Source organism: Macrobrachium rosenbergii, chromosome 26 (genome assembly GCF_040412425.1).
Source record: "Macrobrachium rosenbergii isolate ZJJX-2024 chromosome 26, ASM4041242v1, whole genome shotgun sequence".
Lineage (NCBI taxonomy): Eukaryota > Metazoa > Arthropoda > Malacostraca > Decapoda > Palaemonidae > Macrobrachium > Macrobrachium rosenbergii.
In genome coordinates, this window is record NC_089766.1 from 7963491 (window position 1) to 8035579 (window position 72089).

The window sequence follows — 72089 nt, forward strand, 5'->3', positions numbered from 1 at the left end:
CTGAATTTCTTTACATTTTTATATTATTTTATTCATTTATTTATTCATTATATAATTTTTCAAACATTTTATTTCATTAATGTATGTATTATTTTATTGACGTACTGTTTCACTTCTGTATTAAATTTTATTTTATTAACTTATTTATCATTCTGTTTTTAATATATTTGTTAATTCATTTAATTATTTATTTCCAGAACGCGTTGATTGATAGCGACGGCCGGATGGTCGTGGCGTCGCACCAGGCTTGTCGGGACTTCCGGTACAAGACAGCCGACGGCGTACTGAAATTCACCTTCTCGAGGTCGTTCGACACCTGTCATCCGGGACACTACCTCATCGAGGTAATTCGCTTTTAGAGAGAGAGAGAGAGAGGGAGAGAGAGAGAGAGAATCCGGACCATCATAGCATCGAGATAAGTCCGTACTTTGGGGAGAGAGAGAGAGAGAGAGAGAGAGAGAGAGAGAGAGAGAGAGAGAGAGAGAGAGAGAATCCGGATCATCATAACATCGAGATAAGTCCCTACTTTGGAGAGAGAGAGAGAGAGAGAGAGAGAGAGAGAGACAATGCGGACTATCATAGCATCGAGATAAGTCCCTAGGAGAGAGAGAGAGAGAGAGAGAGAGAGAGAGAGACTCTGTAATGCCATATTACAATGTAAAATCATTTTCGCATATAATTACTCCCACAATTGACTGTATACCATTTTTCTCCCATAAATGACTCCCATTTCTCCACCGATCAAGGGAGGCACAACCCACGTCGTATGGTCATGGGGGGCTGGCCCCCTCTACCGCCTTGGGGGTGTCCGAGCGGCCGGGGACTCGAACGGGCTGGTTCGAGTCCAGCTTTTGAAACCGAACCTCCCCTCGACCAACCACCACAGGAAGGACTGCAAGGTGATAGAGGTAAGTGCATTCCCACGATGTGAGGTTCGAGTAAATATATTCCTGAAGCTACATTAGCAAGAGTTGTAGTAGTTTTGTGTGATACTCTGATATTGGTGTCCCCTTTCCATGCTGTTAATAAATTCCTGAAGCTATAGTAGTTTTGTATGGTAATTAATATCGACGTCACTTTCCCACCCAGTTTCGATCGAAGCACGTCGAGGTCCCAGGTGACGAGACTACCTACTGGTGCACAGTAGAGAGATTACCGGACGCTTTCGCGAAGAAGCACCACATTCTGGAGGTAAGGAAACCGGACGTTTCAACCACTACCCTGTCAAAAAGCCTAGGTCTACGCTCTCATTCATGATATCCATCACTGTTTTAGCATTCATACATACGTTGTATTTGATTGATACTGAGTTTAATAAATGCAATGTTGATTATTTCATTCCAGTTTGGTCCAGCCATCCAGCCGGGGAACGAGGACTTGGTCCATCACATGGAGGTCTTCCACTGCGAGTATCCCCCGGATTTCGAGGTCCCCAGATACCAGGTTGGTTTAGGTTAATCTGACTTTATGCCCGCACGGGTCCTCACCCAGCCACTTCCAGTAAGACTGGTGAGGTGTCGATGTGGACCTCTAAACTCTGACCAACCAACAGATGAAGCTGCTGCTGGTTTTGTAGATTGTTTACTCTTTCCTTCTACAGTCAAGCTCTGGCACTCTCTGTTTGGTTCTGTTTTCCCTAGGTGGTAGTCTCTCTGCTCTTTTCCTTTTGCTTGTTTCGGGTTTCGGCTAGAAAGGGCATATCAGGGTGTACGTGCAGGCTATCAGGTCATGCAAATATTCATCACAAAATAAGGAAATGTCCATGTAACAAGTCAAACATGACAAGTAAACTGGATATTGACAGTTGAGAGGTTGACATTTTTCTGTAATTTTAAGGTTATTGCGAATTCAAATACAATATTTACACCTTCAGTACACCATTTTGCCATTTAGTCTCTAATTACTTTCTCATTTATTGTCCTCACGCAGTAACAGGTTCAAAAATTGAAGATCCAAACATATTCTTGCATTTGGAGCTGAGGTCTAGCAGTCACAAGCGCATCAAAAAATTGTGAAGAATTAGAGAAGCTAAGAGGGCATTGTGGTTATTACATTTAGGTTTCCTGAAACACACAGTCTAGCAGTCATATAACCTGAGTCACAAATACTTTAAAATCTCAGCATCATATTTGTAATTCCATAAATGATCAAATATTTCAGTAATTGACTGGAATTCACGTTGGCTTTCTCCCTCCAGGGTCCATGCCACGCTGCCGACAGGGCACCGGAAATAGACGCATGCAAGCGGGTTCTGGCAGCCTGGGCGATGGGGGCATCTCCATTTGTATACCCAGAGGTGAGTTGGCACACTAGAGCCCCGTGCGAGACTCGGATTCTACTTTGGTAGACTCTGGTTTGCCCCTGGTGGACAGCGATGTGTCCGCGGTAGACACTAGTTCATCTTGGATTCAGAGGAATGAGAGATTAACATTGTATTATAATTATTCGGAGTGAACATATATCTATGTGGAACTCCTGAAGGACCATTCATTCGCAATATAATCAGCCTCATGATGGAATGTCTGTATGAATAGAGATAATAAAAAATATTTTAAAAGTAACCTGTGCATAAATGTATTCTTACTTAAACAGCAATCTATATGAGTCCTGCGGGAGTGTAAAAACTTGACCTAATAGTCTGATTTAACAATATAATAATAATAATAATAATAATAATAATAATAATAATAAAAAGTTTTCCCATTTTACTAATGTATTTTAACCTCCAGTTTCGAAAGTAATTAACTGATGTAACAAAATGTATTTACTTGTGATTCGCTGCAAAATCCTAAGTGGAAATGTTCCCTTGCAAAGGTATTCTTGTAGTCAGTAATAATCATAATTACATTCACAACAAAATTTGAATAATAAGAATGATTTAAAAGAATTATGTCTCATCAAAAAATAACTTCATCTCCGAAAAGAGTATAGTTACCTTCCTCATCCGGGCACTGAGGAAGTGTACTCGGAAGTCCGCAAGTCTGTGACTTTCACCCATCAAATACTTTATTGTTAAGGACAGCAGACAGTCACCTCTGAAGAAGAGAATAAGATACTATTGGTTGAGTTATCGAGAGGATTAAACGGCCGCTTAAGTGAAATGGTGAATGAAAGAATGACTTTGAAATAAAAATTTTTTTATTTGCTTTCAGGAAGCAGGCCTACCCATAGGGGGCCCGGACTTCAACCCGTTTGTCATGCTGGAAGTCCATTACAATAACCCAGGACTTAACAAGGGTGAGTCCAATGTTATAAGAAGAGAAACATTGAATTGCTATAGTTTATATGTATGCGTGTTTGTGTGCTGAGAGAGAGAGAGAGAGAGAGAGAGAGATTATAATAGTCAGTCTTTTGTAATTACCATTTGATTAATAAACGAAAATACATGTTGATCCTGGTGTTCAGATTTTTTGTTAGAAATAGAAAATAGATATCCAGATCTGGTATTAATATAAAAAAGTGTGAAACTAGTAATCATATGTGTAGCTTTTAATATAGTAATTCTAGGTCTAAAACATCCATATAAATGTTTATAAGATTTCCATTTCAACAAACACTATTTCCAGGTTATAATAACTTGTTAGAATGTTAACATCTTCTTACCAGCTTCTTGTAATAAAGCTTAATGAAGACAAAAAAAAAAAAAAACCTATCCACAGGTCGTGTGGACAGTTCTGGGGTTGCAATCCACTACACTTCGAGGCTGAGGGAACATGACGCAGGAATCATGGAGTTAGGACTGGAGTACACTGACAAGATGGCCATCCCGCCCAAAGCAGCCTCCTTCACCCTTTCAGGCTACTGTGTTCCTGAGTGCACGGCCCTGGTTAGTAGTATTAGATCACACACACACATACACACTTTATATAAGGAAGGTTAGCATAATCCAAAAAAAAGCATCGGATGATTTTGTGGTGGTCTAGTCTCGTAGAGAGAATAAGGGGGTGCTAAGTTGGTGGATGTAAGTATAAATCTGATGTTTTTGGAGGAAGAAGGACACAGAGACTTGAGAAAATGCTGGATAGATAGAGTTAGAGAGGCACTAGATTATTAGAGCCATACAATTCAGAAATACATGATTATGTGCTAGACGGAGGTGTGTCGAATGAGTTGATGTTTCAGTGTTGACCCGTGACTATAGTTATTTTTCTTCTTCATCTGAAATCACACTAAGGAGAAAATGCTTAATAGTAAAATTGTATATGACCGAACATACAGAATTGAATCCTTGTGTAAAGTCAGCCTGAAAAGCCATGACCATGTACAGTCATCCTTAAAAGTCACGGTCATGTCAATATATCTCCATACCTCGAAACGTGACTGGAATAGCTAAGTCTGTAAAGTGTTTACTAAACTTTTATGTTATCATCACTCATAGGATGGTTGTGACTGAAAGATGACTGTGCTGCAGTAATCTATCCATAAAGATGTCTAATTTATGTGTAACCTGGCAGAAACCATTGGTGAAATATTCATTTAATATAGATATCCCATAAATCTAGACATTTCTAATTCACTCTACAGTTCCCAATGTAGATTATGTAGCATTTAAACTCCCTGATCTTTTACCAACCTGCCACGTAGCGCTTAGATATTAGGTATTCTGCGGTCAAGTATTAAAATCCACACTTGGCAACCCACAGGGTCTTCCTGAGGAGGGCATCTACATCTTCGGGTCGCAGCTGCACACCCATCTGACGGGCGTGCGGGCATGGACCAAACATTACAGAGGAGAGGATGAACTCCCGGAGCTCAACAGAGACAACCATTATTCCACCCACTTCCAAGAGATCCGGAGGTTGCCCAAACCCGTCCATATTGAGCCGGTATTGTTGTCAGGTTATTTCTGTAGCTTGTCAAACCCTTGAGATTCATTGTGGCGCTTTTATAGCAATGCTGTTTAATTAATGTCTAAAATCTGAGACGAGACCCTTTTTTTATGTTGTTCCTTTAGTATATCATGGTTTGGTGTCTTACCGCAGGACTGGTATGCGTTTATAAGCAGGTTTGGCAAAATTGCATCTTACAAATTCACACTGAAGGCTCCAAAGAGATTATGCGGATCATGGAATTTTTTAAATTGCCATATTCCTAAACTTTGACCCTGGAGAATGCAATGTTAACTAACATTATAATAAAGTCTTCCTGTGTCCTTAGGGTGATGCATTGATCATGTCCTGCGAGTTCTCCACCACAGACAGAGCCAACGTCACTGTCGGCGGTTTCGCCATAAGCGACGAGATGTGTGTCAACTACGTGCATTATTATCCCAAGGTGGACTTGGAGGTGTGCAAGTCTTCTGTGGACACGAAGACGCTCGTGGAATACTTCGAGTTCATGAAGAGGTATTAGTGTACACTTGCAAGTAGGCCGTGTGACCTTCAGGTTAGACCCTGGTCAGTGGGAATAGGCTAGACACATTTAAGGTAGTAAGACACTTTCTTTGGTAATGTCATTTGACTTTGAAATATCGTGTAGAGAAATAAACTACAGTGAAAATAATCTAGACAATTTAAGGTAGTAATGAACTGACTTTTGTAATGTCTGTCGACTTCATATCATAATGTATAGAGGGGTGGGGGTGCTAGTGCCGTTAGTGCACCTCATGCGGTGCACTGTAGGCATTACTTCAGGTTCTTTGCAGAATGCCTTCGCCCTCTAGCTGCAACCCCCTTCGTTCCTTAAACTGTACCTCCTTTCATATTCTCTTTCTTCCATCTTACTTTCCTCCTTCTCCTAACAATAGATTCATAGTGCAACTGCTTTGAGGTTTTCCTCCTGTTATACCTTTCATACCTTCTGACTGTCAATTTCCGTTTCAACGCTGAATGACCTCATAGGTCCTGGTGTTTGGCCTGTGGCCTAAATTCTATTGTCAATTCAATTCAGTTCGGCAGACAGCAGTGACTGTCAGATGTTACTGACTCAGATGAATCTTGTTTTGGATAAATGACATACTGAAAGAAGTAATGAATTTAATGAAAATGGCATATCTTTAAACCGAGTCTCCCTCCCCACCTTATCCAAGAGAAGAACCTTGTAGGATTCATGCTCACTGAAATTTCCTGCAGGTGGGAGCTTCAGCCAACTTCCCCTGACCTGGGATGGAGAGGGAATTACCATGCCATCCAGTGGACGCCCCTTCGATCTGGAGTCCTCCACGACATGTACTTCAATGCACCGCTTTCCATGCAGTGCAATAAGTAAGACTGGTTTTGCAATAAGTAAGACTAGAAAGTACCCCAGGTTTTGCAATAAGTAAGACTAGAAAATGTATATATCAGATTTTGCAATAAGTAAGACTAGAAAGTACCCCAGGTTTTGCAATAAGTAAGACTAGAAAGTATATATATCAGATTTTGCAATAAGTAAGACTAGAAAGTGTATATATCAGATTTTGCAATAAGTAAGACTAGATAGCAATAAGTAAGACTAGAAAGTACACCAGGTTTTGTAAGACTAAAAAGTATATCAGTTTTGCACTAAGGATATTGAAATTAAGACTAGAAAGTATATTTTGCAATATATATAGCATATATATATATATATATATATATATATATATAATATATTGTGTATATATATATATATATATATATATATATATATAAATATATATATATATATATATATATATATATAATAACGTGTGGATGTGACATGTGAGAGAACTGGCCAGTGAACAACAACACTGAAACATAATGAATTTAGTTTGACTGCCCTGTCGTAGATAATGATAATTAATTGTTTAGTGATATCTTAAAACTTTCTCTGTAACTTATTCTGATGTTGTAAGTACTGTACTAGCTTAGGTGTAAAAGTGTGCAAACTACGGATAATCGTCTCTCTCTCTCTCTCTCTCTCTCTCTCTCTCTCTCTCTCTCTCTCTCTCTCTCTCTCTCTCTCTCTCTCTCTTCTCCAGGTCGTCAGGCGCAAGATTTCCAGGTTACTGGGAAAACATCCCAATCCCCAAAGCTTTCCATCTCCTACCGGAACCCACAAGAAGATGCAAGAAAGAAGTCGCCCCCGAAGAAAACGAGAATATCTTGGACACCGAGGGAAGGGGGACTATATGAAATTGGATTGTCCGACATTGAGTGTTGTTTCTTTTTTGAGTGACAAGTATCATGGATGAATAAAGCTGTCATGCTGTTTTGGGGTTTGGCTAATAGTTGGTACCAGAATTTAGAATTTTTTGGTATCGTGGTAGATAGAGAGTTGAATCATTTCCAGAGAAATACTGTTATTTTGTTAATCTCTGTCGTAATCCTGTAACGCATTTTCTGCTGTTTTTCTGAAACACGACTCTGAACTTGTACGCCTGAAATAAGAAGGCTCTGTCACATGAGATATGAAACGAGAATTAATCTCTTCGTGAAGACACTTCCAGTAATACTCACGCAATTTTCAGAGTATAACATCTAGTTGTTTGAAGTTTTAATGCCTTAAGGCTTCATAAATAGTAGATTCTTTACTAGCATGAGCAAGAGAAAAATAGAAATAGCAGTTGCAGTAATCTTGTGGTCTAGATTTTTTATCAGTTTTTATGTTATCTGTAATGGCACTGATTACCTAACGTTGCACAGTTCTTCGTTGCATGTTTTGATGGAAAGTAGATGTATAAATCAAATTGTTCTAGAAGCAACATATATATATTACATTGTTGAGGTGGCGTACCCAGTCAGAATGTTTTATTTTTATTTTGATTTGATGCTCTCCACGACATAAAATTTTAAGAAAATATATAGACGGTAATGACAATTCAGTCTTCGTTTTACAGTCACGTCTCAGAAACAAACTAATATATAAAGAATCAATTCTGCCTCAAGAAATAAGCCTGGAAACAATGGCGCTTAACAGATAATATCTACAAATCCGTATGAAATTCAGTTTCATTTTCAAAGCTCCTTAAGCCAAGGTTCAGGTTTCATGTACCCAAGAAAATATTTTGCCGGAAATGAAATCTCAGAACATACGAAATTCAGTGGAAAACACTTTAACTTAACCAGAGGCATTTGGTAGCCTATTTCAGAGTTATGTTTTTGGGAATGCAAAATATATTTATCTGTTTAGTGGGAAAAAGGCCTATCTCGAATCACAATAGTATTTCTCTCAGCATCCCTTTTAAAATACTAACCCTTGCAGTTACTATGTCTTCCTGGTGTGTATCAAGTGCAAGGGACCACGCAGTATTGTACTACAGTATTGTACCATAGTAGTGTTACCAATTTGTCTTTGTTAGTGTTGCAAAATAGATTGTACATTTTGTTCTACAGTTCACTAGTTAACTTTCACCACAAAGTTGAAACTACTGAACAAACAGCAGAGTGACTGTTGCTCCATGATAGACAGTAAAACTCCTGTCAAGAAATTTTGCTGTTTTCTGGATAAACCTGTACTGAACCTGTACTACTGCATCTTATATGGGGTCTCTCCGTCTTTAGGACGTTGACTAACTGTCAAATGAAAAACAACTTGTCTCAATGCTTCGAAAGTCAGGCAGATGAAAACGTTTGTGATGTGTTTTCCTGACAAATACGTGGAAACGTTTTTGCCTAAAGGCAGTGGCAGAAAATGTCTGCACTGATTGGAAACCAATAAAAACATTCAACCACTAGACGTTGTTTGCCTTTTTGTATTACACCCTTTATGGTTGTGCCAGCTTTTTGTTCTACCAATTTATGTTGGACATTTTCGTGACTGTGACAGATTTTTGTTTACCGTTTTATGTTGAACCATTTAATGGCTGTGACAGTTTTGTTACTACAATTTAATGATGGAGCTTTCTATGGCTGCGACAATTTTTTCCAACTTTTATGTGGGACTGTGTCATGGCAGTGAGTTTTTTTTCACTTTTATATGGGACCTTTTTATGGCAGTGACAGTTTTTTCTATCAATTTTATGATGGACATTTTTATGGACGCGACAGTTTTTTTCCACTTTTATGTGGGACTGTGTCATGGCAGTGAGTTTTTTTTTTTTTTTACTTTTATACTGGACCTTGTTATGGCTGTGACAGTTTTTTTCTGTCAATTTTATGATTGACCTTTTTATGGCTGTAACAATTTTTTTGTTCACTTTTATGTGGGACTGTGTCATGACGGTGAGTTTTTTTTTCACTTTTACATGGGACCTTGTTATGGCTGTGACAGTTTTTTCTATCAATTTTATGATGGACCTTTTTATGGCTGTGACAATTTTTTTCCACTTTTATGTGGGACTGTTCATGACAGTGAGTTTTTTTTTTCCACTTTTACATGGGACCTTGTTATGGCTGTGACAGTTTTTTCTATCAGTTTTAAGATGGACCTTTTTATGGCTGCAACAATTTTTTTCCATTTTTGTGTGGGACCGTGTCATGGCATTGAGTCTTTTTTTTTTTTACTTTTATATGGGACCCTGTTATGGCTGTAACAGTTTTTTTTCTATTAGTTTTATGGTGGACCTTTTTATGACCGACAATTTTTTTTTCCACTTTTATGTGGGACTGTGTCAAGGCAGTGAGTTTTTTTTCACTTTTACATGGGACCGTGTTATGGCTGTGACAGTTTTTTCTATCAATTTTATGATGGACCTTTTTATGGCTGCGACAGTTTTTTTTTCCACTTTTATGTGGGACCTTGTCATGGTGGTGAGTTTTTTTTTTTACTTATACGGGACCTTGTTATGGCTGTGACAGTTTTTTCTATCAATTTATGGTGCATCTTTGTATGGCTGTGACAGTTTTTTATCAACCATTTTATGTTGGACTTTGTCTTGTCTGTGAGTTTTTCCCACTGTTTTATGTGGCTGTAATAGGTTGATTTCACTTTTATGTTGGACCTTTTCATGGCTGCTGCAATTTTTTACAATTTTTATATTGGACCTTTTATGGCTGATAATTTTTTTCTACCATTTTATGTTGGAACCTTTTATGGCTGTGACATTTTTTTATTTTGTCTACCATTTCACGTTGTACCCTTTATTGGTGTGACATTGTATGTTGACCAGTTTGTTTTCCATTTATATAAGTGTGACACTTGCTCCTCACATGGGTGCAACACTTGGTCTCATATAAGTGTGACACTTCTTCATGATTTAGATACAATGTTTGCACCTAAATGTGACTCATACCTCTTATGAGTATAGCGCTTGCACCTCATATATGTGATTCATACTTCTAATAACACTTTCACTTGATTTAGATGGGACACCCCTCTAATTAGTCTAGTACTTGTATGAAAGAATATAAGAGCAGCAATAGCGTAGTATTTAAAGAAACGTAATATATAGAATATAAAGAAAAGGAAATAATGAGACTATAAAGTAGCTGAATTAGTCACCATATTATATTAAGCACATCAGACATTAATTAGTAGGAAATACTGGACTCAGCTACAGATGCTATTTATTTGGAAGGAAAATGTAGGAGTCAAGTTAACTATTTACGTGCATTTCCAAGCTTAGTACGTTGAATGTAACAGGGATGGCTGTACATACAGGTCTACACACAGTAGCCATAGCTTGCATATTTGTGTGTGTGTTTTGTACTTAAGTTGTGTTCGTGTGTTTGATTAAATAGTGGGGCTGGTCAGTCCTAGATGCCTTGGGCACATCAACCGTTTGAACATACATGAGTCAGGGCGTGGTGCTTGCATATTCACCTCATGAGTACATAGTGAGTACCAGAGGGGTAGCACCTACTGGCACCACCTGTAAAGAATGGAGGTATATTTTAATATAGTTAAATATATCCATCTACGTGTGTGTGTATGTGTGTGAAACAGAGGTGACGGTATCAATGAATGTTTCAATCAGTTACAAAACCAATGATTCAAATAATTAAATGGTCACTATATGTACTGTGCAGTTGAAATGCTATAATTTTACAATAAATTCACGAGGAACTAGCAGTTATTGGGACCTGTTTTCATTATATTTGCAGCATTGACAATAATGGATTAGGGGTTGTTTGAATAAGCTGAAAAGCTTATGAAATGAATCACGAATTTCACTGTGACTTATTTAAATGTGCAGGATTATCCCTTGCAGACGGTCCATTTTGAAAAGTCCCCAGGGGAGAAATTCAGCCAGAGCAAGAGTTAAAATTAAACTTTACACGTCAGAGACTTGAACTGCTATGAATACGAATCAAAATAACTAAAAAGTAAATTAACGCCAAAATGAAACTGCGCATTCATGAAATATTTATTGCGCACATTATCTGCGACAATACCTTTTGTTAAGTCTCCAGGGAGGGAATTAAGTCAGAGTAAGAAAGTTAACATTTATCTTCACACATGGAAGACCAGAATTACTATGACTGCGAATGAAAACAACTCGAAGGTGAATTAACAGAAACGTAAAACGGCACATTCGCGTAATATCTCCTGCGCAATATTCGCAATAACAACGCAATCCGGGAACATCGTAATCGACGACGACTTTGTAAACAGCTGATTTGACTCTTCTTCTTCTTCTTCTTCTTCTGCCTCTGGCCGGTAACTGACGATGGCTGGATTCAGTGGCGTTTTAAAGCTGTCAGACCTCGACGATTTCATCGCCCCTTCTCAGGTACGTCGACGTCGAGTTAATTTGGCCCACCGGCCTGAAATTACTTTATTAATTAATGGAGAAGAAACGCTGGCGAGTAGATAAGCCAGAGGTCGCCATAGGTGTAGGCCTGTCTGTACCCTAAGGCAAATGTCGAGGCCTACGTGACTTTCTCCACGAGCTGCATTGGTCACGATGTTGTTGCCTTATCGTCGGTTTTTATCACATATGAAGCTCAGGCCTGCTTTTAGGGCCGCTTTAATTATGTTCGTTCAGAGAAAAAACAGGTACCGTCAAGTAGAGGATGTCTTTGTATCGCCTCTTGCTATAAATATTTTACGTGGCTAAGAATCAATTGGTTACCTAGCAACGGGACCTGCAGCTTATTGTGGAATCCGAACCGCATTATACCGAGAAATGAATTTCTATCACCAGAATTAAATTTGGTAGGACTGTATAATAGCTCTGCGGCGGCGACTGCCTTCTAACATAACTTTTTCTACAGTTTTTTGGTTGCTAATTATGGATTTACCTCTAATTTTTGGCGCTCAAGTGTAATTAACCTGTAATTAACCCATGAAGTCCATCCAACAAGGAATTTCCATAAGCGATCTTCACAAGACAGAGCACGGGTGCGTCTGTTTTGAACGGTTCATATCCTGTCCGGCAAGTGCAATAAGTTGTTAACGTATGGGTAACCCCCCCCCCGGGCCAGTACTAAACACAGCGAAGGGACATTCCATTTGGCCGACAACAAACAAATGCACCGCCAGTATCAGAACCCCTTAAAGTGTAGAAAAAACCAGTTGAAAAGGTAAAAACAGGTGCAGAGCTAATATATAGAATTACTGTACCATAAATTCCTCTCATTCTTCATTGGCCGGCCGGAGAATCTAACGTGGGCCCAGCAGAGTGCTAGCCGAATATGATATTGACCCATCCAATGAGGAACTGCCTCTTGCTATGGGCTAGGTAAGGTTAGGCAGTAATTCTGCCAAAGAGCTCCGTTCTGAGATAACCAATCGTTTGTTAATAAGAATATTTGGTAGAACTTTGGGGTTGCTCTGTATCAGGTTTTACCTTGGAAATTGACATTTCCTGTAGTATTTTGGTTGCTTATTAGCAATTTACGGTAATTCTGTATATTAGCTCCGCGCCTGTTTTTACCTTTTCAACTGGTTTTTTCTACACTTTTAGGGGTTCTGATACTGGCGGTACATCTGGTTGTTGTTGGCCAAATGGAATGTCCCTTCGCTGTGTTTAGTACTGGCCCATGGGGCGTTGGGTACCCATATGTTAACAAGTTATTGCACTTGCCGGACAGAATATGAGTCGTTCGAAACAGATGAACCAGTGCTCTGTCTTGTGAAGATTGCGTATGGAAACCCCATGTTGGATGGACTTCTGGGGTTAATTACAGGTTAATTACACTCGAGAGCCAAAAATTAAAGGTAAATTCATAATTAGCAACCAAAAAACTATAGAAAATGTTAAGTTACAAGGCAGTCGCGACCCCTGAGCTACTATATAGTTCTACCACAATTTACTGTTATCTTTTGGCATCAACTGTAATTAACCTGTAATTAACATTGGAATAAATGCGTTTTTGTATGCTGGCCATCCTGGAATTGTCTTGCATGCACATTGTTATAGCCCAGGGGAGGTTTTGATAAAAAGTGGAGTTTCCTTCACCGGCTGCCACGGCTAAGTAGCACGGCCTGCTAGGTTAGGTTAGGTTAAGGTACATTAGTTTAGTATAGTTACTTTTATAATGGGTTTCATTAGCCAATCCCTTCTCGAACATATGGCTTCCTAATGACTTGCGCATGCGTGGAACCATTCTATAACAACAATGTGGCGGTCCGTGTGGAGTTACCCTGTAGTTTTACCGAATATTTTACTGAACAATAAAGAAAATGGTGTATATAATGCAATACAGATGAGATAATTAGAGGAAATTGCCAGGATAATCAGGAAAATTTAATGTCTGTCGTTTTGCGTTCACCCCAAGAGCTTCCACAGAGCTTTTCTGTAGAATTGCGTTTTAGAGTAAATACCCAACATGGTTGGGACCCTTTAGAAATGTGGGGTTTTGGGTAGTTGTTGTGGAATGGTTCCACACATGCACAAGTCATTAGGGAGCCACATGTTTAAGAAGAGATTGGCTAAGGAAACCCATTATAAAAATAACTATACTAACCTAACGTACCCTAACCTAACCTAATCTATCAGGCGGTGTTACTTAGCCCAGGACCCCCTGGTGAGAGAAATCCCAATAACACTGCGCATGCGCAATATTATTTCAGGATGGCCAGCATACAGCTTCTGAGGTTAGTTACAGGTTGATTACAGTCGACCGACAAAAACCAATGGTAAATTGTTGATAAGCAACCAAAATACTATAGGAAAAGTCAATTTCCAAATTATTAGCCCATGCAGAGCTATTGCTTAGTTTTACCTATTTTTCAATGAAGTAGGCCAGGTCTAGAGCATAGGATAGTACAATGGTCTACTAGATTATTTTTAGTTTCTCTCTGGTTACAACAGTCCCCCTTGCCTGTGATGTTTTCTTTGCAAATGCATTATAAAGGACTTATGCCTAACCATACTCCTTTTATGTCAGACAATTATGGTTAGGTTAGATTTTCTAATAGTGACATGTTCTTCTCTATACCAGAGAGTCCTTCACAATAGAGGGATCATTAGTAATTATACAGCATTGTAGCTTCATATGCATTTTGCAGGACTGTGTCAAACCTGTAAAAGTAGAGGCAAAAACTGGGAGAGGAGTCATCCAGATAGAAGACGATACCTTAGATTCATTATCAACGGTAAGGCTGTATGCAAACTTGTTTGGTCACCATTGCAAAAAGTATTATTTTTACATGATTTTGGTCCCTATTTTTATTTACTTATGACAATACTGTGACTTATGTGTCATGGTTCTGATAAGACTTTGTGCTGTATATACTCTCCCATATGTGCCATTTAACATAAGGTATCTGCAAATATATGTACCGTATATACAGGTATTGAGGAGCCTGATAAGAATCTTTGCTTCTAAGTAGTATTAAATTTTTCCCCTTGAGCTCACCACATAAAGCACAGCAGTCAATTTGAGATAGGCTTCAATACTCATCACACATTCACTTCATATTTTCACAGCCAAAATATGAAAAAGCCAAGATAACATTGAATGACTGCCTTGCTTGTAGTGGTTGTATCACTTCAGCTGAAGTGATTTTAGTTAATCAACAGAGTCATGAGGAATTTTACAGGTAAGTTCACTGTTTCTGTTACTGCTGTACTGGTATTTATAATAACTGTATACTGGACCACACTAATAGCATTATTAATATTGAGGAATCAATGTTTTGATTATCATATTTCTTTGTAATTTGTTTTTTTTTTTCTTTATATATTTTCAGCATGAGAGACTTGTTTTGATTATGTCATAGATTTTCTATAATAGTAAAAGTTTAAATTGGGAAACACTTCTGTTTAATGTACCACTGATACAAATTCATGCAAACTTACAATTCTCATTACTGGGGATTACACATGCAGTTTTATTTTTGGAAAGATAAGGTTAATAGTTTTTAACATGAAATAATGACTTCTTTTTAGGAATGGTGACTATGCCATTTTATTTTTTTTTTATAAATTTTAATGATCTTGCAATTGCATTGCAGAGTTTTAGCTGAGAATGAACACGAATGCAAGAGAAAGGTCGTCGTTGTGTCATTGTCACCACAAGCAACACTTTCTGTTGCTGCCAAGTTCTCACTCTCACCTGATGAGTGCACTCAGAAACTTGCAGGTAACTCTTGAGACTGCACTGATGCCTAACTCTAGTTAGATAGGTGAGGCAGTAGGTGTCCAGCTTGAGTGATTAATTAAATAAAACCATAGGGAATGTTGTACATATATGTCACTCTTTGTTTGATAGTATTATTACCTCCTTTTAAATGCCACAAGACCAGTGACATGTGAATGAAGGCATAGATTTCTATATTTTAGACATCAAAAGGTGATGTTCATAAGCATTGATTTTTTCCATGCAGAGGAGGTAGAGGTACGCAGGCCAGCTCAGTAGTAACTTTGCTTTTAAGAAGTAATAAAGATGAAAAGATAGTCGTAGAGGGTATCTGTCCCTAGACTATACAGTAAGTCGTAGAAGATTTCTGTGCGTAGGTTATAAGTCTTAGAAGATATCTGTGCTGAGGTTGTAAGTCTTGGAGGATATCTGTTCTTTGGTTATAACTCACAAACATCTTGCTTCTTATATTCAAAGGGTCAAAAGACTAGTATCTGTGACTAGCTTGGTTTGTATGCATAGCATTGTTATTTAACATTAAGACAAGTACAGTGGTCACTATCCCGTATTGTCTCCTGATGTAGTTGAAGTAATTAGTAGTTTAATACAGTACATGACAGTGATAAAAATTGAGCTGATAATGTTGAGAAAGAATTTTGGGGACAAGATTTTAACAGCTGACATTTATTCTGAGTACAGATTGCAATTGTTGCGTGCCAGTTTTCATCCCTCTAGTATTCTCTGAGGTTGTTGCAATAGCACCTTGGATCTTGAACTCAGCTTCCTGGGTATGATTTGATATATACAGTGGTAATGATCATGTTTGTTTTTGTTTTTCAAGAGGAGTAATTTATTTCACAGACTTCCAAGTAAACTCCATGCCAGTACAGTATACTTAAATTTTTATTTAAAAGTGAATTACAATTACCATCTATGTTGAAACTAGTTAATTTGAAGTACTGATATCTACATAAACATGTTGCCAGTGTTACAGGGATTTAAAAAATAGTTGTCTTTCCTTTTGCTTAATTTGCAGGTTATTTCAAGAAACTTGGTGCCTCTTATGTGTTTGATACAAACTTTGCTCGAAGTTTCAGCTTGTTAGAGGCTGCAAAGGAATTTCTAGAGCGCTACAAAAGAAAAGACTCGGATCCTAAAGCATTCCCTATGCTTGCATCTGCTTGTCCAGGTAAAGTTTGAACAGTATTGAATTTTATTGTCAGTGGAATATACATAGGGCTGTTACTCACCCCTGAAATTCATAGAATGATATTGACACCACTGTGGTGTTTCTAGAGCAAATGATCATTTGGATGAATTTTTGTATAGGTCATCGAGGAAGAAAGATATCTTTATGTAGCCCAAGCAGCTAAGGCAGTTTCAGAGCTGCAGTTCGCCTTATTCAGGATACCTGAACAGGAAGTAGTTGTTCCACCATCTGTGTATCTTGTTCCAGGTGATGTAGACAGTAGTGAATGTATTTTGCAGTGTCTCTAGCCCCAGCTGCATTGCTTTCTGTAGCCTAGTTTTTACCCGTTCCCTTTGCTTTCCCCCACCAGGGTGTTTGACTTCCTGAACTTTACTCTTCCAGTTTTTACCTCATATTTGAGAACATTGTTTGGGCCAGCCCCATGAAAGCAGAAATGACTCAGTGGTCATGTGTTCATTAGGTATCTTTTGTGGCAGAGGAAAGTGATATTCTGAGCAACACAGTTAGCACAGTCATAACATAAAACAAAAAAACATATGTGGTTTGCTCTATTTTATTGTATGAAATAAATATGTATTTGAGTGATAAGACACAAAAATTATAAAGTTATGTATTTATTTGCTATTATTTTTATTTTTTTATATTTTATTTTTTTGCAGCAGTAGAAATAAGCCAGTTGGCACTGTCGAGTGACACTTATGTTTTTGTGTGTTCATTCACGGTTACCTGCAACCTAAGATAATTCCACCATAAGTTTTTACAGGACATACATAATTGTAAAGGGAAATTTTGCAATTTTTATGTTAGTAAATAGAGGTCAGTGACATTGACATTTGATATTCCAGGATGGATTTGTTATGCAGAGAAGACTCATGGTTCATACATACTCCCTTATATAAGCACTGTGAGAAGCCCACAGCAAGTGATGGGAGCACTCGTCAAGGATCTTTGGGCATCTCAAAATGGCGTCAACCCTGACAAGGTAAGTTTTTCACATTTCATTTGATTTAGTTTGAAGGAGGTTGAATTAACATTTGATTTGTATTTTTTCAGTAGTAAGAAAACTTCAGAATACATACATATTTTGACTCATGCGTTTCAGAAGTGCAAACCAGATCTGAACTACAGTATTGAAATGAAAACGCTTAACAAACTGAAAAAACAGCGTGTAAGAAATGCCCTTTGGCTTCCCCCTATTCTTCTCTTTATTGGTTACTGTATCCTCTTCATCAACTATTCTTTGCCAGAGCTTGAACAGTGTTGTTTTCTTCAGTTGCCCTCAGTACTTCTTCATTCCGTCTTCTTCTTGTATCTGTTTCTTGATGTAACATCATTATTATCTTGCTGTCTTTTTTATTCCCCTTTCAGAGGTTCCTAAAAGTTGAATTTTTAATGTGCATTTTCATAAATTATTAATTTTTTATTTTATGTTCTTTTGACTCTAACTTTCCTTTGGAGACAGTTGTTGCTTACAATGTGCCTTGCATGGCACACTAGATGGTATTACAGGTTCTTTGCATCTGTATTGCTTTCTGCCTATTGCATTTCATTTCTTAATGTACCATGCTCCTAGTTTCAGTTCTCACTCAAGATAAAATCTTTAAGGCAAATCTTGTGAAAGTCTTAGAATGGAAATTGATCGTATGAAACTGCATTGTATGGTAATCCTTTACCATAGCCCCAGCACATATGCCCTGCATGGTATAACAGGTTGTCCATTCTCTTCACCTAAATGTATTCCATTTGGTTCATCTTTCATAAATGTTTTCAGTTTTTCTTTGTTCAACAGTGCAAGTCCAGTGCTCTAGAAGAATTCAAGTATGACTTCTTCCTCATGGTGTTTAGCTCCAACACCATATCCTCAAAGCAGGTCTTCAAAGATTATTATGTGCTGAGTTCAAATATTAATACAGTATATGCAGCACTCTATCTCTCCTTATGGCAACCTTTTCAAGAACTCTTGACTTCTCTGTTCATTCTTTCACTATACAGTATTCTTGTTTCATCACCATAGTCAGCTTTCTCTTCTTTAAACATAGCTCCATCAGCCCCCTCCCCATCCCCCATCATTTAAGAATAAACTTTTCCGGCAAACCTTGAGAATCTAGAATTTGGCTTTGTGATCTGGTTAAAGTATTTTAGGAAATGGTAAATTAGCAACATACAGTATGCTGATTTGATATTCTATACATAGTTTGCCTTTTTTATATACTGTATACAGTAGATAATTATTTTACAGTTTTGTACTTAACTGTTATGAAATACAGTACATACCATTAAATTTGGTAGAGTGTTTTTGAAATGGAAACGTATGTAGTAAATTAATATTATTTTACGAGGGTCTGTGTTGTTCTGTAGCTAGATTTATTTGCCTTTCAGATATATCATGTAACACTCATGCCATGCTTTGACAAGAAACTGGAGGCTTCAAGGGATGATTTTGTTAGCGAACTGTACTCATCCAGGGAAGTGGACTGTGTGCTAACACCAGGCAAGTAATATCTCAAGGAAAACAAGTAAAATCTGTGTATTTGATACTTGTATATGTATCAGAATGGTTAGTATGCTTGTGTATGTGTGTGTGTGTCTCTAGAATATGTTTTATGGGTTTCATTGTCCATAAATTTTACCTTTATAGTGATTCCTTGCATTAAATTATGTAATTTACAGAGAATTTTTTTTTGCAGTGCTTGGTGATCATAGTGGAGATACAAAAGTAATGCTAGTGCAGTAATGGTTATGCTGATACAGTAACATTCTTTATATTTCACTGTGAAACTTCCCCTCTTTTACTTGTTTAAATTTGTTTGCCATTTTTTTTCTGTGATCTAGTTTTAGGAGGTGTAGCCTATTTGATGAGTTTGTGTTAATAAAAAAAAAATACTTTATACATTATGAGAAAATGCTTCTTGGAGGGGTATTGGCATTGGAGTATGAAAGGAAGCCTCAAACCCCAATGGTAAACTTGTGTAGGTTTTATTAGTATAGTCTGTTAAAGTTTTTGTTTGTAATTTGGGTTAGGTGCCATCCTCAAATGCTGATCCCTTTATATACTGTAGAGCCATTTCAGACGTTGGATACAGTTTTCCTTGTAGGCCATAACCTGTACAGATTCTACCGTGCTTTTAGTTTAAAAGGTCTCTGAATATTTATAAAAGATTTTTCTGTTTTATTATCCTGGTTTATTTTTTTGTAATGGTTAGTTATTCATCAGACATATGTTACATACCAAAAGAACATACCTTTTCAGCCAGCCATAAAATTCCTAAGAGAGATAACTTGTTGGTCTAGTTAAGTTACATAATCATGATGTTGATGTGACATACTTTAGCCTAGTTATATATATTTTAAATTTTCTATGTTATTTTCTCTATACTTTGACTTCTGCAGTTGAATTAGAGCAGATGCTGATTCGAGACAAGGTTGACCTCTCGCAAATTACCGAAGTTCCTCTTGATGAAAATCTCAGTTCGGGAACAAGGCTGTTGTCTCATCCAGGCTCAGGGGCTGGTGGATATGCACATCACATATTTATAAATGCTGCCAAAGAACTTTTCCAACAAGATGTTAAGGAACTGCAATGGAAGACACTAAGGTAATGTTGTCTCTTTCAACTGTAGATTGAAGTGAAGATTTAAACAGTTACAGTGTACTGTTTCTGGAAAAGAATGATTGTTCATGTTATGTATTCACATGTACCATATGTTCCATGTTCTGTTGTATATGAAGGAATAATTTAAGGGTGTATTTTATGAAGTATACCCATTGTCGCATAGTATTTAAAAAATACAGTTAAATCCAAATATGAGTTGGGATACAGTATAGAGCTAAATTAATGAAAAATTACCTTTATAAGTATAAAATGGACAATTCTTTAAGTGTTCAGTTACTTGTTAGTCAGTCCAAGAGAACATGGCTCTATTGATTGTATAAGATTAAATTATCCTCTTGACAGGCTGAGTCATATTATATTAATTTGAACATCATTTCATAAATTTAATAGATGAGTGTCATATTACTGTAACCAAAAAAATATGAGAAATATTAAATTTTACATAAAACAGAAGAGCTGTTTAAGGATATGTAAGGAATGAATAAAGCACTTCCTAAAGTGGCTGATGTTTGAAGAAACGAACATTGCAGTGAAGGGAAAAGACATGTCAGGCTGTATATGGTAGATTTCTATTTTATTCTCGCCATCGTATTCACTAATCCACAAATAAAAATTTTTTTTTTTTTTCTTCATTAAACCTCACAGAAATGCAGACTTTCGTGAAGTTACCTTAGAGGCTAATGGAGAAGTGGTCCTGAGGTTTGCACTTGCATATGGATTTCGCAACATTCAAAATTTGGTTCAGAAGTTGAAGAGAGGCAAAAGTCCTTACCACTATGTGGAAGTCATGGCATGTCCTTCAGGTAAAATTTATTGCATTTATATTTTGAGGGAATTGTGTTGAATATCACATCATCCCTTTTTTATGTATTACTATACTTCCTTTACAGGTTTTAGGTATGCAGTATATTGCATGATAGGGAAAGTCTTAGATTTCTCAATGAAATTTCATCAGAATTTCCATCATTTTGTTTATCTAGTTAGGTGTTTAAGAAGTTTTCAATTTATTAGATAAGGTATAACCTAATTTATAATGTTAAATCATTTTGGCTAACCTGGACATAGTGAAGAATTTTACTTCAGTGGTCTGGTGGTAGAAAGATTTCAAAAGATTTCCCAGAAAGTTTTTTCTTGAAATTATTTTAAGACCATTATAGATACATCACTTCTTACATTGTGCTTTGCACATTGCACTGCACAAGAGCTAAAAAATGGTTTAATTAAATACATACTGACGTGAGTTACTGTTTATAACCACCTTAGTTTAAAACTCACAATATGTAGGCTACTTTTCTGGCAGTAATTAAGTACATTAATTTCCCTTTCACAAATCTTATTTAGAAGCTTTTAAACTCTATTACCTGAAAGTAAAATTACTCCATGCTAAGCAGAGCAAAGCTAGAACTTGAAGGAGATTAGCAAAAAAAGAGAACAGAGCAAAATGGATTATAATTTATTAATGAAAATACATTGTTTTTACTCATAGAAATATGGACAAGTAAAAAAAGGGTTAAAATAAATAAATGTGCTTTGAATGTGTATGAATCAGGACTTGAAGGCCAACACCCCTTACACTCAACTACTTGTGTCATGCTTTTACAATCATTAAGGTTATAGGTAAGAGATAAAAGTAAAAGCAAGGACAATGATGGATGGATAAAAGAGTAAACAAATGGCCACAATCATTTACCCCTCCATAGTTCCTGCTGTAATGGCCAGTGACTGGTAACAGGTGAAAACAGTAATACTGCACCAGAATGATGTGTTCAGTTTGTTCACCTGAAAAGAAAATATAAGCATCATGTATTAAAAGTTAAAATACATTGTATAATAATGCATTACAGCATCCAGGTCCCAAACCTTTCATACACATATTAATGCCTTTCGTAAATTAATACATATACAAAAATATGCCAAATCCACTAGTTGAGATGGAGGAGAAATCATGGTTCTTGATAAAAAAATTTATCAACTGAACATGTATTTATTGATTAATATTCTTACTATATAAGAGGAGAACCTATTAACAGCACTTGATTGACCAAAGGCTGGCATTTAAATATGAAGTTCTAACATTCCACACGAACATCAAATATGCATAATTGTAAACATGTAATACTGTATCAACATCTTGGTCCACGACATAATAGCTACTACCAACTGTTCTGCCCTGTGTTGCTGCCTCACAGTCCAATAAATCAAAGGGCAGCCCCCCTGCCGGCAGCAGGGGGTTATCCAGTAACATTGCAAACTCACTCTTTTCTTACCCCTACCTGCTCTCATAGGGAAGGAGGGGCGAAAGCCTGAGAGGTGTCAGCATTCTTTGTAGAGGTAGATGGAGTGGGGTCTTGGTTTGACACAATCCATGGGGTTTTATGCATTGGGGATGGCATGGTAGCTTTGATCTGAGCTACAGTTTGAAAATTGGCTGGCTCACTCCCTTGGCTGGACTTGAAAGTAGCTGCTTGAGAGATGATGGTAGTATGTGAATCTTCTCTCTTAACAGCCACTGCCCCCTTCCACTTCCCCCCGGGGAAAAAGTAGGAGTGAGTTTTGGACTAAGCTATTCCTGAGGGAGAGCCATTTTTCATGAGGTACTTGTCTGGACATCAGTCCCTCTGTCTAAAGTTTAGTTGTGGCCCAAAGGCTGGTAATCTGGTGGGCTAGGAAGGTGAGGGCTTTCCTGCCAGACACCATAAGTTTCCTTACCCTAGCCCAAGAGTTTGGGAGCGATTCCCTCACCATAGTGGTAGTCGCGGCACCCAAGATGTGACATGCAACATTAACATTATGTATACTGTATCTGTTAATAATTAGTGCAACATACTGAATAACTTCATGTTTGATAGAAAATTACATTAAATTTTAAACCATTATTAATCCATCTCATAATGAGAAAGTGATGATGATCATAGTTAGGGTCAAGTTAGAGAAATACTGTACTAGTATGCACTATACTTTTAGGTATCTTATTAATGACAGTTGTTGGAAAAGTGCTGGGATTAGACATTTTGAATAATCTGTCATACAGGAGGTTTCCATAATGTTAAAAGTCATTAAAATGCAATTTTTGTGTTAATATTTACTTGTATTTCCAGGCTGTTTAAATGGAGGAGCTCAGATTCGACCAGAGAATACTTTATCAACAAAGGAATTGATATCCCAGTTGGAAACCACATATTCTTCTCTTCCTACTACTGACATGAACAGTGACCCAAGAATAGAAATGTGCTATTCTGAGTGGCTGGGAGGAGCAGATTCAGAAAAAGCACTAAAGATGTTGCATACCAAATATAAAGCTGTAGAAGCATCAACAAGTGCTCTAGGAATTAAGTGGTAGCTTTACCCTTTATTATTTTTTTATTGAAATTTCTTGTATATATGGTTCTATGTATGTAATGTTAAAAATATTATTTTATATATAACTCCATAATTATGACTTTAATTTTTGCCTGACTAATTATATTAAGTGCACTATTTGATGTTCTTGGTGACCACTGCCGATCCAATCTGATTTTAAGGTTGTATTAATATGTTCGATGTGGTCATGGGAGCTTAAATGCTGACAGCATCTGGCATTATTTGGTCAGCCTTCAAAGTCCTGACCAGACCCAATTTGCTTCATAACAAACCCATTACTTTTCACAGGCCTTAGTGTGCATCCCATAAGCCTCCAGACGCCAGAGAAAAGTACCTCCAGTATTCTTAGTGTATCTGGTGTCCTTTATACAGTTCCATACCGTGCTCCCAGAAAACAAGCTTACTACAGTACTGTGAACACACTTATTTTTATATTTTCATCAAAATAATTTTTAAAATCATAATTTCCTATTCACACTTAAATAATCTTGTTCATAGAGTTACATAATAATCAAATGAAAACAGAAAGTGGAAACTGGAAAATAACTGAATAAAATATATTACAGCGGATATAACGTTCATTATGAAGGCTATGATAACACATGCTTGGCAAACAAGTACCAGAGGTAGGGACTGAGAAAGGCTCAAATCTCTTGTTAGGAACTTATAGTGTCTAAGGTTTTGCCACAAATTTAGGAATGAGCAAAAATGAGAGAAAACCCAGCTCTCTTCACACCAAACTTATTGCTCGAGACCACTTCAGAAATAGTAAGTGGTCTCATGCAACACAAAGACTGTGGGGCCCAAAGAGTGCCTGAGTAACATTCCAGAGAATGCGTCACCTCCAACTCCAAGGTCTGAATTTGTGGGGCAGTCAAGCCTGTTAGAAGCTCCCCTCTAATTCAGCCCGCTGAGGCTCTGAAGGCATAGGACCTTCAGATGTTAAAGAATCCACAATAGTATGAGAGCTCTCAACAAAAGCAAAAGGGAAAAGGCACATCTACCCAACCCAACCCAATGACGCTTTCAGAGCAGAGGGGAAGGGAGTAATAGAATTGGGTTGTCAACATAAATAAGGAATGATACTGTACTGTACTACCTTACTGGCATCCTATATAGCATCCATATACTGTACAGTATATGCATACACCAGAGGAAGTAAAATGTCATAGAGCAGAGGCAATCTCCTCTAAACAAACTTAGAACATAAGTTTCTAATATGATCTTTGAATATGCTCTCTGAATTCCTGTAAAAGAACATTATCTGAAGCAACCACTACTCCTTACTAGTTTTAAATTACAATTCTATACAGTGCTAGCCTAATTTCCAAATCAATGTTATATAAATAGCATGTAAATCTTTGTTTCTGTACTTCAAATAAACTTCCACATTTACTGCAATTACATTCTCTTGGTAATTTATATGTAAGAAGCATGTATAGAACAAAAATAAAAATGCTTTATTACAGCCAATATAACATTCAAGAAAACTAACTGAAGAGCTTGACTTGCTATTGCCACGCATGGTCATGGTAGACAACTACAGTCTCCCCATTCTTCACCACTGACCTGTTATTTGGGTATTTCGTTTTCACCTTCATTAGCTTGTTCTCTAAGAGTTTCTCAAGCTGCTTGTTTATTATTTGGTTTTTCTTTTTCGATGTTACTCCAAACATGCTGTGAGAGCCTTCTGCTTTAGGTAGTACAACTCTATATTTTTCATTTATTAGAGTTGAGTTGTACTATGATGTGGTCACTTCTGCCTGCAATGGAATATCAATAGCATTAAAATTACTGAAGCCATTGTGTTAGGAAAAAGTAAATTAGTAATGGACATGACGGCTGGAATAAATGTGGACATTTATTTGCAAAGAAGCTGAAATATAAAAGACCTGGCAAATAAATGACTGATATTGACAGGATGAAATGTAAAGTCTGGTGGAATGGTGGTGAGACATGACAAAACGGAATGGGCATAGAGATCAAAGATGAAATGGGAGACGCTATAAAATACGATCTCACAAAAATTGTACTATTGAAAAGCAAAAATTCTGGGGAAGATTATCAGATGTGATACTGGCAAAGACAGAGGCACGCTGCCTAAAACAACTATCCTTTCTCATTACCAACACCAATTAAAAAGCCTTCAATGGTAGCCTTATTTCCACCTGTTAAAACAAAACAAAAGAGCACATGTAAAACTATCTTTGTAGTTTAAACTTCATTTTGATTTTTTTATGTGTAGGTGAATTACTGCAATCACATTCTTTGGGCATTTCAAATCTATTACAGTTGGGAAACAAGTTTTACCATTCTTATAAGTTTGGCCATAAAACTGAACTTACCATTTCCAAACATGGCTGCACTATTTATGGAAGGGCATGGTGGATGACTAGGGCCTCCCATCTCTTCACCTTCATTAACATGTCCTACAAGAGTTTCTGAAGCTGCCATTTTATCTTAGCTTTTTTCTCACAAGAAACTGCAGCCATGCTTCAGGAGCCTATTGCTGTAACTGTGAGCAGTACCCTCTTATGCTCACTTTCTTGGGATGAGGTAAACACTGATGAAGTCGGATCTGGCTACAAAGGAGTGTAATCAGCACTGAATAATAAGATACAATAAAACATACATCCGGCTAATGGTCTGACTCCTTAGCAGTCATTAAGATAAACAAAGAAGGGATGAGAGCCAAAAGTGTCAACTATATCCAAAAGTGTCAACTACTGTATATCCAAAAGTTACTGTCTCCTTATAGTAGTTCAGATACAAAAGTGTTGCACAAAAAATTAACCACTGGTAAACAGCACCATAGTACTCATGGAAACTTCAGCATGACAATGAACGTTCTTAAAATAACATGGTCTATAAATACCCTCGACATTCACTTTACCTGTGGGTACATGACCTCTACCGGAGATTTTCTGCAAACAATTCTTTCCTGACTTCCCTTTTCATTTCCCTTTGCTGTTCAGCTTCTCTAACAATGATTTGCATCAATTTTCAATCTCCCAGAAGCACAAACTCTAAGCCAGCCATACGAATCTACAGGGGTGACTCAAGTGGTCAGGTTACCCTACTTGTAGTAATCTCCAAACATCATAATCATTTTAAACTACCAATAGCAAGAGAGGTATTTGCATTATTACATTTTTTATCTAATCTGTACTTAATTATGTATGAATCAGATCAATACAGTATCTTAACCAAAGAATATATCCTGAATAGAAATCACCAGTTTATCAAGTTGTTTATTCTGACCACTGAAATCGCTAGTCAGGAACTGAATAAATACTCATTCTTTCTCCTACTGACTTTTCTCTTCCCTTCAGAGCTGTGCAAAAGTGTTATTAGTTGCTAACTGCGTCAACCTTTGACTATAGGACAGAAAATGGAAAATAATTTGGCTTTGCTTTCATTGTGTCTTTTAATCATGCTCACTCTATGCATTGTATCACCTTTCAATAGCATTCAACAAGACTTGAAGATGTGAATGCAGAAAACAAGATCTTACCAGTAGAAGGTGGTCAGTAGTTGTTTTGATTGGCTAAAAGTTAAAGGTGACAACTGATCCATCTGCATGACCCTGATGGTAGTAGGAATGTGGAAGATGGTAGAGAGCCTGGTGTATCTATAAGTGCTATGGATGACCCTGAAGATAGTAGGACTAGGAAGATGGTGCCGAGCTCGGCGTACTTACAAGTACTGTGGTTGATCCTGATGATAGTAGGACTGTGGATAACGTTTGAGCCCTTGGTTTATCTTGAGACTGTTCAAGATGGGGACTGGAATAGAGCTGGCATCTGAGAACAAGAACTGACAGAAGTTTGGACTCTGCAGGAAAGGCAGATGACAACTGTCTCTGGCACTACATCAATGTGATGCAGTAATACACAAGTCCCTGAAGCAGACTGAGGTTTAACAATATTCGACGATGACGGTCAACCAGAAACAGAATTTGTTAGGTTTAGGGGTAGACTTGACCGTTGAATATGCAGGGTTGTTAAAGCATTGAATATGCAGGGTTGTTAAAGCAACAACTGTTTGCAAGGGAGACCTCAACACAACTATTTAAGATTCAGACTTAGGCAATAATGAGACAGATGACATAGATGACGTAGCCTTCTTGATCTTAACATTACTGTTCTCAGACAATGTCTTCTTAAGTGTCTTTGGAAGATCTACATAAACACTGTCATTGTGGCCTTCATCATTCCCTGTAAGAATTATAAATGTAAACAGATCTTAGGAAAAAAAAAATAAACTTTTGAAATTTACTTAGTCTAGGGGAAAATCATAAAGAATGAAACATATAATGTCATTCTAAAGTCTATTACTGTATATCAAAACAATACCTAAATTAGTCAAACCAATATGTACCACTACTTACCAGGTAAAGTCAGTTTTTTATCTAATTTTGAAACTTGCAAATGAGGCGGCCTCCTTGGTCTTAAGCTAACTGCTCTGGACTGCAAAGAGGGAATCCTTGAGTATTTTCAACTCTCGAAAATAATGAATTAAGTGATAACATTTCTAATTGAACTGTGGGGATGAAGCCCCTGTTTTTTTATAAAAAAAAAATTTACCTAGCAGCTGATATGTTACTTGCAAGTCTGAGTCTGCTTTTGTATATTCAAGAGAGATTTCCAACGACAAATTAACTCAAGCTTTCAAAGACAATCATTGAGTCTTTCCTACTGAATCGAAACACATTTGTTGCGGATGTACTTTGCAAGAACTAATCTACTGAGGACTTTGCAAAATTTACCAGTGAACAGCTACTGTCACAGAGTTTCCTCATATAAACTCATGACTCCTACAGTGTCCACATTCACAGCCCTAGATGGCTTAAGACATGCTTTCTTTGTCCTCCAGACAGGAGATGATTATTAAGTTTAACAAAATTAATACTAATTAATCTTCTTTTTTGGGGAATACATAAGTAAATGTGTCACTGCATAAGCATTCCAGTAAACCACCAAAGGCAGATAGTGTTTTAAATACTTCTTTTGTTTCATCACAACCCCATCAATTCTATAGTGCTTGCAGTGCAATTTAGGAGGTAAAAAAATTGAAGTCCCCTGCTTAACTGTAGGTATCCAATAGGTCCAACAGTCTGGGTTACACTGGAACACTTTGAACGGCAGAAGACTCACAAATAAAGTAAGAGATTTACGCTGGCAAGTTGCAAACAAAAAAGGCATTAACTACAGGTACAAAAGTGTTATGTAGAAATTCATGATCCTTGAAGACCATGTCAAAGGGGTGCAAGTAAATCCTGCTGCCACCATCCTGCCTGCTTTAATAGGTAACAGCCTATCATCTATATAAACTAAAAAAATTATTACTGAATAGTCCATATATATACAATTACACCGTCTCCCTGTTAATTACCTACAGTAGAACCTCATACTGTACTCTGTTCGACTGGAGGAAACATTTCAGCATCATTTTTTTAACCTCAAAATTTTCTATTTACCATGACTACACTTTCTTAGACATTCCTTCCAACTTACCTCAGTAATTCCATCATTTAGTATCTTTGGTTTTGGTGTGTTAACCTCAGATGCACTGAACTTTTTCTTCTGGGACTTTTCCTTCGAAATCCTTCCAAAGGGATAGGGCTGAGTATTGACTTTTGGTTTATGAAGTCTTCCATGAGGGCATCCTGCAACCTTTGAATCACTTTCCAAAATATTTTTCTTGGTAACTGACAAGGGTTTCCCTTCCTCTTCAAGGTCTAACTGCCTTTTAACAGCTAACTGTTTTTTGACAACAGAAACAGGCACTTCATCTGCAACTAAGTAATTTTTTGGCTGTGTCGCTGATGCCAATCTTCTTTGACTAGACCTCTGCTGAAATATAATATTAAAAAAAATATTAATTTTCAAAATATAAAATTTATCATATAAAGGCAATTCATAGTGACCAAATTGTGGTGCTGATGTCCCCAAGACACAAATTCTCAAAGTTTTAAGGACAAAAGAAGCTGAAGAGCCAAGAGTGATTGTCGGCACATGAGTACCTGTGTTCCACCAGTTAGTAGAAACTACCCAAATCATTCTGTCACTTCAGTTAGGTCTGACAGTGATTTTGGGTGGGAGGTTGAGCCACTGAAAAGCTCTAGCCTTTGCAAAGGTCCAATGATGCCAATGATAACTTGGGAACACAACAGGTCAAGAGCAATGTCCAGTTCATTCTCATAGGCTACTATGGGTAGTTGAGCACCCAAACTGCAACTCCATGATCAACACTGACAATTGGTGAAAACTTATTCCCTTGTTCAGAATATCTCATTGGTTAAAGAGGCAAGTACTGACTGACATCTCCATGTACCTGGGTTGATGGTGGTGCTTCCTCAAAGTTCCATCTAAAAGCTACTGGAGTTGAGAGGGACCTGATTTCATGAACATTTGCTCTTTGCATGGTCACCCTTGTCCTTTAAAGTGCCTGAATATGCATGATGAGAGTTGTTTCCACCAGCAGGAAACCAAGATCTTGAGACCCAATTCTTCAGCTAATGCATTAACCATAAAAGGTCTACATCCCCACCTCATAAATGCCTGTCTTCTTGAGGCAGAGACAAATGTCTCAAGGAATATAGGAGGTCAGTGCATGGTTGGATGTCAAGGCTGGAATGGCCAACGGAGTACAGTGTAGTGGTAACCTCTGAGTGTCAGTCATCTGGGTCACTGCAGTATTGTACTTGAAATCAGCATTTATAAATTTGTTCTTAATCATTTTGCCCATATGCGCTGTAAAAAATAGAGCAGTTAGCTAATGGCACATATAGGCTACACTTTCCCTGAGCAGGACTTTCTGAGTTGGCCTCTCAACATGAAAAAATCCAATACAGGCAGTCCCCGGTTTACGACGGGTCCGGCTTACGATGTTCCGAGGTTACGACGCTTTTCAAATATATTCATCGGAAATTATTTCCCGGTTTACGACGCATGTTCCTGGGTTACGACGCATCGTACGCTGATCCCACGGAAGAAATATGGCTCCAAAACGGCAAAATAATAAAAATTTGGAGGCTTTTTGATGAACAACTCAATAAAAATGCAGTTTACACTGTTTTCAATACACCCAAAGCATTAAAAGTACGGTTTTCTTAGGATTTTTGACGATTTTCAACGATTTTTTGGTTTACGACGATTTTCGGTTTACGACGCGGCGTAAAAACGGAACCCCCGTCGTAAACCGGGGACTGCCTATAAATTGCTCATTTGTTCCGGTGTCCTCTGTAGCAGAAAACAAAACAACAGAGGAGTTGAGCTGAATTATTTTGTTAATGTAGCTATTTACTGTATTCACTCACTTTTCGAGGAAAAAAGGTGAAAAGGGATTAAATTCACCAATGAAGAAAAGAACTGAGAAAGGTTAATAATAGATTAAAATGACACAGAGAATTCCAAACTATCATAGAAAACATGGGAATATGCTCAAAGGGGTTTACAGTTGTTAAATAATGTAGAATGAGCTCAGCAGCTCCTACCAGCAGACTGTCTGGAGGTGCATAGTAGGTAAGACAGTCACTCTCAGCTCTTCGGATTCTTTAACCTTTAATAATTACATAATTAGAGTCCTTTGGATATGGTGACCACAATTTGGGTCCCATGTAACCAATGGTTTTTGTATGAACAATACCACAATCACAATATTCTGGCAATTTAAAAGTATCAGTTAGAACAAAAATAATAAAAGTTTATGTTTCTAAACTGCTGGCCAACAACCACAAAGAAATCAATAACTGAAGAACGGAGCTTACCATTTTCATACAAGGTTGAACTATTCGTGTAAGGACATCCAGTGGAGAACTAAGACCTCCCCCTTCTTCACCAGTATCCAGTTCTTTGGAGTCTTCCCCCTCACCTCCATTAGCTTGTTTTGCTGTTTCTGGATCTGAAGCTCTATGTTTCATACTGAGTGCATTGTTTGGAGCTGAGTTAGGCACTAAAGTCAAATCTGGCAGGATATCATCATTCAAATCATCATCGTAATCATCCAAGGACAGTGGATCTCCTGGACCCAAATGAAGGGGTTCTTTTTTCATCTCTTTGATCTCAGGCTAAAAAAAATGGAAAGAGTAACAACTCTTTTACCTGCACTAATAAGTCCAAAAAATGTGTGGTTATGGGAATACAGTAGTGAATAGCCTGGCCTAGGGCTAGGCTACCCCAAAATCCTACCCTAATCCTAAAGAGCCTACAGAAATGTACACTAACTTAACATGAGCATAAAGACTTCAAAGGCATGTGCAGTATACATTAATTTTGTATAAAACAATGACACTTTATTGAGCAAAACTTTGAACACAATACTAGTGTTCTTAATCAAGTAATTATACCATCAGACACAAGCAATCCACAGGTAATGCATATAACATGTGTGTGTGTGTTTGTAAGCATAACAAATCCTGTGTACAAGTAACAATAAAAAAAAAATCAGCAAACACTCTCTCTCTCTCTCTCTTGTGAAATAATTTTGTTGTGCTTTTTTATTTTTTAAAGTTACTTTTCACTTATTCTTATTAAGTAATTTCCTTTCATTTATATGAATACATGGTAGGTTTTACTTTAATTATGTGTACATGTCAGTACAGTAACTTACTGCCAATCTCTCTCTCTCTCTCTCTCTCTCTCTCTCTCTCTCTCTCTCTCTCTCTCTCTTCCATTTACCACTTATTCTCTTAGCAGCATGTAAGCATAAGGTTGAAATACCCAGAATAAATACTGCTAGTAATTCAGCCTTCTTTGAAGAAGTTTCTAAACAAAATTCTAAGGGAGTTGTACACTAAAGATGATTAAAAAGGAAAGTACCAATTTAGAAAGTGCAGGTAAACAAGACATTATATGATTTGAATACAGTCTCCCAGAAAACCCATTAATTATAATTATAATTAGCTTAATTTTATGGCCTCTTCAAAATTCTAGACAATTCAATCTGTCGGAAAAAAAAACCACACCGAAGTGTCACTATCTGCAAATGTGCACACAGATCCATGGGTCGCAAACTCCTGAATCAGTTTTCATTTGTCTTCCCCATTATTTTAACAAACTTGAAAGTACAGGTGCTGTAGTTAGAACAAAAATTTTAAAAGCTTACTGTTTTAAGCAGTCTGGACAACATAACCACACAGGGTTGGACTATTTGTGAAAGAGCATCTGGTGGATAACCAGACCCTCTGCCTTCTTTGCCACTGTCCTGTTCCTTGGAATCTTCCCTTTCCCTTCCACTAGCTTGTTCAGGGTCTGAAGTTGCTTGTTTGACACTGAGTGAATACTTCAGGGTTGAGGTAGACAATGATGAAGTCCCCTTTGGCATCAGAAGAATGTTATCACTCAGGCTACCTAAGTCACCACCATCAATGGCAAATGGATGACTGGGACCAAGAGTGACAATTTCTTTCTTTCCAACTTCTTCTACCTCAGGCTGAAAGGAAAAATCAAATTGTCTCAAAAAATCCAATCTACCTATAATAGCTTGATTTTGTTGTTTCTACTAAATTCTGGACGATTCCCTCAAAAAAATAAAGAAACAAACAAAAACAGCACCTAATTGTTAGCATTTTCAAAAATGGTAAGGATCCCTGGGTCTAAGAAAACCATCAATTAAGTTTCATTTATCTCCCACATTATTTGAGAAATCTGAAAACATTAGGGTCAGAAACTGCCCCCGCCCCCCCACCACTAAAAATGCAATCTTACTGCTCTAAAGAGCTTGACATAACACTGCAATAAGAAATCAGTAATTGAAGAACTGAACTCACCATTACCACATAAGGTTTGACTATTTTTGAGAGCATATTTGGTGGAGAACTAGGACCTCCCCCTTCTTCCCCATTGGCCTGTTCTTTGGTATATTCCACCTCACCTCCATTAGCTTGTTCTGTAATTGTTTCCGTATCTGAAGCTGCTTGTTTATTACTTAGTGCATGATTGAGAGTTGAGGTAGGCACTAAATAAGTCAAGTCTGGCAGCATGCGAGAGTCATCATCACTCCAGTTACTTAAGTTGTCATCATCATCATCCAAGGGCAGTGAATCATCCGAACCAAAAGTAAAGAGCCCTTCCTTTCTCTTGGCTCTGATCTCATGCTAGAAAAAAATGAAATTAGAGTAACCCTTCATTTAAATGCATCTAGGCATGCCCAAAATGCAGTTACGGGAATAGCGAATAGCTTAGTCTAGGGCTAAGATACACCAAAATCCTATACAAACCTTGAAAAGCCTACTAAAATGTACGCCAACTTAAAAAAGCATTAACTCCAAAAACATATGAAGTGTACATTAACCTTGCATAAAATAAGCGTATTAAACACACAACATAAAAAAAACATGACACTTTAGTGAGTAAATATCCATATCATACCTTTCTCACAATAGGCTACCCTACCCAGACTAGTCTTCGCAATAAAGTAACTATTTCCTCACACATAAGCAATCCAGAGCTAATGAATATGCGTACAAGTAACAATAAAAACACAATAGTGAATGAAGTCACCACAGCACTGCATCAACAGATTAACCAGTTATTTATATTCAGTGGTTCTCGTAGTCTACGTACATAAATATTGTTATTAATTCAGCCTTCCTTGGAGCAATTTCTCATTACACTAAAGAACTATGCAACAAAGGTGACAGTAACAAAAATTGCTGCCTTGGGCACAATGCACATTGGGAAGTGCAATTAAACAAGTGATTATGGTATTAAGCAAAAATACTTTAATTACCAAAAAAGTCTTTCACTTATAATTAGCTCATTCCTGGTCTCTGCATAAATCCCAACAATTCAGTCTGTTAGAAAAAGTAAACAGCATTTAACTGTTGATGCATGGATCCCTGGGTCCCAAACAACTACCCAAGTTACTTTTTACTTGTCTGCTACATTATGTAAACAATTTAAATGTACTGTGTTACAGTTAGAACAATAACAATGAATTCTTATGGTTCTAAACAGTTAACTAACAACACTACACATGCTCACTAACTGAAGAATTGAACTTACGCTCTTCATACAGGGTTGAACTATCTGTGACAGGGCATCTGGTGGAGAACTAGGACTTCCCCACTCTTCACCACTGACGTGTTCTGTGGAGCCTTCCCCCTCACCATCAACATTATTAACCTGTTCACTGACTGGACCTTGATCTGAGGCTGCTTGTCTTACACCAAGTTCACAGCTTGAGGTTGACACATACAATGAAGTCACTTCTAGCAGCATGGAAGTGGTGTCGCCACTCAAGCTTGCTAAGTCATCATCATAATCATCCTTCAACAGCGGGTCATCTGGACCCAGAATAATGGGTTCTTTCTTTTCCTCTTTGATTTCAGACTGAAAAAAAAAAAAATTATTTTATTTATTTTTTTGGCAAAACTCCATTTAATCAAAACTTGTTCAATTTCTCTCAGCAGAACCCCAGACAATTCACAGAATAAAGCAGTCAACTGTTCGCCTTTGTGAGTGTGTGCAAAGATCCCTAGGTCCGAGAAAACTAACCGAGTCACGTTTCATTTCTCACATTTTTTCAGCACTTCTTTCACAGTTAAAACAAAAACAAAATATTACTGTACTAAACAGTTTGGACAGCAGCATCACAAGAAATCAAAAACAGAAGAACTGAACTTACCATTTCCAAGCAAGGTTGGACTATTTGTGAAAAGACATCTGGTGGAGAACTAGAAGCTCCCCTTTCTTCACCGCTCGCCTGTTCTTTGGAGCCTTCCCCCACACCTCCATTAGCTTGTTCTTTAACTGCTTCTGGATCTGAAGCTGCTTCATTGATACTGAGTATGGACAGTGTACCATCTGGACCCAAAATAACAGGTTCCTTTCCTTCGTCTTTAAACTCAGGCTGAAAATAAAAGTTTCAAGAAATCTCCTTTACAACTAGATCAATCTGTGATCTCACATTAATTCCCACACTACTAGTTATGGGTTTGTCCCCTTCTACAATTCTGCATTTTTTACACATTTTTTTTTACCATATTCAGCGATTTTTGTCCCAAAAATGAATTAGTAAATCAAAACCCCAGTCATTTGTACCTATAGCCTTTTTGTTTGTAAAAATTTTCAGGTTTATATAATTTCTTGGACCCTATTATCAAATGGCAATTCTATGATGATTTTCTTTTCTGTATTCCATATTATTTTTTCTTTTGGAACTTCAATCTTCCTAGACTTCTTTATTGCTATGTCTATAAACCACAGTGGATAAGCTAGCTTTGTGAAACTGCTTCAGAGTAATTTATATCTAAATCCAAATAGTTGGGGTCACATCCTAAAAGGTCTTAAAAATAAACCACAAATATCCCCTATTTTATGGAATTAATATAAAAAGAAACTGATGAACATACGAATTCCCATGTTTCCCTTTGCAGTAAACCCCAGATTAGTTTCAAAACCTTAAGGTATTTTTCTTACAAGAAGATCTAGGAACAGGGGAGGTTCCTGAGTGCAGACTGCATCTAAAAATTCCAGCAGTCTCTTCAGAATGCATATCTAACAATACAAACATGTCAGCCATGTACAGTATCTCTTCCACATGATTAAATGAAGCCCTGTAATATGGACTGGGGGCACCAAAATAGTTTCAAAATATTCCATGTACAGACTGGTAAGGGCAGGGAGATAAGAGGCTCTCATAGTCACACCAGGTGTTTGTTTATGCAATTGTTGTTCATCTTTAAATATGCTACAAAACTCTACAATTAATCGGTTTCAAAATCAGACCAAAAGCAACATTATATCCTGAAAAATAAATTTACACCCGCCAATAATGAATAATACAGCTGAACTCATAAGTGGTAAGCCACAACGAAGTGTGTTTTACCAAAGACAAATTTTGGACCCTCCAGGGACCTCAAAAAGTTAATTACATGTAAACAGCAAAGTTTTTCCTAAAATGTTCTGCATAGTGAGATCAAATAATACATATACTGATATATCCAGCCAATGGTCAGACTCCTTAGCAGGCATTAATATACAAAACTGTGTAATCATAACCGATTTAAAACAAAAACGGAACTTGAATCAAAACTATCCACTAGATCCCAAATTTACTGTTTCCTTATAGTATTTCAAATACATATATGTAGCAAAAAATCAAAGCACTGGTGAACAGCATCATATTACTCATGTTTATATCAGCAAGACAATGAAGGGTTCTTCCAATGAAATTACCTGCAGGTAGATGCCCCTGGGCTAGAGGTTCTTTACAGTGACTCGAGACCGTCTTTCTTAACTTTCCCTTTAACTTGTTCCTTTTGGTTTCTTCACAACTAGCTGTTCAACTTGTCGAAGAACAAATCCTTTAAGCCAACCTTAGGAATCTACAGGAGTGACTGATGTGGCCAGGTTAACCTACCTCATAATAACTCCAAACATCAGCCTCACTTCAAACTAGAAGCAGCAGGGAAGGCTTTTGTAATACTACAGTTTACAAAAATTTTACATATCTGAATCAGACAAAAAGAAAATTATCTAGACGTAAACCTTTGCTTAAAGGATAATTGACGGCTAATAATTTCTTCAATTTTCACTGGTTCTTTACATCATACTCACTCCATGTGTCACCTTTAAACACTTAACAAATATGCATGGCGTAAATGTAGTACTCAAAACTTTACCAGTAGTGGAAGGTCAGTAGTTCTCCCAGCTGGAAAAAACTTGAAGGTGGTGCCCTCGACAACAATTAATCCATTATGTTTGGCTGTGGAAGTTCCCGCTACTGTGGATGACCCTGATGACGGTATAACTGTTTTAAGTGGAACAGAGCTTCGTGTACCTTGAGACTTTCCAACAAGGGGATCGGACAGAATCGGCACCTGAGTACAGGAAATGATAGAAGCACGGATTTCGGCAGACAAGGCAGACAGTGGTATGGCTACAACTGGCCTTGAGGGGGATGGTACTGTGTCAGTTGAAGGAGGAAACAAATGAGCCCCTACATTATCTTTCAATGGTGCAGTGGACGGTTTTATTATTGCATTTGATGATGACAGCAAACCAGAAACAGAATTGGTTAAGATCAGAGGAGGTTTTGCATGACAAAAGGATGGGGTTGTTGGAGAGGCTGCATCTGTTTGAAAAGGGAGAGTCAGCATGCAACTTGAAGAATCTGGCTGGAGTTCCAATGGAACAGATGAATTGACATCTGTCTGCAAGGGAGGGGTCAGTACACATCTCACAGAGTCTGACTGAAGTTCCAATGGAACAGATGATGAAGCATCTGTTTGAAAGGGAGAAGTCAGCGCACAACTTGTAAAACTGGACGGAAGTTCCTGTGAGACAGATGATTTAGTATCTGTTTGCAACGGAGGGGTCAACACACAACTCATACAGTCTGATGGAAGTTCCAGTGAGAGAGGTGATTTAGCAACTGTTTGCAATGGAGGAGTCAGCATACAACTTGAAGACTTTGATGTTAGTTTCAATGACACAGATGATTTAGCAACTGTTTGCAAAGGAGGAGTCAGCACACAACTTGAAGAATCTGATTGAAGTCCCAGTGATACAGATGACGTAGACTTCTTGGTCTGAAGATTACTCCTCTCAAGAAATTTCCTCTTGAGTTTCCTTGAAGCATTAATATTGACACTGCCATCATTCTGACCTTCAACATTACCTGTAAGAATTATAGCTACATTATACACAAACTTAGGAAAATATAATCATCTACAATTTCACAGCCAAGCCATTTCAAAACTAACTCACATACAAGAAACCCCTCGTATTCGCAGGGGGATGCATACCACAACCCCCACGAATAGCTAAAATCTGCAAATACTTAAAACCCCTCTAAAAACACTTAGAGCTGCCTATTTTGATAGTTCAAACACAAAAAAAAACACTCTAAAAATGCTTATACCTGAGTATTTTAATAGTTTTATCACAAAAAGTGCACTTAGTCATGAAAATGATATGAGAATACGGTAATTAGTGAATATTTCTCAGTGAAAAATACTGTGAATGGGCGAATTTTCTGCAAATAATGGGTAGACACATTCCATAGAGAAATCCATGAACATGTGAATCTGCAAATCGTGAGATCGCGAATACGGGGGGTTTACTGTAATGCCATTCTAAAATCATGTTTATTACAACACAATACCCAACATAAAACATGTCTCACCACATACCAGGTACAACATGTCTCTTATCCAGTTCTGGGTCCTGCTGCTGAGACAGCTCCTTGATTTTTAATTTCTCAGCTAAGCTGAATAGCGAAAAGATGGAATCCCTGGGTATTGTCACCTGTTGAAAATGACAAAATAAAAATAATATTAAAGTATGAGCAGTATGACAAAAGGCAATTTACAACTACACCATTTCTTGAGATGAGCTGTAATTTCCATTCTCTCCAAATGGATGATATGTCTATTGAATACGCCCCCTGCTCAAACTACTGATCTATTAAGGGTTTAGTAGTACTTATCAAAACAACAAATATTATTACCTCCTAATCTCTACTAATGTTTGTATAGCTACACTGATGAGGGCCTGCTATACTCTCATAATGTAAAATGTTGATGGAGTTCTAAACCTTTATCTGGGTCTTAAAATGTGTTGCTACTGCTTCCATTAAAAAAAATCAAAATGAAATTAATCAAAAGCACTTCTACCAGAGGGCAAATGTTCCCAAAAGAGGATGCTTCACATCCTACAGGCTAGAGCCCAACCTTGGATGAAGGATGAAATAGATTTAACCCAAACTTCTGCATGATAAAACATCATTAATTCTAAAATACTGTATTACAAATTTCTTACCTCACCACAATACATGTATAAAAGAAGCCATTCTAAAATTTCGACTGATATGTCATTGAAGACAATAACAGGTCGAGCATTGTCACTGGGAGTCTTCTGGAATATTTCCTCAAAGTAGTGACTGCATGCTGATAAGATTATTCTGTGGACCATAAAGATTTGTCCCTCACATGCTATCATGGCATCAGAAAACAGAGACTGGAAAAAAAAGTAAAATGAAATCATTACAACCTTGCCCGATTCAAGGTTCTACAGCAATAGAATATTTGTAAGTTTATTAACTGACAGCTAACTTACACAGTCTCTAGTAATGTACTCGCATAACCTTGACAGATCTAAAATCTTTGTTGAATATCAGCATACAAACCTATCATCATACACATTTTTAAGTCAACTTTTCCCTTTAGGGGGTTACATATGAAATAAGTTCTCTCCATTCTCTTCTGCCTTGTGCTCTTTCATAACACCTCCATGATTTCTAGGACTTCCTACAGGTCTTCATTCCAATACTTTTCTGACCAACTGTTCCTCTCACCCTATCATCTCACATCCAAACCATCTCTTGCTTTGAGATCTTAGCCGTTCCAAATTCTTGGCACCACAATGCGATCTTCCAACAATATTCAAGCCGTGAATCTTGACATTCTATGACTACACCCTCTGAAAGTCTCTTAATTTTTCTTGTCTACGACCATGTTTCTGCTGCAAAGCATAATACATGCCCATTTCAATACACAATCATTTTCTCAAGATTGTTTTAAATGTATAAGAAATAAGAGAGACCATAATCACACAAACCACACAGGAGACTTGTTCTTCAACTTGCCTGTAGACAGCAAGCACACTGTCAGGAAATAATGTTGAGTATATGCAGCTGGGCCCAAACTTTTGCTTACTGTAAACTAAAAGTTGGTTTGCAGTCGTGCTATTTACCACATGTCCCCAATGGCTAGCATGATTGCAATTTTGAATGTTTATGAAAGTTGACAGCTAAAAACCTTTCAAAAATGTTGAGTAAAAATGATGGGGAGGTTCTGGTACAGCTGTTGACAGCCCTACAGACACAAGAGCTACAAGAAGGAGTAGTTTTTACTTATTAGTGGGAGGACATATAGATGATTACTCTTATTCTGCCTGAAAGACAAAAGATGGAGTGCAATGAGGGCATTTGAGACTGCAAATTTGTGCACCACAGGTTATTTTCTTAGTTTTCACTGAGATGAGCAAACTTGAATATATTAAGGTCTGATTTGAATTCTTGACAGAATGAGGGTTACAACAATTCTTAGAATTCTTTGTAGCTGCCCTATCCCATTTATTTCCCAACTTGCACGAGGCTTACAAGTTTTTTCTCACTACTACTGTGGCTCCACTGACCATTACTGCTCATGGTATGAGAACACTTCAAGCCATCTGACACTCCTCTCGTCCTCTTTCCTATAATCACTAACGTCACAGCATTCTCTGACCTTCTGCACCGACACATTGATAGAGAATATACTTTCATAATAATATAATTTACATGCATGCACAGCAGCTAAACTACACCTAAATTACTAAAGCGCCTCACCTGATTACAATATCTTTGCAGGTAGTGGCTGAATACATTCTGATAGTTACTCCACTTCAGTTTCACCTGCGTTGCTTTCATCTTGGAATCAAAGTAAGTAACTGTGGCAACCACCAAAAAAAAAGCAGACAAGGATTCTGAAATAAACAACTCTGTGCAGTATAAAGTTACACTCATAAAGTAATATCCCTAAAGTAAAAGTGTGCTTACATATTTACTCAGAAAATCACGATAAAATTCCTAATTTCAAAGCAAATTACATTTTTCCAAGATACATAAACCTGAAGTTCTTTACCTACTAGCATCTTTGGCACAGGAAAGTTTGGCTGAATAACAAACAGTAATCTCCTTTTAAAGAAACTAAAGTTTTCTCCTCCGTTATTCTTCAGAGATACTAGAGTCCCCATTGTTGATGGTTTTCTAAGAAGCAAGTATAATTTTCTTTCATAAAAACAGGAGAAGCTGAGAACTGGTACCTCCTTTATTCACCACCTGGAAAAATCAGCTTCTGGATGACTCCAGTAACTTTCTGCAGACCCTGGCATATGCCTATGCTAAAGTCTGATATGGCCTGGTACCAGTTTGGTATTAAATAACCATCCTACTCCAAGAAATTTTCAGAGAAACACTCCCTCCCATCTTATGTAGAGGAGATATAGCTCAGCAAGTTGAAATTATCGTTGCACTTGAGGTTCAAACAGTAATATGCTCTACAACACCTTCCTACATCTCTGTTTAAGGAAGAAGCTCTCAAGACCAAAGCTTTCAGATAGGTACTGATCTCACAAACAATGCAGTAAATACAGTCTTCTTGGTCCTCACCTACTTACAGCTGCACTCCAGCCACTGGTAAGGCAACTAGTCAATGAACTCTGGACAGGGAAAGATCCCCCAAAAAACTTGGCCCCTGCAATTGGGACAATATGAATAAAGACCAACATATATAGGCAAAATAAAGTGGCCATAGGTACTCTCTCGCCCTAAGTATCTGTGGTGATCTACTTTTCCTCAATCTTAAAATATGCTAACACATCACCAATCACTTACACCAAAAGAAAGAAAGACTGTCAAATCAGCTCCACCAACCAAAGTCAGAAGTTCCACAGCAGCGGTGGAGATGTGCTGACATGACACCAGCCAGAGCAAAAGTTATTGGATGCAAATGGGAGTGAATTTGTAATCGTCCCACCCACCCACTTGCCACCACCACCTTGTTAATAAAATTCAACAACTGAACAAGCTTGAGCCGCAGATAACTGCACTACATGCAGTCCCCGGGTAACGACGGGTTCGGCTTACGAAGCTTTTCAAACGTATTAATCAAAAATTATTTCCTGGTTTATGACGCATGTTCCGGGGTTACAATGCTTATGACGCCAATCCGACGGAAGAAATATGGCTCCAAATAGGCAGAATAATAAAAATTTGGAGCTCTTTTAAATGAAAAACTCAATAAAAATGCTGGTTACATCGTTTTCAAGATACCCAAAGGATTAAAAGGAAGGTTTTCTAAGGATTTCTTATGATTTTTGACGATGTCTCCGATTACAACAAATTTTGGCTTACGACATGGTGTAGGAACAGAACCACTGTCGTAAACCAGGGACTGCCTGTGCTCCTATAAAAAAATTGTATTTTCATAGGAACAAAACAGAATCTACAAAATAATTAGGAATAAAGGTAAAAGTTAAAAAATTAGGAGTAAAGGTGAAAGTTAAAAGGGAACTGTTCCACTGTACATAATTCAAACTGGATACAACAAAACAGGTACTTTTAGGAAAAACATTTTGGAAATCAATAGCTATACTTTCATTGAATACACTGCACAAATTACTGAATTCAATAATGAACTTCAAACTCTTCAGAAGACAGAGTCAAGACCACAGAGCACTCTGTAAAATGCCAGCATACTCTGCAAGCAATTTCAAGACCGGAGAGTGAAACATCACCTAGCAAAACTCAGGACTTGAAAAAAAATATCTTCTTATACAACAAATACTGGAAGATAGGATGTTCAACCAAGTGAATATGAAAACACTCCCATAAAGAGAATAAACGAGTGCATTAAGAAAATAAACATTTACCTTTACAAACTACAAAATTCACCCACAGGCAGAATTACGCGTGGATAAAATAAAACAGACACCAAAACGTGCCAGAATGAATACCCTATAAATTATTTAGCAAAAAAAAAAAAAAATTTAGAGACAAAACATGAATACTGATTTGAAACAGATAATCTAGAAAGATCCCTACAATGTGATTTATATAGATATCAAACAAATATAATTTATAAAAACTACCATAAATTTGTACAGCAGACCTACCCCTACATACAAAATAAAGAACAAATACTCTGAGAGGGCGTGGCCCCCCTAGCCTTAAAATATTCGGATGAAAGAGATATTTCAATTAGCAAATTGAGCTTAGACTTGACTATTCAGTCTTGAGCAGCCAACTGAACTGAAAATTCTGACATTTTAAACAGTTAGATTTGTAAGCTAGGCTATTATACAGGCCATGTAACATGGGCAATTAATTTCGACATCCTGTTACTGATGCTTTAATAATAATGGTTCAAAATGGTGCTCGTTCTGTCACCAATGTCTGAATAATTTCTTCCGTAATCTAAACACGCATTTATTTAATTTTTATTTAATTTTTTTCGGGGAACGTTCGGTATGCATACAGATAAGAAGACTAGGCCCAGAGGTACATTCTGAAAATAATTCATCATTCAGAACATTAAGTTTCCCGGACAAATGCCTGAATTTGGTACATCAGGCTCAAATAGCCTCTGGCTTACACAACAAAGCAATTAAGGGCTCAATGGCTTTTAGTGATGGCCTAACTTAATCAGTGATTAACATGTTGTTTGCGAGCAAAATATTCTTCTTACTTACCCTCTCATACATTCATTGTGACTTCTTTCTTAAAACGACGCAACGGTGATATTGCATAATAACGCCTCACTACTTAATTCACAAATACGTACAGTACATTATTTAGCTCCCGAGTAGTAGTAGTAATATCAACACTTGTTGTGCCGTTTCCTCTGTAACAGCGCTCCAACGGTGACGCCATTTCTTGGCTTACCGCAACCAGATGGTTTATTTGCTTACTTATTTTCTATGAAATTCTCATCACTTTCGTTCTAGTTGTCCGGAATAAAATCTGAAAACGTTAAAGTCTTCATGGATGATAGAATTACAGTAGAGCTAAAATTCATACGGGAGGCATTTCCCCCGAGATGTAACCTAGTACCGAAACCTTTCCTTGAAAAGAGCGGGACGCCATATCTTAAAAACTAACCATACAATTTTCCTGAAAATAATCTCCATCTGTTTCCCGCACCCTAATTACCAAAGAGAAGTTGACCGTATCCTACGGCCATGGCAAAAAAAAATACTAGCATACTGAGAGAGGGGGCTGGTGCAATACTAGCATACTGAGAGAGAGAGAGAGAGAGAGAGAGAGAGAGAGAGAGAGAGAGAGAGAGAGAGAGAGAGAAAGTTTTTATGTTCTCTATTTGCAGAAATATATCTCAATGTTCACTTTGTTTGGTTTTATGTACAGCCCTCCACAGGGATAATTCCCTCTCTGGCGGGTTCTTGTACGTTTATCATCACTCTGGCCTTTCTTTACAAAATTTTTACACTTGAAGATGCTGTTCATCTTTAATGAGTTTTTTGTGTGTTCTTTGTTCAGGCTTCTTGCAATTATTACATATATACAATATGTTGCCACTCCGAAGTATGGGTGTGCATCTGACTTCGATGCATGAACATTCATAGTGGAACCATACATCACACATTTCACAGCAAGTTCCTTCATCATTAACTTCCCAAGTGCAATGTCCGCGGGTTGTTGACTCTCTCTCTCGATTTGGGTTGACTCTTCCTTCTCCAGTATTTTCTTTAGTGTTCCATCTGTACGTGCTGCTTCGATAATTATGAGATAATGTTCATACGATATTTTGATCTTTCCTATACTTGATTTAGTTTCTAAAGTATTTGTTTTCTCTTTTCCTTTCCTCTTCTTCGCATTCACTTTGAACATCGTGCAAGTCAGGCACTTTTACAAAAAGCACTACACAGACATTTCCTACACGCACGAAAGCTACTCACAAAAAACTAACCATAGAATTTTCTTGAAAATATTCTCAATGTGTTCCCCACCCCTACATTACCGGAGTCCCACCTAACTTAACCTAGGGCCATGGCAGAAAAAACGGGGCTGTGCAATACTAGCATACATCTCCAAAGAGAGAGAGAGAGAGAGAGAGAGAGAGAGAGAGAGAGAGAGAGAGAGAGAGAGAGAGAGAGAGAGAGCGTTTTTATGTTCTATATTTTCAGAAATATGTCTAACTGGTAAGAGACATTTGCTCCCTACCGAATTCCACTTCCTGGTTCCTGGTTCCTAAGCGCTCACTCCGCAAACACAGTTGCGGGCACACTACACGATTCCCATGAGGTGCGAAGCTTTATTCCCTTGAATACATTTTTACACTTTTATTTTTACTTTACATTATATCAATACAATTTTTCTCAGTTTTATTTTTCTTTACATTATATATATTATTTAACAGTTTTTCATTTATTTTAGCACCCTACCCTTAACCTCCCAAATGATCCTTAATATTTCGACTTTATTTACTTTTATGACTCCTCCTTTTTACGTTACTGTTACTTTTTAACTGGTGCCGTTGTTTTCTGGGTTGGTGACGTCCTTTATTTTCATGGCTATTCTTATGTATTCCACTAGTTTTCTGTTCGGGGCTTTCAGAGTCTCTAATGTTAAGTTTTCTATTTTTTGTACGGTTTTACACCTGAACAAATGTTCTGTGCTGTCCTCTTCTATTCTGCAGTTATCACAGACCTCATCCTTATATCTTCCCCGGTAGTTAGCTTTCAGGTCCAACATATTCAGCCTGGTTTTCATTATTAAGCATGCATCCTTTGTCTCTAGTTCCCTTAGATACTTATTTTCTTCAAAGTTATCTATGAATCTCAGCTTCTTCATTTCTTTCTTCTTTTTTTCCAATGTCTTTTCGATATCTTGCGTTATTCTTCTCTTAATTTCCTGTTTCAGTTCTTTTTTTGCATATTTTCCCATTCCATTTATATCTATATTGTACTTTTTACCTATCTTTTCTATGCCTTTTGTCCAGCACAGCCCGTAGGGGGCTCTTAACTGGTCTTCTACTATTTCTTTGATTAGCCTTTTCTTGTCTGAATTTATAATATTGTGGAATAGCATTATTTTCTTGTATTCAATTCTATAGGTAACTGGCCATATGCCGGACTCCGCTAAAATTCCCCAGTAGGGCGTGCCTTTGGCTGTTCATACATTCCTCGGAGGATCCTGTATTGCATTTGCTCTAGAGCGTTTGACTCGTTTTCTGTTAAGTTGCTCCAGGTCTCTATGTTGGCAAATAATGTTGGGACCACCACTGTTTCATAGATCTTTTTCCTTACTTCTAATGCCATATTTCCAACTTTCTTTACGTCTCCATATTTTCTTATTTCTCTTAGTAGGTACTCTACTTTTTGTTTTCTCGATTTAATACTTGTTTCTTGTGAACCATTTTGGGTGTACCACTCTCCTAGGTATTTATATTCGCTTACACTACTAATTGGGCCGTTTTTTAATTCTGTTCTTATGTGGACTGTCTGGCCCTTTGTTCTTCTATCTATTATCAGCACTGCTGACTTGCTTGGCTTAGTGTTAAATTTGAATTTTTTCAGTTGCTCCAGGCTGCGGCAGTTGCCAATTGCCATTTCTATACCTTCTTTCCTGCTGGTGGGGAACATTATATCATCAACAAATATTAGGGACTCTATTTCTATATTCCTTATGATTGTTATGTTCTTCCTGCTTATTTCATTCACTTTGTCTGTTGCTATGCTGCATAGTTTTGGGCCGTAAATTGTACCCTGCCTTACATTTTCTGTAATTTCGATAGCGCCTGTTTCTCCCGCAGGGCATCTTATGACTGCTTTGCCGTTCTCATTCATCTTTCTTATCAACAGTGCATCTTTCCATCCTATCATTTTCCCAATCTCTTTAATGCAGTCCTTCAGGTCTAGTTTGTCAAAACATTTATACGCATCTCCAAACCATATGTACGTCGGGGCTCCAAGCACTGTGTTGTAGTCAATCACTGCGTTCAGGGTTAGCAGGTGATCAACTGTGGATCTTCCTTCTATGCCACCACATTGGAATCGGCTTATCTTTTGGTTTATTTTTTCGTTTGTTAATTCCAACCTCACTTTTTCAAATACCTTGCTTATGTTACTCGTGATAAATATTCCTCTCTTGTTTTCTAATTCTAATTTGCTTCCTTTTTTGTGAAGTGATAGTATTTTCATTTTCTCCCATTCGTCAGGGAGTGTTTAACTCCTCTTCTATTTGCCCAATTAAGAGTGCCAGGCTTTCGGTCATTTCTGTCCCCATACTTTTATCATTATGTTATTTATTCCTTGGCTGTCCGGGGTATATTTATTCTTCAGCTTGCTTACTGCTCTTTCTACTTCTTGAATGCTTCTTGACCTCTGGATTTTTTCCGTTTTTCTCGTCCCGCATAGGGACATCCATTTCTGGTATTGTATATTAATTTCTTCTGCCAGTTTCCCTACTTTATCTTCAGGTTTGTCTAATATGAACAAATCTTTGTAATATTGCTCGTATTCTCTTCTAATTTCATTCACGTTTTCTATTATTTTCCCTTCCTTATTTTTTATTGCCACCATGTTGTTTGACTTTGTGCCGTCAAGTTTTTTCTTGAAGTCCCAGAAGGCTGCTCCATTTACTCCCCCTTTCGATTTTATTTCGGCTGCTGTTTCCTTAATCCTGATTCCATCTTCCTTCCTTTTTTCTCTAATAATATATTCACTTATTAATCTCTCCTGTACTTGCCTTAGCCTCTTCTCTTCTGTACTTCTAGACTTTTTGTTCTCTCTTTTGATCCTCCTTCTGGCCCTCATTAGGTCTCTTAATACTTTTGTTTTTCTTTCCTTTTTCTCTTTGCATCTTTTCATGCATTTGCTTAATATTTTGTCTAGTTCTATTTGCCATTTGGTGTACTTCTTTTTATGTCACCTTTTCTCTTGCTATGTCTACCAAGGCTTGTCTGTCTCTGCACTCTTTTAGCTTTTTTATGTCTACTCTGTATTTTTTCTTCCTGCTTCTCTCCCACACTAATCTCCAGTTCATGACCACTCTCACAGCACAGTGGTCAGAGTGTACCAGTTCAGATGTTATTCTGTAGGGAGTTATTTCTTTTGTTTCGTCTATTTCCATTATCTGTATTCCTTCTTCATCATCTTCTTTTATCATTACATAATCTATAATAGACTTCTGTGTGTTTTGTATTCTTGTCCATGTTCCTTTGCACTTTCTGTGATTATTTATCACCATAAGTTTATTTTGTCTAATAAGTTTCAGCAATTCTTTTCCTCCTTTTGTTACTTCTTCCTTATTGTTAGAGATGATTTTTCCTATTTTGCAGTTAAAGTCCCCAAGGATCATGACTTTTTCACTGTTTTCTTCTGCTTTATTTATTTCTTCTTCTATTGAGGAGTACATACTTTTCAGCTGGTCATTTTTGCACTTCCCTTCCTGAGGGGCATATATGACACCTAGTCTTATCTTGTTTGTGCCATTGTTAATGCTGACCCAGATGGATTCGTGAGATATGTTTTCTCCTTTGGTTTGGACTGTGACACTTGCCAGCTCATTTTTAATGCCTATTATGACTCCTCCTCCATCTTTCTTTCTATTGTTATGAAATACTTTGTAGCCAGTTATTTCCACATACTCATTTTCATGTAAGTGAGTTTCTGTTAAGCACACAATTACTGGGTCCACCTTTTCGATTATTTCTTTTAGGGATTCTAATTTTGACTTTATGCCCCTAATATTTACATAGTATATTCTACAGTTCGTATATAGTCTTTTTTTCTTTATACTTCTTCTTGTCTTCTTACATTTGTTTTTTGTCTTGTCCTCTTTTCTCTCTACTGTCTTCTCTCTAGGTATTGCCCTCTCGTGTTGTCTATTATGGGTTTCTTAGTACTTCTGCCCATGAAGCTGGGTTTGGCTTCTCTACTTGCATATTCCTCACTTCTAAAAAATGGATCTTGTGCCCACTTCCTCCATTCTCTCTCTTAGCCTTTCCATTTCTTGTTTTGTAGTGTCTTCTTGAGTTGTTTTCCTTATCTGGCTACTCCTTTCAGGGTTTTGTGTGTTGTAACACCTGAAACGGCACCCTCTCTCGTCCCATGGGCATGGTTCCCTATTTATGTAGTACTGGCACATGTCCTCATCCTCATCCCATCTCATTCTTTTTTGTTTTGGCTCTTGGTTCTTTCTGAGTAATTTCCCCTTTCATTTATTATCTCCTTATTTTGACTTCTTATTCTGTGATTGTACCTACAGTTTCTACCATATTTGCAATACCCCTCTTTGAAATACTTACATTCTGCCCTTAGGCCAGCTTCATTTATTCTTCCCATATCCCTATTTTGGCTACTGATCCTGCTGTGCCTATATTTGCAATTCGTGCCATATTTGCAGTGCCCCCTTTTGAAGAGCCTACATGCTATCCTTTGGCCCAATTCTTTTCTGTCCTGACTGTACTGGGTTCTTTTATAGGTTTTGCTCTTCCAATTATGCAGGTACTCACAGGAATCTCCTTTCATGCATTTACCAGCTCTGAAGAACCTGCACATTGCTCTTGTTGGCCTCTCCTTGTCAGTAGGCTCATTTTGGGTTCCCTTGGATTCCTTCACTTCCTCTCGTTGTACTTGTCTCCTGTTAGGGTCTTCACTGTTTAAATTTTGCTCCTCTTCAGGGGTTAGGAGAGTTTCTGTCTGATTCGGGCATTGTTTTTGTGGGATTTTCTATGGTTGTTTCTTCTTCGTTTTCCATGTCCTTTACTAAGTTTTCGTTTAGGGTTTTCAGGTCTTCTATGAACGTCCATTGATTACTGACTGTCCTCCTGTTTTCAGCAATTTCTCCAATTGCTTTTTCTAGTTTTTCTTTGTATGCTCTGCATTCTTCTTTCATTAACAGTAGCTCTTCTTCTACTAATTTCTTCTCCTTTTTACTTTCTCTGTGGTTTTTATCCATTCGTGCACCATACTTTCCAGATTCTTTTATGATCTGGGTTTTTCCCCAATGCCTTTTTCATTGCCCTTTCCTCATCTGGACTTGTTTCACCTTTTTATCCTATATCCTCTCTTACAGTCTACACACTTACTAGTGTTTTCTTCCTCACAACATCTTATGCAATACCAATATAGGCCCTTGACTTTTTCTGTCATTTTTATTGATCTCAGGAAGTTCTTCATTTGAGACTTGGTTAGGGCTGTGTTTGCATTTAGGCACTGAATACAGAACCACTTTTTGCATTTATCACATTCTGCACTTTCGTCCTCTGGGCCAAGCTGGACATTGCATAACCCACATGGGCACGATGACTCCTCTTCCTTCTCCTCCGTTGTGTCCTTTTGGGTGGACGTGGCCAAGCAATCTTCCTCGTGGTCCAGGTCTAGTAACCTGCTGTTGTCGTCCGTGTACCCAGCTTTTGAGATTTCTTTAATGTCTAGCAATGACACGTCGCTTCTCTCTAGAGTTTTTTCGATTGCTTCTTTATCTCTGGACTTATCTGATAGTTTTTCCTGCTTACCCTTGGTCTTCGTTCTGATTTCGATTTTCATGACTTGCTTGCCGCCTTCCGCCATATTTGTTACCCTGACCACGCTGGATGTCTCAACCAACAAAACAACGGTACCTTACCTTTTAATCCAGATCTGATTCCACCCTTTACTTCTTAGTTCCTTTACTTTTCACCTCACACTAGCTGCTTTCCACCCCAAACTGATACCCTCTTTTAAATTACTACCACTATCTGTGTATTATGCGGAGCTTGAACCTTTAACCTTGAACCTTGTATTCGTCGCAAAATCTAAAACTCCAGCGCTTCTTCTTCTTTCTTGCACAGATGGCATGAGCGAAGTCCTGTGTTTCGTTTGTCCTTCACTGTAATTTGCAATGGCAAGGCCTCTTGACAAGCACTGCAGTGTCCACTCTACTTTGTTTCCATGTGACATATTTGGTTAATACGGACTTTCATCACCTATCGAGAGGCGTTGGATTATAAAATCAACCTCCTCAAGGGTATATCTTTGAAACGTTTTGCACCAGGTTATATTTGTTTTGTTTTTTTAAATCATGAAAAAATTATTTCCTTTAATAGTGGAATCCAATTTTCCTTTACAATGTATCCAAACGTATATTTATTTACTTAATTTTTTTCTTGTAGTTTGAGTGACCCGATGATGCTGCAATTTCTGTTCTCGGTGCATTTAGTTGCTCTTACAAGTATTATCCTTCCAGAGGAAAGAACTGCGAGACCCAAACTGGGTCGGAGTGAAAAAGGAATTGGAAAGGATAGGCTTCAACAAACCCAAGCAAAGGAGAAATAGAGTGAGCAAGGGAGCCGTTTCAAAAGAATAGCCCGTCTACTACTACTACAACTTCCCATACAGCAAGCTGATCTTCGTAGGAGGTTCTTTTTCTGTTTGTGTGTATCATGTCACGTCTCGCTTTTTTTTTTTTTTTGCACAGGTTCATCCATGATATATATGTGTTTTACTACACCAAACACGGAAAACCATCCGTGGTAGACTTATCTTTTAGCGTTAACTACTGATTAACTCATTTGATATTTTGAACACAAAAACTATATATCAGATATGCAGAAGTTGAGATTCTCAATTGCAATCAAGCTCATGATACTTGCAATGGAGCTCGTGACAAACCTTTAAGTAATGACGGTGACAATTAGGTGAAATTAAGAAAGAATAAAATGCAGGAAGGTATGAAAAACCATTTTAGGAGTGAAATTTAAGTAAAGGATTGAGATGAATGAACGGAATTGTTGACTTTTGATAACTGAAGAATTTACCCAAAGTGTCGAGCAAAGAAACTGGGTAAGATCTTGAAGACCAATTTTCAGTTCACAGAAACACAACATATACAGAGAGCTTTAGTTCCTACCAGTAAGCTGTGGTATGCATGCACACACAGATGCACACACTCAGTTCAACTCTTTCCCTGTCTGCAAGACACAGCAACGTGAATGTCTGGGGTCTGTGAGCATAACTGAGGGCTAAATACATCAGATGGAGCTACGATGAAAAAACCGCAATTTTCTTGGAACAAAGACGTGAAATGAAAGGGACATTGTATGTTTCCTCATTATATTTATTTTATACCTAAACAACAGCAAATTACAATCTTGTACTTTAAACTCTTGAAACCACACTTTGAAGATGTGGCGAGTGCATTAAGTTTCAATGTATCTTAAATCGTACTACAAGCTGCCAATAACTATAATTTTGCATTTAATTTTCTACCTGAAGCAATACGTTCCCACAAATGAAACACAATAGCAAAATGGCAGATTTGGTAATTTCTTAAAGAGTTCTTTCTTGCTATTGCATCTTACAAACTATTCACTGATTATGTCAAAGTATCTTTAGAAATATCCGATACAAACACACGGGCAAAAATCATATGTACAAGCAATTCTGCAGCACTTGCTGCTAAAATTTTTACACTTACACTTGAGGTATTAGGTTGCAGTGAAAAACTATTTACATTTGAGTTGTTGCTGCAATAAATATTTTCTCCACCTGCAGCATTTTAACCTAAATAGCCAACAAAGTAGCACTATGTATCATATATCAAAATTCTTCAATTTACATGCACATCACAAGATTTATATTTAACAGAATTCTTTCCTGAACATATAAAATACTCATGAGTCTTTCAGCAAGAAACTGCACTTGCTGTTTTCATGATTAAAGATGTGTTTGTGCACCTCCCTGTTTAATGTGTTCTGGAATTAGGATCTTTCCTAGATAGCGACCCCCAAGGGTTTTCAGGGGTCGTTATCTAGGACTAATATTTCTTGGGGGGTCATTATCTTTACGATATTTACAGTCTTCTGTTTATGTATTTACGGTAATCCCCTAAGGGCTTGTACTAAACACGCCGCAAAGGTGGATACATACCGGGTTAAAACCACTGGTGGATACTATCTAGGAAAGATCCTGGATTTATAGTTACATCACTGGTATTTTCAGTCAATAAGCTTCAATAAATATACAGTAGAAGTCAAATACTGACAAACATAAGGTATACATGTACAATATCTGGATGTCCACGCCTGAAAATGAGCTGCTCTTTGGGAATGAGTGAACAGAAATTCATGTTTTGAAGAAATTATAAGTATTTTATAATGATTTCAATTCAAAGCACAGTCATGATAGACAATGATTAATATTAATGAAAAACAGTCCAAGCCAAGATCAGCGATTACTTTCAAAATGAGTGCATACCACCATTTGTAGTACATAACAAAAAATGTTGACTTTTACTTGAATAATTGATGATCCGTAGGTTTTAGAAGTCTTAAACTTTTCAAACACTTGGCAAAAATAAAGTCCATGGTTTAAGAAGTGAAAACAGAAGTTTCTGATTTTCATGGGATTATTACATTTTGGCAGTGAAAAATGCACAACAAAATTTTTTTTAGGTCAAATAGTTTCTTTTTGTTTCATAAGTGAAAACCTATTTTCACCAATAATGATAAGTCTGGCCAAGGAAGCAGCTCAATCACGAGTTACCATATTGCCGAATCATACTACCTTCTGCTCAGCCTTGATCCAGTGACATGTCAAGAGGAGAGAACCTCTTACTTCTCCCTGCCAATGCCAAACTTGAAGAATACTGGCGGTGGCTGCACCATGTCTCAGCAAGAGGACTTCAGTGCATAGTGTAACATGATAAGCCACACTGACAATGTTATACTGGTTTAGCATCTGCCCTTGCATGTTGTAATTTTAATGAATTTCTCATACATCCAAATGTTGAAATTCACACAAAAACAAATTTCCTTCCTTGGTGGACTGACTCAGACTACTGACTCCATGGAAAAATCATCTTTTGTAGACAATGGAGATTACAAAGGCCCTGATACAGTGGTAAAGGGGTTCTTGAACTACCCCTCACAATATGGATTTCCACACTCCACTAAAATTATGCAATCTTACTAATTGGAAAGCTGGGGACTTGGGCTGTTATATTCTTGTCATGATACTTTGCAGTCTTGAATGCTCCTTCTATCTTCAAGCGCAGACCTGGCCAGAATGTAGACTTTGTTTACACGTGGACTTACTAATGGTTGCACAGTTCTTATTCCTGAATTGACAAAATTCATGTCATTAACTCTTACAGCTTATTGCTACATAAAAGTTGGAGTCCTGCCACCACACACTCCATGCCTTCCTCAATATAATGAGCTGGTCAAGATGAAACAGGAAACTGTTCAGCTACCCAGATTCAAGTGGCCCTCTCCTGCTAACACATCGACGAATCATGGCTGAACTTGATGTAGTATGATTCAGTAATAAGGTAACTAGTAATTAGCCTGCTTACTTGGCCAAGCTTAACCCCATGAAACTGATTCAGACCTTTCCTGCTGTTAGCTTGCCACGTTTGGTGGTTGGCCTAAAAGGCAGTTACAATTATAAACCCATATTTTGATCTAAAAGTCTCGAGGTCAACATATACTGTATGTGAGACTATTGTCTTATACAGGCTAATTGATGGTAGATAAATTACAAATACATGCACACCGAAACCCAAACCCTCAGACAAATGGAAGTCAAAATTTAAACACTGATGAAATATATACAACCAATAACATGCAATACAACATTTTTTTACCATGTATATCATCATTAATTGAACACATCATCTTTCTCAGTGTACCCCCTGATATGGCAGGGAACATTGCTTGCTCAACCCTAATCTTAAAAAATGGAAGATTAAAAATAGATATATACAGTACAGTACAATGAGTACATATGTTCATACCTGAAATTATCATCATCATCATCATCATCATCTGTGCTTTGTCTTGATCCCTTATACGCTAACTGCTACCATTCTCAAATCTTACATAATCTCCCTAAGGACACTTTCCCAAGAAACACATGGATAATGCCACTAATGGTTGCTACCTCACACCCAGCCCTTCAAGAGCAACTCAATTTTGGTCTGAATCATTTATTACGCTTCTTCAAACTCCTGAAGCAAAAACTTGAAATTTAGTACCTGTTATCACCCTTGGCTTAAAGTATTATTTCATGCAATTTTCTGTCTTTATGAGACCGCCCCCCCCCTTTATGTTTCACTCGAGCAAATTTTCGATGAGTGGACTTCACTTCACTTTCACTAACACTTGATTTATCTTTGAAAAAAATAGATAAATGACAATGACAAAGGAGCTGAGGTACCATTTTATAGGTTTACTTAACAATTACACAAATATATATCTGAAAGTGATGTGGCTGCATGATGCCCAATGTTTCAACTTCAGTTATCTATATAAAAAGATGACAAACTCACACACACCTCTTTCTTAGCCACAATTTCCTTTCAACATATAAAAATTCTACCACTTTTGCAATACATTGTAATGGCACTGCAAAGTCATACCATTTGATTACCTTTCTCTTATTGGCTCCATCAAACTAAAACCATGAAGTGAAACTATATAAAAGAGAACATTTTGCTACATATGGTATAAAGGATTAAGAACTGATTACTGCAACATTCTACTAAACATGGATCCTACAATGTTGATATTTTTTCAATTTCTTGTCACTTATAATCTGAGTCATCATAACATGTGGACCACCCATAAAAACTATTGCTTACAATTCTAAAAGTTTCCTATACATATATAAACTATCTAGGCAAATGTGACTAAAATATAAACAAACTATCTGGGTGAAAGCAATTTTCTGAAGATGTCATCTGCAATATTTTACCAATGGTTTTTAAACAAATATTAAACAGAATGCTATCTGCACAACTGACTACGGAACAAGTGAAAAACATTAATCTATGCACAATGGCAGGACGTAAAAATTCATATTAATCCTGGAAAAGAATTGTGAGATCTGTTTCGACACAGTCTTCTCATTTGTAAAGATAATTCATTTTCCATACAATTCATATCCCACTTCAAGAGTCCACAGTGCCTCTTTTATTGTCTGAACCCCATTTACAAGTTATTAACATAAATACTGATTTCACCAAACAACATACAGCTTATGAGAAATGTCAAGGGAATGAAAATCTGCAACAAGGCAATTTTGTGTCAGCAAAAGTAGGTGTAATCTAAACAGAATAAAAAAAAAATGTATTTTAACTTTGTTTGCACAGAGCAGAATATCTTAAAATTAATTTATTAATATGTCTAATATATTAAAAATTAAACTGATATTACTTTGAATGTTTCAACACTCCTTATATAAACATTACCATAAAGATAAAGTCTTGTGTTGCTCCCAAAATGTCAATATAATTGCATTTCATGTTACTCATGGTACAGTACTATATCCAATTATTGTTTATAATGAAGAATTCTCGCTAGTATTTACAGTCACTCGCCCCAAAATTTGGTTCTCTATTGCAACAACAAAAAATAATTACATACCTCGTCTTTTTACAAGTATTACAAAATAATTCTGATACGAATAAGCATAAATGCATGACCACAGTACAAACCTTAAGGTTTGAGAAGTAAGGATATACCCAGTCTCTCTGAAGGAACAGAGACAATTGTTAGCTTCTCAATCTCCTCTTGCTGCAACTGTCATAAATTTCACAGCAAATTACGTTGTATGTCCCACCACAAAACAATTTGGGCTCAGTACCTTCAAACAAAATTTCTATAAAAAAAAAAACAATATCATCTAGAATTCAAAATTATTCTGAGCCTTCAGTGGCCTGAATTATGGCATCAAATGCTTTTTCTGAACATTCCCCTCCTTGAAATATGACATTGCAACACTTCTAAATGAGAATTACCTGAAACTATAGTCAACTGCCCTTAAGATTTACAGAATTTGAAGTTTCTGTGGGAGGGTATATTAGGAACTAAGTGGAAGGCAGCACTCTAACAATTTCATCCAAAACAAAGAAAAAGTTGGTAAAATCAGGGCAAAATACCTCTTGTCCTGTCAACAAAAGGATCTGTTAATTAATACCGCAAAATAAAGCTAAATTACATGGAAGAGAAGAATATTAAATAGATGAGATTGTTAAAGTATCTTGTACTCCATTTATACAATTACAAGTGCTGTAACTTACTATGGGAAAGGAAGTAGTGCTTAACACTACCTGAATAACTACTAGTTCAAGAAGAATCCCCACAGGAGAACAAAAGACATACACAAACCTCTTATATTATTTAATTACTATTCTAATAGCATTTTACTGAACTGGATACAAGTCAGCAGTTCACCGGGATATGGAAATGCTTTCCACACTGGTGATGATAAACGTAACATCCCAAGGGCACAGACTCTTCCGTACTTTTCTACCGATTTCAGTGTTCTGAACCACCATAATATCTCTCATACAAATGATTATCATCAATTCAATCTAGTTGTAATGTTGGTATTTATTTCTAAATGCTGTCTTGGAGCAATTTTGTAAATTTCTCTGTGAATCACAAAAACACCAAAACTCAGCATTACAATCCTACTACAGTTCAAACTCTACGCCCTTCTCTTTGATATCTGACATTGCCATTGCATTTCTCTAAACATAATCACTTCAACACCATTTAATCCAAATTAGTGATGACATTTCCTCTCATTATTGGGTACAAATCTGAATAATAATCTTTTCTAGGTAGACCAGTCAATACAAATTGTGACAAATACTATTAACACTCTTTTTGCTAGTTATAACTTAACAAAAAAACTAGGGGCAATGTAGCTCATGAATTTATACTTTGGCAGCATAGGTTTTCCACCTTAGAATTTTCAGGTTTTGTGTGCAATCAAGTCTCAATCGACTTACCATGCGGCAATTCGGCTGAATCAAAGAGATTCTTGGTCATTTCCAACGGTATCTTGAGATGCAGGGCTATTTTCCAAGTCTAGCATGGTTTTCTCAAACTCTCGAACCAAGTCCAAGACCATTTTCCCTCGCTTTGAGTTTGGAAGGCGTATCTGGAAAAATACCAACAAAGGAAGTTAGTAAATGAACAATAATGTTTGGGCCCAAAACCTTGCCTTACCTACTATCTGAAATACAAAGCATCAAAGACTGAGAGTTAATTTTTATGCTTACGGCTACCTTTACCAAAAATATAAACCACCTCTTTTATAGCCACTACTAAACTTACCAAGTAAAGATCATGGTTTTGGTTGTCCTGCTTTTTCACTAATGTCAATGCTTCAGCTATTGGTATCTTATCCTCAACCCCTGGAATGCTTCCACTTCCTGAGGCAAGGCCATGACTTTTCCCAGCGCTTTTTCCATCCGAAAGGACAACCTGAAAGTGGAAAAATTAGAGCATGTAAATAAAATTTTTACAACTCACAATGATACTTTTCTCCAAAAGATTTAACTAGCCAAATGTCATCACTATTACTTGATATAGTAACAACTTTGGCTTTCTTTATATTTCCTCGTTTATCAATATACAGTACACTATATCTGGTAGACGATAATGGAATGCATTTTTTTTCTTTCCATGTCATTGCTGTAACTCAAGAATGGCCCTAAGAATCTGAAAACGATTATTTGTTGTTATTTTCATCCCCTGAATTCACTGGGTCTTCAAAAATATTTCTACTAGTTTCTTCATCATTCATCTTGACTGGAGGGTGATGATATGACTCACCATAAAAGTAAATAGACAAAATGTCATCTATTGAGAAAAATGCACACTAACTGCTTGCTAATGGGCAGAAGGATAGAAAATGGGATTGCATCACTGGACAAGTATAATAAGGATGATAAAAATAACTAAGTATAGTTTTAGGTAAAGAATGAGCATTCTCGTAATTGTAAACAAGTACAGAACCATTGTTTAACAGTCTACCCAGGGTGGTAATGGAAGGGTAAAGCTTCTGTGATGGACTTCAACATTGCTGTTGGAATATTGCCCTTACTTTTATGGTGTTCATCGCCTCCCTCCTAAATAGCATAGAAAATAAGATCATTCATTTGATCAGTGATCCCAGTCTCACCTCATCTAATCCTCTTCCTTTAAGCTACACTATGATGGCTTCTGTCACTCTTCTATAAGTACATATTTCAGTTAATGTTATTTTGAACTAAAGGGGACAACTTATCCTAACCTCAGGCTGTGGCTAGTGCTCTTTATACAAAAAATTAACTTGCCTACACTGCATACAGTAAACCCCCGTATTCGTGGTCTTGCGATTCACGGATTTCTCTATGGAACATATATACGTATTATTTGCTGAAAATTCGCCCATTCACGGTACTTTTCACTGAGAAATATTCGCTAATTACTGTATTTTCGTCACATTTTCATGACTAAATGCACTTTTTGTGATAAAACTATTAAAATACTCGGGTAGTGCTTGAGTTACGATAATTCACCTTATGATAATTTGATTTTGCAATGGGGTTAGCAATTAATACCGATACGACAATATTTATAAAATACTTTTAAATTTCGCGCGGGGGCAGGCAGCAGCGTACAATCAGGCAGCGAGACAGACCAAATTACAATAGACCAACTTCTTTTCCTCCATCTCTTTACCCCATCTTCTAGTTTACAGAGTAAAAGAGAATGATAAAAGTATTGTTAGTAACATTATACTCTTGCGTAAATGCGTAGCGCCATAAACAACCATCGAGAAACTGTCGTTTTGCTTCACCGAATCGGATAACACCAGCCGCTTTGCTTGTATTTCAACCATCGTACAGTAATACAAAATTACCGTAGGTTATAGTACAAATGACGTAAAGTAGAATAGGACTGATATATTTTTACATTATACCCTTATTTGGTAAGGATAAAAGATCGGCAAGGAAACATACTGCTAAATTTAAGCTGCAAGTTGTAGCTGAGGCTGAGAAAACATTGTTCCAGCTGCTAATGACTATAAATTATCATGCATCAGCAATATGGGTGAAATGCAACCGAAATTAAAATTGGAGAGAAAAGTATTTTAATCATAACTACTGGGCATGAAAGAACACATTACTGCTATTTTTACGCTGACAAACAATAAATACATAAAACTCGTATTACAGTATGATGAAATCAACTGAAAATAGTGAACGGAATCTTGATTTTTTATTACATAAAAACAACGGGCCCAAACGGCCAACATTATCTATCAATGAAAAAATAAGCTATATTAATTTCATAACGAGACATATTCAAGTTATATTTTGACTTAAATACACTTCATATAACAAAAAATAACCTTGACCCATATAAATAAACTATCTAGAGATTCATTTACGCTAACTAGAAGCAAGAAAAACGCTCTGAACCGAGTTAAATAAAGTGATCTTGGTTAAATCCGACGAAATAAACACTGCGCAAACAATTTCCAAAGCAAAACATTGATCATTATGATCGTAATTTATAATACAAGCTAATTCTTGTTTGTTATTCAATTTCTCTTTGTATTGAATTATCATAAGTCACTCTTCATGAACCTCCACAATTAGCTGATATTAATAATTACTATACCATGTATGTATAGAGTATACTGTACTTTATAGTGTAGGTTAGGCTACCATATATGTATACATGGTACCGAATACCCTAGTGTAGGCTTGGCTATATTCGAGATACATTTTTTTCAACAAACGATGGTTTTTTTTTTTTGGAACCTAACCCCATCGTAAGTAAGGTAATACCTATATAAGCATTTTTAGTGTTTTTTTTTTTGTTTGAACTATCAAAATAGGCAGTTCTAAGTGTTTTTAGAAGGGTTCTAAGTATTCACGGGTTTTAGCTATGGGGGGGGGTGCAGTGTTTATGCCCCACGAATACGGGGGCTCACTGTATTAGCAGGTACTGTTGTCTACGATACAGCAAAAATGACTGAGTGAGAATTTATGTATTATAGCTACATCTTGTATATTATATCTACACTTTTCTTCTTGAAGGAAAGTACAGTATATACAATGCATTCGTGTCATATAAAGGAAGAATTACTTATCCAAACAGCATTCACTAGTAAATCCATTACTACTAATTCCCACAAAATTCACATACACAACTCTGCACAGACTTTCCTTACAGGTTAAAATTTCACACTCATCTTTTCTCAACCAACAAAAACTTATGGAACTTTCTGAAACCTTTTCCTCCTACAAAATCATCTCATTATCATTCTCTATCATGTGTACATATAAGAAGGAAACCCTCACCTCTTCTGGGTACAGGTAAGCATCAGGCCGCACAAGCACTTTAAGGCACTGGCTGTCTCCTCCTTGGATGACCTCCTTGTAGTCTCTCTTGACATTTTTACAAACTCGTACCTCAAAGTTGCTCTGACTCACCACTTGACTGGTGGCCCTGAAGAACACATTTCACAAAAAAAGACATTAATTTAACACCTTAGCATTTAGCTGGACTTATATCATGTCATGGTCTTTTATTTTGAAATTAATACAACAAAATTACTGTCTACTCTTGTGATTCTTTGCAAACAGCTCAATCACCATTGACAATGCTATTGACTACACCACCGAGTAAAATACCCAACACTCACAACACACGTTAGGTCTTTGAAATGCAAAGAAACTTCATTCAGCCAATTTAAAACCTATAACAATTATCACTTAATGGGAGCTTTCATGTTTTAACTAGTTTAAATTCTCCTCTAGACTTTGACCTTGATTACATAAAATTTTGAAAAGAGCACTTTAAAACTAATAGCATAACACTTTGGTCCACATAGAAACCACTAAAATCACCATAGTACCAAACTTAACTCTCCCATACTGGTCTAAAGGATACTGCACCAATGTTCCCTTCATGGATTTTTTTTTTTTTTTTTATGGTAGGATTCTCAATAATCTTCTATTCTACGCATTGCAACCATCTTTTGAATACCGAAATGGGACAACTCATCGCTGACATCTCATCACTGCCCACTCATTGCTGACAAACTCATCGCCCCGACTCACTTATGCTAAAAATTGAAAGTTTATAAAAATAAAAACAAGAAAGAGCACAAAAAAAGAAAAATAAAAATTCAATGGAAATGAAAAACACCATTATAGTACTGGCAGGAATATTAGTAAATAAAAACAATATTAATAAAATGCTTTATAGCTAAAGATAAAAAACCATTAAGGCAAATAAAAAATTAAGAAACTTATTTTATATTATGACAAATACTGCGTAAATATTCAATGGGAGTATTTTGAGTAAAACTTCAGACTATTCTAAGAATGCATTTATCAGTATCTAGGTAATTTTTTATTTTCGCGGTGGTGCACTGCCACATAAGCGATTCCAAAAAACTGTCTCAACCTTTTTGAACTTTTTTGAGTGCATTAATGAATTTCCTGATTGTTTCCTGCTTCTGTGTGGTTGTTGGTTTTATCTTTCTGATTTAAAGTACGAAAATACAAATTCCGCATTTCCATCGGGATGAGTGGGGCACGTCTGCTATTTCCCCGTCTATTTAACTGACCTATATAATTGTCTTCGAGCCAATTCAGAATTGGTAAGTGCTTTGTAGATCATTCGTCAGCTAAGGCATCCACATAGCAGTCTATATGTTTATCAAGTACAAATGCAAGAGCGAGTATCATCTTTACTTGCAACGAAAAACTGCTGTCGTTATCATAACGAGAGCTTAGACCCGAAGCTGCATTACGCTTCTGCATATTTTGACTCAAGTTAAAGAAGCAACCTTTTAATTCTACATTTGGAGATATTTCTTTGATTGCACCAAATGCAGCAACTTCAAAATCACATACAATCGAGTTAGGGTTTATGGTGGGCTCAGTTTCTTTTATTATTTCAAATAACCTTGGATATGTAACTTTCTGTTTGTTAGGTAAAAGAGCATAAAGTCCTGGGATGACACAAACTTTTTTAGCCAGAACAATATACACCTGAGAAAATAACTTTGGAGATATCTTAAAGGTTCCATCTACATAATAAACTTCTCATGAAACTAAATGTTGCACCCAGCTTCCCCTTCCAAATAGCAAGATTCTGTCTCTTCTGGTACCACTGTCTTTTAATAAAAAGTCTTCTTTCTGGTTTGGCTCTGTTGAAGTTACCAGCATCGAAAGGTTAGTAATGACTAAAGTTATTGTTTAAATTAACAAATTGTTGAGTTGGTAATTGGGTAATTAGTTGGTAAATGGGGTAACATTTACTGTTTTAAATAAAGGTGTCGTTTAGTGAACTTTGATTTACAGCCTAAGTTCGTTGGGGTGATGAGTTGGGTCAGCGATGAGTGGGGGGTGATGAGATGGCAGTGATGCGTCGTACCAGACCCTTTGAATATAGTTTCAACTCCAAAAAACCAATTAACTTTGAAAAAAGGAAAACTTATGAGTTAGTAATGATACTATCAAAAGTTGGGAGGTATCCAGAAAGCATAGTAACCAAGCAACTGCTAACTTCTCTATATAAAGCGATACTCGTGCTTGGATAAATAGTCAACAAAAGAATTCTTAATATCAATTCACCCAAAACAGCAAAATAAGCTCAAGTGAATAAAAAAAGTTGTAAACTATGACTTACAAATATATACTTTACACCTCCTTTCTTCCAAGTTTTAGTTCTTAAGTAAACTGGTGCAAAAGGCTTTAACAACTTTATCCTGTTAAGGGTCAGGTAAATGAATAAAGGGTTGAGAGAACTGGTTCTCACACAATATGCTATTCCATTTCCTTTGATTTATATATCTGGGCATGCATGCCAAGCACTGAAATGGAAATTGACAGTGAAAAAGTTTGAAAGGTGTAACAGGAGGAAAACCTCACAGTTGCACTATGAATCAATTGTTAGGAGAGGGTGGACAGTAAGATGGAAGAAAGAATATGAACGGAGGTACAGTAAATGGAATTAAAGAAGTTGCAGCTAGCGACAGAAGGGACGCTACAAAAAACCTTAAGTAATGCCTACAGTGCAGAGCATGAGGTGCACTGATGGCACTAACCCCCTATGGGATTCATTTCCTTTGATCTCGATATAATCCTAAAAATGAAAAAATAATAAAATAACACAGGAACTTACGGATCCAACAGCTTGCACACAAGTTCCATTTTCTTTCCATTGTTTTTGTGACAGGAATTGAGGCAGATGAAAGTGACGAAAAATATGAAATTCGACATCTCAACCATGTCTATGTGACCGATGACCATATGGGCGGTAGGATGGCCATCTTCGTCATTTCTGTACATGACAGGACTGCCACCAAGTGAAGAGACTAGGAAATTAGAATTTCCATTATCCTTTTGATGAAGTCGACATGGATTCACCGGGATGTGCTTGTATTTCTCTTCTGTATATCGCATGCATATGGTCACAATCTGGTTTGCCTTAGCGCCTCTCAAGCAAAACTTCACGGGCTCGTCGTTCTTCGTAGCAATTTTGGTCGACCTTATCTGGAAAGAGGACCAGCATAACAATACCGTTTCTCTTAACAATATTAATATCACTAACAGAATTATAACAAGGAAAATGTTTATTTTCCTTACCAAATAAGGCTGATTCCTTTTCTTCTCAGATTCTATTGGAACAAAAACAGGGCTATTATCTGACTCTTCTTGGATAAATTCCATCATTTCTCTGAGTCCTGCATCATCTTCAAAGTTGGAGTACTGATTCTGAGAGTCATTAACATTCCTTGCTGGTGGCATGGTAATAGTAACATTGCATGGTTCCAGTTGGTTTTTTTCGCTCTGAACATTCTGAAACAAAGAAGTTTATATAATGTAAAGCCCACTGATCATAATTAGCCCCAATTCACAGTGCTGAATTCACTCAAGACGTCACCAAAGAAGTTTTGAAGGTGGAATTAAGAGGAATAACCAGAAAAATCAACCTCTGAGTGGTTGCATGTGCTTGTGCACCTTTGATTCTTCGACAGAAAGACCCTGGTGGCCTCATTCCTTTGCATAAATCTCGTAACACAGCCAAAATGAGGGGACTGGGAGGAGTGCACGTCATAACAAGTATAATGGGAGCTTGTGGTTCATGGACTCAAAAGTAATCAGAAACCAGACAGTTCATAAGGAAAACATGAATAAAGTGAAAGTATCAAAGAAGTGCAGTAGCAGTAAAAGGATTTACGAAATTCAACGGCAGTACATAGTCAAACAATGGCTGATTTTTCCAATTATACTCTTCTCCTTCCATCTTTAAGACTTCAGAAGATACTAGCAGACATTTGACACTGAATTCTGAATAAATTTTGACTGACGGGTTTATCATAAAATAAATGAACTTTATTTCAAAACATTATGTTTTTAGTATGAAGTGTTAGCTAACTCCTGTACAATGAAAAACAACAGCTACACTGTAATGCTGTAGCCAAGGAATAAAGCAATCCAGATATGAGCAAAATGGATGAAAATGAAAATTGTAACAGTATAGAACTATTCTACACAAAAAAGAATTTACAACAGTTTCAGACATGAAGCTGTGAGCATGATCAGGGCTTGGGTCCAGTCCCTTCCTAGGTGACATCACTTTTGTATATTCTATTCCAAAACTGAAAGAAGAGACTAAGCAAATTGGCTAAAGTTAAAAACTTGAACTTTGTGTGAACATACAAACATTTGTATTAAATACTATAGTACTGATCATAGTTACCCCATCTACACCTTCTTTGGACGGCATGTATTCATCTCTCTTCACACTTTTGGTCACAACTTTTATGCGGCAAGGCACATCAGCCTTTTCAGGTGTTTTCTGAGGTACATAGGCCTTTTTAACATCAATGACATCCGAAGAAGTGTACATCTTCAAAGGTCCCTCCACATCACTAGTTGGCAGTTGCTTATCACCTTGAATATGCCCTTGAGACTGATGAATTTTGCTCTTACTGTCTTTGGATTTAGCTTTAACATGTGTTTTCTGCAAAGGAAGCAAGTGGAGAAATAAATTAATTCCAAAAGAAAGCAGCAAAACATACATGGAACATCTAAGATTTTAGGGTGTACTAATCTTCTGATCATCAAACATTCAATTTTTGGGAGTGATATGCAGTTGTTTCTAGTACGGTGTAAATTTAAAAGAAATTACCATACTTTTATGCTAAGTCAGAGACATTTTGCCAGTAAGATTTCTATTGATGATGGCAGGGAGATAGCACACACAAAAAACCAAATATACCAAGAATTCAATTGGCTTCTGACAGAGCACAGAGAAAAGCCCAAATATTTAGAAGGGTTTTACAAAGACAGAGGGTACCCGGAAGTCTCATTAAGCTAGTAATGTTAATCAATCAAACATTATCTACAGAGTTCAGAGAGTGGCTGGCAAATAGGATGAATTTAAAGTAATTGTTGATGTTCACCAAGGTTCATTAAGATTGAGGTGGTTCATACATGTGAAGAAAAGGGATGAGGGACAGTTGGCTGAAAAGTAGTAGCTGTGGAGGTAACAGGAAGACAACCTGTAAGATGGGCCACGAATCAAGGCAAAAAGTTATATGCGAACACCTAAACCTAATCAGAGTTCAGGCAGAAAGAGCACAGAAAAGATGAGTGGAGAAAAAGCTTTTTACATTTAACTGCTTACAGGAAATGACATAAAATCATTCATGACAACAAAAACCAAATATGAAAACATTGGTAAAATGTGCAGCTCAGAAAACAGCAACTGGAACATTAAAAAAAATCACTGCATTAAAAAAAATCACTGCATATTAACAAAATGCAAACTAACCTTACAAGTTTTTCTGAAAATAAAGAAATACTTCATATTACTCAAACTACTGTTCACCCACAAATAACGGCAGTAGAAGGATAACGAGGTCTTCATTCACAAGAAAATTACACCGAAACATACTAGGCTGCACTAATGGTACAAAGAGCACACATAAAATTACGGTTTGTACTTTATATAACCCCATTAACCCCATTTTCATATGTTTAAAAAGAACCAAGTTATATTCTCTGGGGAATTCATATCCACTTGTTTGAAAAAAAAAAATGAGGCCTTTGTTTTTGAACAGTTTGGTGGAGATGAACCCATCAAAAAGCAATAATCAAAGAACCGAACTTACCATTGCCATAAAAGGTGGTACTATTTGTGGAAGGACATGCTGTGAACGACTAACACCTCCTCCTTCTTCACCACAGGCATGATCTTTGGATGATCCTTCCCCTTCACCTCCGCTAGCTTGTTCTCTAACAGTTTCAGAGGATGTGTCTTTACTCTTCAATCTTTTTTTACTGGATAAAACTTCAGCCATATTCAGCATGCCCATTGCTCTAGGTAGTACCACCATGTGTGTGTTTGTGGAGGTTGCTTCCGGCACCACTGGAGTGTCATCAACACTCCAATTACTGAAGTCATCGTCATCGTCGTCGTCGTCGACATTATCCATGGACAATGGATCGTCTGGGCCCAAGGTAAGGGGCTCTTCCTTTACTTCCTCTTTGATCTCAGTCTGGAAAAAGTACTTTGACTATAAAGACTTGAATATATGACACAAAGTTTTCTCATACCCAACCTCATTATTTGGTAGTTTAATCTCACCAGATTCAAATTTCTTGACTTACTTGATAGTTTAGCCTCACCAGATTCAAATTTCTTGACTTGTGTGTCTGGCAAAAAAAGACCTCTTAAACCAGAACAAGTTGGAGAAAGAAAAATGTGATTTTTTTAAAAGAACTAATTTCTTCATATACAGTAATTCCTCCTAGTTAGCCCAACTTGTGGTCATGCAAAATTGCATACACTTCAATCATTATTTAAATTAAACAAGTAGTTAACTGACAGGTGTTAGTGAGACAAACACTGAAACGCAAAAGTTAGGTAAGATATTTGATTGCACTGTATACTAGGAGGGGTTTTAACCTTGTTTCATGCCTGTCAGGGTATTTCATAGAGCCCAGACTAACATGCTCTACAGTTACTTAAATAGCATTGGGCAGGGCAGTTCATACCCAAGCAGTGTGTTGAATATGTAATTTGGTCAGGTGAACCTACTTTATAAAAATAACCCAAAACATTAGACTAATTTCAATATAAAATGAAAAGCCTCACTGCACAATATTACAATCTACTTAAATTGCCCATAATCTAAAAATCACATCAATACCTTGAATAACTCAAAATGTGCTGTAAGTATACTGACAGGTTATTAAATATCTTCCCATTATTTTTCTTTGTTTCTTCACAGCTGGGTCAAATACAGCCAGTTTATCAATTTTTACCTTCCTTTCATTGATTATTTGAATCACATTCACTCCATGCATCATGGCTAAATATTGCTTATTAACAACTATTCTAGGCATAAATGTAGTAACCAACGACTTACCAGTAGAGGGTGGTCAGTAGTCGTGCCAAGTGGCAAGAAGTTAAAGGCAGAATTCTCTGTAATAATTGATCCATTATGTCTGGTTGAGGAAGTTACAATGATTGTGGATGACCCTGATGATGTTACAGCTGTTGAAGTTGGTACAGAGCTTGGTACAACTGGTGGCTTTCCAACTACTGACTTTCCAAGAAGGCAGTTTGCTAGAAGTGGCATCTGAGAGCAAGAGCTGACAGAGGTCTGGAGCATTGGAGAACCAGAACTGACAGAGGTTTGGACTCCTGTAGGCAAGGCAGACACTGGTATGGTTACAATTGGCAATGAGGATGATGACATTGTCTCTGGCCTTACGACATTGGGAGGCGGTAATATACGAGTCCCAACATTACCTGCCAATGGCATTGCAGTTGGAGGTTTTATAAGTATGCTTGACGATGACAGGGAACCAGGCACAGAGCTTGTTACAATAACAGGGGAACCGTTTTGAGGAAAAGACAGGTTTGTTGAAGAGGCAGCGACTGTTTGCATGGGAGGAGTCAACACAAAACTTGGTGACTCTGACTGATGTCCCATTGACACAGACGATGTGGACTTCTTGGTCTGAACATTATTGCCCTCCGACAATTTCCTCTTGTGTGTCTTTGCAACGTTTTTATTAGCAGTGCCATCAACCTGACCTTCGACATTACCTGTAAGAATTATAAACGAACACAATAGAAAATACCATTTTTTACTTTCTAATTCTTTACAGGCAGGTCATTTATTTTGACAAACAAATATATTACTATTTTAATTAATTTGTTGAGATTTGTGAGATAATAATCAATGCATTTCAAAAGTTTTCAGAGAACTTCCAACTATAACAAAACATGGTTTTGAGGCTGTACAAACAGCCATAAGAAAAAATGTCAAACAGATTTTTGGTACAGTAATTCCTAAGATTTTTCACGGTGTAATTCCACATAATTTAACTAAAAGCTTGATACACTGGTAATAATGAAACTTCTGGAAAGTAAACCTTATGATTCTAATTTCCTTCAGTAAAACTGTAAAACTAATGTAAATTTACACAACACATACTATCTGATGAGGTTAAGTGAACTGATCTTTACACATAGTTCACAAACCTGGTCTACCAACCAATCAGAAAGGTACACCTCAATGGAGCTATTCATTCAACAATATACTGAAATAAACAGGGCATGTCTGTGTGCATGGAAAACTCAAAGGTACATTTTAACTGGTTTTACAAAACGAGTAGCAATTTTTGCTACTCAAGAAAATTAAACTGTCTAGGTTATAATGAGACATTTACACCTTGGCTCACTGAGAGCAGTCTGGTTCCTTATGTAATATGTTCCATCTAAGGTCTTTAGTTGTGGGACCTCAACTGTTGGAAGATGACACCTTGTATTGTGGTATGGTAGAAATTTTCACAGAATTGTTTTGGTGTAATTAGCATGTTTAATGGATTTACAGTTCCTTACAACCACGTAAATGAGTATACTGGGCTGGCCTATCAAGACTACTACAGTAAAAGTCAGGGGTGTAGTACCATCATTAATAACTGCACAGGAAACAATTTCTTTTGTTTAAATTTCATTTAAAACCATAATCAAATCGACTCATCTTCACTACTTACCAGGTACAGGTGGTCTCTTATCAAAATCTGGAATCTCCAACTGAGACAGACCCTTGATCTTGAGTTGCTCAGCTAATTTGAACAGCAAGGAGAGGGAATCCTTAGGTATTGTCACCTGTTAAAAATGATTTCATCAATGAATAACATTTATTAACTATGGTTTTATTATGTATGAAAAAAACAATTAGTTGACCATGGGATAAAGGACTGGAACTGGGATATGTTATACTATGAAATACCTCCATTTGCATACCTGAAGCAGATTTCCAATTATGAAACTGACCACAATTAAATCATGTCAAGATTCCTCACCGATTAATGGCATTTAAAACCATAAACAGAAGCGTCTTAAAATAAATGGCAACCCAGTCAATAAAACACTATTACTACTGAAGAACAAATCAATTTCTCACCTCACCACAATACATGTATGAGAGCAGCCATTCTACAGCCTCAACTGACGAGTCATTCAGGATAATAACAGGTCGTGCGTTGTCATTGGGAGTCTTCTGAAATATCTCCTCGAAGAAGTGACTGCATGTAGATAAGATTATTCTGTGGACCATAAAAATTCGTCCCTCACATGCTATCATGGCATCCGAAAAACGAGGCTGGAAAAAACGAAAAATGAAAATCATGAGAACTTCATCAACCGTAATGCAATGTAACAGAAATACAACACATGGGAACAGGAAGTCAGTCACAAGCTTAACAGCGATACCTAAATTTCAAGATTTCTGTGTTAATATGATTACAAAACCTTTCAGAACCTGGAACCTAACCAAGCAGCATACAAACCTATCAGTATGTATTATTCCATACATTATGGGAGGACTCAGTTCTGACAAAGCCGCCATTGGATGCTACTACTAACTAAATTATTTGTATGGAAGCTACTTGGGACTAAAGTTATTTGTAAAATATTTGTTTGGTCAAAACCACATTGATCATATACTACATTTCTGTATTTCAGTGCAGGATATACCAGTCGCACCAACTTGAATCAGTCAGGCCTGACAGGCCACTGCCGAATATTCCCATTCCTGTATGTGATGTTGAATTCACTTTCTGTGCTCCGTGTGACTGTTATAGTCAACTTCATGCCTACGACAGTTCTTTGCATAACCTATCCGTTCGTTTTCCTTCAATCAGCGTCGATGTCTTTGTATGTTATGTTTAAAAGCAAAATTTGATTAGGTTTTATAAGTGTATCGCTGTCTGATGCTTTCCCATTTGGGCTGATGTGAATACAGCATTACTTATCATTGCTTGTTTCTTGTGGTGTTATATGCATTTCAATTTGCTGATCTTTTTTCTTGGTTCATTCAGCTTTATGTTCTAACAGTTGGTCTGGGTGATTTGTCAATTTAAAAACGTCATTTTTGGTTACTTTTGTTATCTGGCAATTGTTTTTTTGCTGGTGGGTTATGTTTCTCATTTTTTATATTGTTTAATATTTCTAGATAGAAATAAAGTTTGCAGCATAAATCTCCCTGACATATAACTTACAAAACCTCGAAGAAAAGGCTTAAAAACAAATGTTGGCCTCATTCTCTCAAGTGAACTTTATTTCAGCCATAACTCTAGAGCACTCACCTGGTTGCAATACAGGTATTCTTGCAAGTAGTGGCTGAATATACACTGATGATTATTCCACTTCAGTTTCACTCGTGCCACTTCCATCTTGGGATAACACTGAGTAGTTGTGGTAACCACTAAAAAGCACACTGATTTCTGCAACAACAGGAACAAATTAGCAATTGGAAATACTGATTTCTGAGACAAATAGGAACAAATTAGCTGTACGAAATACTGTACAGTACTAAAGTAGTCATACACTGTAAACATCCTATTGCATAAGTAGGCATATATATTTGCCTGAAAAATCAGGGGAAATTTAACATTAGGGTATGAGAATCATGAAAATTAATATTACAATATGCTAAAGCACGTAGATACAACTTGAAATAAAAATGGATTAAGGACTTCAGTTAGCAATGACTACAATTTAGTACAGTAAATTATGGCTAAATTCATATTTAACATACCTGCAGTCTCATATATGTACAATACTGTGCTACTTCCAACTTCTGCACAAAATATCAGGGTTTAAAACTGGTGGAAATCTGGGAATTCAGAACACAGAGATGGCCTATGAATCCAAGTGACCTCCAAGATT

General features: G+C 37.0%; 5 protein-coding genes across 12 annotated transcripts in view; 2 read left to right on the forward strand and 3 right to left on the reverse strand.

The window, feature by feature from the left end:
- Tbh (Tyramine beta hydroxylase) overlaps window positions 1–8614 on the forward strand; it is a 12576-nt gene extending 3962 nt beyond the window's left edge. The window contains exons 2-12 of the mRNA XM_067128082.1: window positions 198–344; window positions 747–908; window positions 1090–1191; window positions 1345–1443; window positions 2198–2296; window positions 3153–3237; window positions 3660–3826; window positions 4644–4826; window positions 5158–5345; window positions 6072–6203; window positions 6923–8614. Coding sequence (XP_066984183.1) covers window positions 198–344; window positions 747–908; window positions 1090–1191; window positions 1345–1443; window positions 2198–2296; window positions 3153–3237; window positions 3660–3826; window positions 4644–4826; window positions 5158–5345; window positions 6072–6203; window positions 6923–7076 — 1518 coding nt within the window. The 3' untranslated portion in view covers window positions 7077–8614. The remainder of the gene's footprint in view (window positions 1–197; window positions 345–746; window positions 909–1089; window positions 1192–1344; window positions 1444–2197; window positions 2297–3152; window positions 3238–3659; window positions 3827–4643; window positions 4827–5157; window positions 5346–6071; window positions 6204–6922) is intronic.
- Window positions 8615–10993: 2379 nt separating this feature from the next.
- On the forward strand, window positions 10994–23843 carry LOC136852991 (cytosolic Fe-S cluster assembly factor narfl). Of its 2 annotated transcripts, XM_067128090.1 has the most exons (11): window positions 11400–11554; window positions 14278–14364; window positions 14699–14811; window positions 15226–15353; window positions 16387–16539; window positions 17406–17542; window positions 18940–19051; window positions 19951–20155; window positions 20819–20976; window positions 23272–23509; window positions 23822–23843. In XM_067128090.1, the coding sequence occupies exons 1-11, from the start codon at window positions 11492–11494 to the stop codon at window positions 23826–23828; spliced, it is 1401 nt and encodes a 466-aa protein (XP_066984191.1). In that variant the 5' UTR covers window positions 11400–11491; the 3' UTR covers window positions 23829–23843. The 2 variants fall into 2 exon arrangements, with proteins under 2 accessions (XP_066984193.1, XP_066984191.1); XM_067128092.1 differs by lacking the exon at window positions 23822–23843 and having other exon boundaries at window positions 10994–11554; window positions 23272–23606.
- Window positions 21612–43972, reverse strand: LOC136852990 (uncharacterized). 7 transcript variants are annotated; one of them, XM_067128084.1, is made up of 16 exons: window positions 43777–43972; window positions 40874–41010; window positions 39304–39501; window positions 38676–38790; window positions 37164–38161; window positions 35165–35389; window positions 34543–34869; window positions 33306–33632; window positions 32642–32968; window positions 31305–31604; window positions 29050–29388; window positions 27924–28002; window positions 27048–27750; window positions 25879–26115; window positions 25103–25296; window positions 21612–21952 (listed from the first exon to the last, which is right to left on the reverse strand). In XM_067128084.1, exons 2-13 carry the CDS (start codon window positions 40952–40954, stop codon window positions 27605–27607), a joined length of 3462 nt encoding a protein of 1153 aa, XP_066984185.1. In that variant the 5' UTR covers window positions 40955–41010; window positions 43777–43972; the 3' UTR covers window positions 21612–21952; window positions 25103–25296; window positions 25879–26115; window positions 27048–27604. The 7 variants fall into 7 exon arrangements, with proteins under 7 accessions (XP_066984185.1, XP_066984186.1, XP_066984188.1 ...); XM_067128085.1 differs by having other exon boundaries at window positions 27234–27750; window positions 43777–43935; XM_067128087.1 differs by having other exon boundaries at window positions 29050–29385; window positions 43777–43932.
- A 2210-nt stretch (window positions 43973–46182) lies between these two features.
- Window positions 46183–47244, reverse strand: LOC136852689 (uncharacterized). Its single transcript, XM_067127601.1, has one exon. The coding sequence runs from the start codon at window positions 47242–47244 to the stop codon at window positions 46183–46185; it is 1062 nt and encodes a 353-aa protein (XP_066983702.1).
- A 4879-nt stretch (window positions 47245–52123) lies between these two features.
- LOC136852993 (uncharacterized) overlaps window positions 52124–72089 on the reverse strand; it is a 32865-nt gene continuing 12899 nt past the window's right edge. The window contains exons 2-12 of the mRNA XM_067128095.1: window positions 71507–71644; window positions 70324–70521; window positions 69911–70025; window positions 68272–68957; window positions 67012–67398; window positions 65595–65858; window positions 64478–64690; window positions 64014–64384; window positions 61178–61325; window positions 58155–58304; window positions 52124–57978 (exon numbers count right to left, since the gene is read on the reverse strand). Coding sequence (XP_066984196.1) covers window positions 57847–57978; window positions 58155–58304; window positions 61178–61325; window positions 64014–64384; window positions 64478–64690; window positions 65595–65858; window positions 67012–67398; window positions 68272–68957; window positions 69911–70025; window positions 70324–70521; window positions 71507–71593 — 2751 coding nt within the window. The 5' untranslated portion in view covers window positions 71594–71644 and the 3' untranslated portion in view covers window positions 52124–57846. The remainder of the gene's footprint in view (window positions 57979–58154; window positions 58305–61177; window positions 61326–64013; window positions 64385–64477; window positions 64691–65594; window positions 65859–67011; window positions 67399–68271; window positions 68958–69910; window positions 70026–70323; window positions 70522–71506; window positions 71645–72089) is intronic.

Coding starts and splice junctions, on each gene's coding strand:
- LOC136852689 (XM_067127601.1), bottom strand. CDS start 47,244: ATGAAAATACTATCACTTCACAAAAAAGGAAGCAAATTAGAATTAGAA.
- LOC136852991 (XM_067128090.1), top strand. CDS start 11,492: ATGGCTGGATTCAGTGGCGTTTTAAAGCTGTCAGACCTCGACGATTTC. Junction 15,354..16,386: donor GTGCACTCAGAAACTTGCAG/GTAACTCTTGAG, acceptor CTTAATTTGCAG/GTTATTTCAAGAAACTTGGT. Junction 19,052..19,950: donor GGACTGTGTGCTAACACCAG/GCAAGTAATATC, acceptor TGACTTCTGCAG/TTGAATTAGAGCAGATGCTG.
- LOC136852990 (XM_067128084.1), bottom strand. CDS start 40,954: ATGAAAGCAACGCAGGTGAAACTGAAGTGGAGTAACTATCAGAATGTA. Junction 34,870..35,164: donor TCCAACCTTGCTTGGAAATG/GTAAGTTCAGTT, acceptor TTTTTTTTTCAG/TCTGAAATCAAAGAGGAAAA. Junction 32,969..33,305: donor TCAAACCTTATGTGGTAATG/GTGAGTTCAGTT, acceptor TTTTCCTTTCAG/CCTGAGGTAGAAGAAGTTGG.